The following is a 57,537-nucleotide window of genomic DNA, read 5'->3' as shown; positions in this document are numbered from 1 at the left end:
ATAAATGTAATGAATATTTAAAATATAAATGTTAATCCCCCGAGATACGCCCCTGGTGGTAAGTCAGCAGCGAAGGAGAGCCGCCAGTTTTCTTACCCCTGTTGTGCTCGCCATGTTTACCTTGCCCCGACCACTTGGCCACATCATAGCGCCCCATTGCAACACAGAACCCCCACCCCCTCCTCTATTCAACCATTCGTGGGAGCCACCCATAATTATACCCTACAAATGAGTGGACCTCAAATTGTTTCGTGTTAGAGCGAGCAAACGCACTTGTAATGTGAATATGCTGTTTATAGGCACCTTAAGATATATTAAATTATATCCATTTGTTTTGAATTCTTCTTTCTCTTCAATAAATGCAACTAGTTTTGCAAAATTCTATAAGTTGTTAGAGGTCTCACTTACACACGTTTCCAGATTTCGAGAACTCACTGTATCTGTTGTCCTGCCAGAGTATTACCAAGTTTTACACTTTCACACTGGGCCTTGTTTTTTGGCCCTCACAATTTTGATATGCCGTGTTTTCAGTCCAGTGCCTTCCGTTTCCCGGCATGTCCAATTCTTTCGTCTTCTTCTATCATTCCGTGCACATTTTTGTTTGTGTTTGCAGTTGTTTTTGTTGAATTACATGCACACATACAGAGGGACAAATATTTATTTAAAACTTATGCCCGAGGCCTTTCATTACTGCGCACGGTAAAAATACTTGTATATTTCACTCTTCTATTTATCCGCCCCTTTCTCCCGTATCCCCTGGCGCACTCTTCTCGCTATTCTTCTTATTTTTTGCCCTGTGCAGATGTGCGGCATGTTGCTTTGTGCTCAACATTCGCCATCTCCTCTCTCTCTCTCTCTCTCCCCCCCCCCTTCCCCCCCCCCCTTCACCGTGGACCGGATTTTTGGTGCCTGGCTATTAAGTGAAAATTGTCTGTCCAAGCAGCGGGTCCTTTCACAGTCTTCGCCTACTTAATGCACTTTTAGTCAGCTCCCGCTCCAGATCCTTTCACATCCCATCGGCCCCAATTATGACGTCTAGCGGAGTTCTAATTAGTCTCCGAATCTCCAACCCCCGCCTCCGCCCGCTCAAGACCCGCTTTCCCGATCCTGAGAGTCCCATCAAATTGTATTGTCTGTGTCCTTGTGTCTGGCCCATTGTCTTGCCCCGTAAGGAACAAAGTGCATTACGACGTTGGAGGAGAATAGTCGGTGTTGTTCAAATTTTATTGGACTTCCTTAATATGGATTTTAGTTTTCGCATTAATAACTTGTTTTTAAATGAAAATGTGTAAAAAGATTGAAGAAGTAAACATAGTTCAATGGGTGATTTCTTTTTCAGCGTTATTTTACGAAATTCAAGTATTCAAATTGTTAATTGTTAGAATTTAAAAGTTTTTAGCATACTGTTGAAGGCCTAAAATTCGTCTGCATAAAATGCCAGATAATATCGATATCCCATCAATGTGGCATAATTAAAATATCGGCCAATGAATATAAACATCAATCAAATACCCATTAACATAACATGGCAAGAAGAACTGCTTGTAATTTCAAATAAATCATTATAAATACATAGTTTTCGAATATTTGTTCAGCAGTCCGAACTCACCTGTCAATTTGGTGGCGCAGAGTTTACATTAAATTTCGCTGTGGTAAAATGTTGATAATTAGTTTGAATGTTTTCCGTTTGTTTGCTTGCTTAGTGTTTTTTGTTGGGCGAGAACGCTTTTGGGCGCCAAAAAGTACAGTCACCAACACAGAGGAGAGGCAAACCACGCACAGGCACAGAGCGAGTGTTATTAGCTGTCGAAACTGTTGAAACTGTTATTTCCCGTGGTCGCTGTCCCGCTCTCAATCTCTTTACCTCCCTCTCTGTGGCGGCGTTTTGCTTCTGGATGATGCACTTAATCCGCTGATATCGGTCGCCAGGCGGGGGAAGGCTGGAGGAATCTTGTAAATTTTTTGGGTAATTTCTGGGTATCTTATCTCCTTTCGTCAAACTCGGTCGGCTGATTGATGGATGCCAGGCGCACGCACTGCACAAGGAACACACAACTTGACTGAGCGAAATTGCACAAATAACTGAATTGAAATATCCCCCCGCCTCTCACACACACAGTCACGCACACACACGCACACGCAGCGAAAGGGAAAGAGCAAGCGAGAGGTGGATATGGCGAGGAAGGGAGAAAGCATGCTCTGCCTCGCTTATTTTCGTTCAAAAATTTCTTACAAATTTGCTAAACCCAAAAAATGAGTACAGAAGCGCGGTGCACTCGAGTGCATTTTAATTGATTTTTTCTTTATTTTTTCGCCCGGCTTTCACTCACAGCAGGATGGCATCTCGCTCGGTCACACGCGGCGTATGCGTAACACTTCAGTTGCAATTCGGCGCTTTGAGTGAATTTCTCCTGCCAGTGAGTGAGACTCTCGAGTGGGCGATCTCTGTGGGTCACGGCACGGCTCCAGTTGCACTCCTATATGATTTTAAGTTTTAATTAGCTTTTTGTTGCTGCTGTAATTTCGACAGCAAACAAAAGTTGCTGCTGCATCAAATTTTTAATTAATTACACGTAAGAATGCTGAAAAATTGATGGCTACAGGAACAGGAGGTTCCTTTCGTTTTGGACAAACAATTAGCATTTCACTGTCCCAAATATAATGCGAAAGTATGAGGCTAAATGAATGAAAAGTTTGCGGAAGTTTTGCTAGGGATAGCTTTCAATTTTTCCAGCGGAAAGTAGGGAGGGGAGTTAGGCTCGGCATAGACAAACTTTTTAATATGAAAATTGCTCGTTTGGGGTCTGGAAAATTAAGTCCTTAAATTGGGGACCGGGTAAACGTACCCTTTTTAAAATGGCTTTCCAAAGAATTAATATAACCAAAATTTCTATTTTATAAGTTAAACTTACAGACACATATTTTTTAAAGAATATCAGGCGTTATATTGGGTCATAATAAAATGTATTAATACTTAATAATAGTTTTAAGAATATTTTATTTGTACAAGATCTTTAAAATCTCAATCTTTTCATAAAACCCTTTCAAATCGTACACAAATTACAAAGCCGAATTCATGAGCAAGTGTCACTCGGCTCAAACAACTGAGACTACTTGAATACAGGGTGTCCCGAAATCGGTGCACATCCAGGCTTGAGCATGCGCAGTGGGCATCCGGCCGGAGTAACTCACTCAACTAATGGAGGGCAGCGGGAATGCAACACCTACGCGGCTCAAACCCACCTGAGCTACCTGGAGTAGTGCGGCAAAGAAGAGAGAGCCAGAAACCACCCCGGCAGAGAGAGACAGAGAGAATGAGTGAGCGGCGGAAGGCAAACGTCAGCTGCATGGGAACCCAAAGGCGGGACAATTCCAATTGTGACATTTTGCATTGTTGGCCAGTGTAATGACACACACCTACACGAACACGTATGAGTTGGGCACGGGAAAGGCCTTAAATATTTATGAATGGCATGTTGTATACTTTTCGGGCACATATGCAGGAGCTACAAAGTGTATTGAGAACAATTCTTTGCAATTGCCCACGACTTGCGTTTTTGACATTTTTAAAAACGTATTCACATTGCGAGATGTGTATAATGCAATGGTAAGTTTATAGTTATATAGGAAGTAATCCCACCGTATCTAAAGTCACTAAATAGTAAGGATGGGCATATTCAGCTTAAAAAAACAAAGTGTTGTATAACCAAATTATATCGCCTACTTTCAAAGCCAGGAAGGACAAATTAACCTGCAAGTACGTTGAACTTTCCATTATGCAGTTCTCAAGTATCACTTTCCAAACTGACAGATTCGCATTGTGGAATAGTTTCAGCGTCGATGCATGACCAAGGCCAGAAGTCTGTAGCCAAATGTCCCTCACACTGAACTCTCGGCCAACGACCAAGCTAATCGCAGTGGAAAATCCGAAAATCAATACGATTCTAATTATCAGAATCGGAGTTATTACGGTTGACCTCATCCGAAGGGCGTGAATGAGCATTGACCACGGTCCAGGTCGGCAATGAACCTCAAAGAAGTGGAAAGCACCCAGCACATGACTGGGCGGACCATCAACCAATTTTAAGGTTAATGACTGTGTTTACGCAGAATAAATGTGAACTCCTGGCGAAAAAAGCGGCTGACTAATTTAAATTGATAGCAAAACGGCAATCAGAAATCAGATGAGATGTGGGGTGAGTAATCGCGACGATAGGCCAATAAGGGCCAAATAGTTTTGTTTTGTTTTGTTCTCTTGTTGTTAACTCGCACTAAATACATACGTTTGCGGAGCGTTTATATTGGGATTTCAAAATATTGCGTATACGCCGGCTGGGTCATGCACGAACGAGCAAACCGAGCAGCCGCTGATGGGTGCCCGATTAAGCTCCATTAAAAAAGCGTTTTATGCTTTAAAATTGCAAACATTCGGCGGCAAACTCTATAAAACCAGTTAATGCCGGGGCTTTTGCATTCAGTCAACGTTCGAGGATTACACACGACAAACATGGCCAGCAAAATCATGTCAGTAAAACAGTCGAGCCGGTCTCCATGTTGTTGGTTCGGCTTGCTCCTGGTCGCGATGTTTCTGCAGCCCTCCGCGAGCCAATACTACGGATATCCCTACTACGGCGGCGCTAATGCGGGAGCAGGAGCAGGAGCGGGATCGGGATACGGAAACATATACGGCAGCGGCATGTACGGATACCCCTACAGCTACGGCGGATATCCGTACTACTCGTACCCCGGCTACAACCCGTACTCGATGTACGGCGGATACGGACAGTACGGGTACCCCTTTGGGGGATATCCCTACGGCGGCAACGGCATGAGTGAGTTTTCAGGCTGAGAGCACCTCAGTTCCTAGCACCCAAGTAATCTACAAGTGTTCTGGACCTGTTTCTTCCTCTAGACGTGGCCTACGCCAGCAGCAGTGGAGGATTCGCAACAGCCAGTGCGGGCGGAAGCGGATACTACGGCTAGGAAGCCCGCAACCTGATATAGTTTAGTGTACACGGTTAAGTCATCCTACTCCATAAGTGTGTTAGTGCTAATAAATATATTATTTATGTACTATGTCTAAGTCAAGACCAATTCTTAGTGGGTTACACTAGTTTTTACAAGAAAAAGTGATTCAACCAAGAAAAAGATTTTAATGGCGTGTCCAAACCTCGCTTTAAAATCAAAATCAAGACAACATGACAAATGGCCTTAGAACAAAATTCTAACACAAAACATTTACATAATTATAAAAATATTATTATAGAAATTCTAGTGTACCTGGTAAAAAAAATTTACAACTAGTGGCTGCCTGTTAGCATTATTTTATTAGCTCGAGGCACTGATCTGGTAATTTGTATTTCTTCTAGCATATTCGAACCTATGTATGTTCACGATGCAGCCAAGTGTATCTAGCAATGAGTCTTTGTGGGAACATTAAAGGGTTGTATACATTCTTTTCTCTGCTTTTAGCATCGAGTCATTAAGTGTGTACGCACATCTGGTCGTCTTAATAGTTATATCACAGCCTAGAGGCTGTGCTCCCATATATAACCATATACTGGCAAATATTTCTTGCTTCGTGATAACCAAACGACAAAGTTTGAACCAGGTGTATCTTGGCGCCTTATCGATAGCTATGGCCAGTGTTGTAAGGTGCACGATAGTAAGGGGGCAAAAAATTATCGGCCTGCCGATAGTTCCCGGCCGTTAGCCAAGTCCAAATTCGACCGACCAATAGTCTCGCAAAACACAAAACAAAGGCACACCACACGTCGTGCTCTCGCCGAATTCCGCCGCCGTCGCCTGAAACTCACACAAAGTAAGCCCGAAATCAGTGGAAAAGCGCCGAATAGTTGAATTGCAGGTGCAAATGGGATGGACGGCGAGTTAAAAGGCGGAGGCCAATAGGCGGCATAAAAACATTGTATTGCGTAATTGGGGCCAATAAAAAAAGCAACAAAAACAAAGCCAACCGACTGCATTCTAATGCGCCTGTGTGTGTGCGTGTGTATCTACAGCTGAGCAGTAAATAAATTTGTTTTACATTCGGCCTCCAAAGGCAATTTCCCTGTGTTCCCGCTCCCTGCGTTTCCATAAACTTGCTCTCCTTTCTCATAAATATCAATGTCTTTAGTTCATCGTAATATATTATTAAGCACTTGACAAGCAGTGAGCGGAAAGAGGAAGACAAAGAGCCAAAGTATGCTTACGTTAAAAGAGCTTGTTTCACATATTCGCCACCTTTCTGCTCCTCTCTCACTCTATCAGCCATCTCTTTCCCTCTCACAGGGGCTGCTCACGCGCACCGTAGGGTGTTTTTCGATTCTCTACTTTTTGCGCCGCTTTTACACCCCTTCCCCACCATTTGTACCGCTTTATTTCATAAATCAAGGCAGCGTCAGTTAAAAAACACAAGAACTACATACGTATATGTACTTCTGCTCACATCCCCTTCAACCCCCTTCTCCATCTTTCTGATTTCGGCAATGGGAAATTTCCGTAGCCACCGCACAGTGGAAAGAGACAACAGCCCGCAACTGAAATTACATGATTGCAATCTCGCTTTTATGGGCAGTTAGTTAAGTTCCCTTTTTAAACACACAGTGGACACCAATTGGGTAGAAATTGTAAAATGTTTTTAAGATAATATGTATTTATTGGTCCAGCCTTCAAGGCAGTCAACATATAAAGCAGCATTCATAAATTTACTAATTTGCGATGAATTAGATTGTGTGAGCTTTGGCACGCTCTCACCCCACTGTGCGCTTTGTAGACAGAACAGCTGATGCTCGTCAAATTTTAGCTTCTGCTTGTGCAAAAAGCGCTCTGAGTGCGCCTGTGTGTGAGTGCGTGTGTGAGCGGGGGAACGGGAACGTGGATATCGATAATAAAGTAAACTGAAAATAAATCAGTCATCCGCTCGGTTGACCAACTGGCCAAGTTAGTGCACCTTCTAGAATTTCTTGCAAGTGCGCATACTTTTGGTTCGCAGTGTTTGGGTTTTGCGCCTTATCTGGGGGGTGTGTCGTCGTCGGGAGCTTCACGTTTGGCTGCTTATCAAAATCACGCGACTCGTCGCGGACCCCCAATGAATTGCCAAGGTTGCTGATAAATGAATACTAATCAAACGTTTGCTCTTTTCGCTGGCCTATCGCTCAGATAGCAAAATTCTAGGTGGTACGAGCCGACGACGACGAAGAATCTGAGAGACCGCTTATATAATCCGGCAGTGGAGGAGACAGGCCCCCAAATCCCGACAAGATGTTGCGAATGCTGCGAAGTTCCTCATCCAGGTGCTCTAGTCTTCAGCAGAGCGTGCTGAAAAGGTATGCCTGAGTTTATAATCTTTATAAACTTACACAATATGTATATTGTGTACACCGTCATACAGCTCTTATAAGTTATATTACATTGAAAGCGCTTCATTTGTTTCAGTTCCACTCGCTGTCTTGGTTCCGTTATACCGGACCTTAAACTGAAGGACTTTCCGATCGTCAATGAGCCGATCCTGGGATATCGCAAGAACTCTAAGGAGCGTAAGGCCCTCGAGCAGGCTCTGAAGGGTACGGCCTCCAGTTGCGAAGACATCCCCATCGTAATCGGCGGCAAGGAGTACAAGACGCCGGACGTTCGATCCCAGGTCATGCCCCATGACCACCAACACAAGTTGGCCAGCTTCTACTACGCCGACAAGAAGCTCATCGAGAAGGCCATCAAAACGGCGGTGGAAACGCAGCCCAAGTGGGACCGTGTGTCGATTGCAGACCGCCTGAAGATCTGGGAGAAGGCAGCGGACCTAATGGCAACGACGTACCGCCAGGATCTTAACGCAGCTACCATGCTGGGCCAGTCCAAGACTGCGATCCAAGCGGAAATCGATTCGGCAGCGGAGCTTATCGACTTTATACGGTGAGTGTTTCCATAATTCATAACAAGGAACATGGGGAACCAAAACAAATCTGTTCGAATCGATATTTTTTTAATGATTTTCCAAATGGAAGAAACAAAGATTTTCCTAATTATAATATTAAATACAAATGCAAATTCTATTTCGCAGAATGAATGCCTATTTTCTGAAGGAGATCACTAAATACCAGCCCATCAGCGAGAACATAAAGGTCACGAAGAACTCGTTGCGCTATCGTGGCATTGATGGCTTCATCGCCGCTGTCAGCCCCTTTAACTTTACGGCCATCGGTGGCAACTTGTCCTACACGCCAGCTCTGATGGTAAGGCTAGCCAATAGCTGGAAATACCAATTAACTAAGCAAACGCCTTCGATTTTCGCAGGGAAACGGCGTGCTGTGGAAGCCCTCGGACACTGCCATGCTGTCCAACTGGATTATTTTTAAGATTATGCGCGAAGCGGGAGTGCCCGATGGAGTCGTCAACTTTGTGCCCGCCGATGGGCCCGTGTTTGGGGACACGATTACGGCCAGTCCCCACCTCGCGGGCATCAATTTCACCGGCTCTGTGCCGTAAGTAATTGTCGGTCTATTGATTTTCCCGTTCAATACCATTTCCTTCGACGACAGAACCTTCAACCGCCTGTGGAAGCAGGTGGGCAACAACATCGACAACTACGTGAACTTTCCCCGCTTGACTGGTGAATGTGGCGGCAAGAATTTCCACTTCATACATGCATCAGCCGACGTTGAGTCCGTGGTGACCTCCACGATACGCTCAGCATTTGAGTACTGCGGCCAGAAGTGTTCCGCCTGCTCGCGCATGTATGTGCCGGAATCCCTGTGGCCACAGGTAAGTTCGAAAGGCATCAGATTGCAATGTTTTCGCAACGCTGACCTGTTTAACCCCTCATCCGCAGATCAAGGAGGGCCTGGTATGCGAGGCAGCAAAGCTGAAAATCGGCGACGTTCAAGACTTCAGCAGCTTCACATCGGCTGTGATTGATGACAAAGCATTTAAACGCATTACGGGCTACATTGAGCATGCCAAAAAGTCCCCGAACCTCGAGATTCTCGCCGGCGGCACTTACTCAGACAGCAAGGGCTACTTCGTTAATCCGACCATTGTTCTCAGCAAGGATCCGAAGGACCGCATCATGACCGAGGAGATTTTCGGTCCCGTGCTATCAATTTATGTGTACAAGGAGTCGGACCTCCTTGAGACCATGAAACTGGTGCACACCTCTACCAAGTTTGCTTTAACCGGAGCAGTATTCGGGCAGGACGAGTAAGAAACTTCTATATACAAAGGGTAATCTTTAGTTCATAACGTATGCTTCCAGGGATTTCGTCAAGTGCGCTTTGCAGGAGTTTAAAATGGCCGCTGGAAACTTCTACATCAACGACAAGTCCACTGGATCCGTGGTTGGCCAGCAGCCATTCGGAGGCGGCCGGATGTCCGGCACCAATGACAAGGCCGGTGGACCACATTATATTCTGCGCTGGACCTCTCCGCAATCCATCAAGGAGACCTTTGTGCCGCTGCGGGACGTTAACTATCCATACATGTGCGAGTAAGCTGGCCGACAGAAGATACGCAAGGGGAATGGGATGAGGAAAAGTAGTGAAAACCAGACAGGAATCTCATATAACTACTAACTATATAAAGATATATAAATGTATTTTGTTGAACCCTCCAACACCCAAAGACCCGCCCCGTAACATTTACATACCTAGTTCAGATAGCTTCGATTTGTATACACACACACTCTAAGAATCTCAAAAAAAAACCCATGAGAATGCCTCGAAAGTTTGTAAATTGATATGCTGATACCTTCGTACTACAAATACACCATGACATTGATATTTTAAATGAATACTATGTAATATCATTAATTTAACGTACGATTTATACGCAATGTGATTATTTAATTATATGATTTATAATTAAATGGCCCGCCTTATGTTTTATTCGTTATCGATATTGCTTGAATTGGTTTTAAATTATGAAATACTTAATGTACACACCTATGTATGTGAAATCAAACGACAATACATTCTGAATACTAAATGTGAAAGATCATGAAGAGATAAAGTGAAACCTAGTTACATGTAACGTAAGCATCAAATTCATATTAATAAATATAACAAATTAAAAGAATAACCCCTCCAGTAAGCATTGAAATCATATCTTATTTGGGTTCCGCTTTCAACTTTTCGTTTAACCCAAAATGCTATCCGCATCGATTGTGGCAGTTCCTTTCCCTGGAATAGGATGAGTTCTTAAAGATTAGAAACCAAAAGAATTTAAACTTCAAATCTTGATGGTCTGAAGAGAGCATCCAAATGAAGTTTAAGGTTTAGTTTCATTCAATTCAAATCTGTAATCAAACTACACACAATTCAGTTATTAAAAAACACATGTATTTCTTTCCGTGTTTTCTACGTTCAATTAAATACATTGTCCAATGTGACAAAACAAATTAATCTTTTACATATTGAAGTTGTCATAAGCATTCATAAACCGGCTATCGCCACAAGTTAGCGGAAAATGACTTATGTGCTAATCGGAATAGTCAACCCTTCATTTAACCCAAGCGTCTGGAAAATAACTTATTTTTTACGAACCTTATAAATATATATAATATACAATAGAAATGTATAGGGTTTTAAGTCTTAAAAGGCTTATAAAAAATCCACGAAAAGCATTCGGGTTTCATTCCGTCCGATCAGGAAAAGAAAGGGTTTAATCCGCTAAAGTCATAATAACCATTAGCTTGGTCACGGGTTTGTCTACCGCCAATTTGCACTCGAATAATTCACATTAAAACGGAAGTACGGACTTCCCGAAGTCAATCAAGAGTTTGGAAAGAATTTACATGTGGCGGAACTATTGCGTAAAGAAACTATTACACTTAGTTACTCTTTTGCTTACAGACTAGTTATATCCGTTAGAATAAGTATTATTTTATGGGTGTATATAAATCTAGTCAAATTTTATTGAATTGACTCCCACGTCAATTTGGCCACCTCGGTAGCTGCCGCGCTTCTTCTTGGTCTTCTCGTGTTTGAAGGACTTGCCGCGCGTGTGCTTCAGATCCTTGTTGGCTCGCTCGCCCCAGGATCCGGCAGCGTTTTTCTATCGTGGTGAGCAAATAATAAAATTGGTTAATCCGATAATATAACTGCATCTAGTGTGTGTGTGTTTGCGGGTGGGTGGCGCTAACTAAACTATATCTAATTGTCGAAGGTGATCTTCTTGTTTTGCTTTGGCGCCGACGAGTCGAAGGATTTGTTGCCGAATCCGCCGCCACGTCCTCCTCCTCCGCGGCCCCCGCGTCCACCAAAGCCGCCGCCTCCGCGTCCGCCGCCACCACGGCCGAAGCCACCACCGCCGCCACGGCCGCCACCGCCACGACCACCGAAGCCTCCGCCTCCACGACCGCCACCACCACGTCCTCCGCGCTGGTTGTTGTCGAAGCCTCCAAAGCTCTTGCGATCGCCAATCTTCTTGAAGCCTCCTCCTTCGCCGCCGACCTCGCCGTTGAACTTGTTGGTCTCCCAAGTGCTGCGATCCGGTCGTCCGGAGAAGCCTGAGCCTCCTCGGCCTCCCCGTCCGTTGTTGTGCTTCTTGAAGCCGTTGTCCTGAAATGGGAGAAACGCCGAAAGGGGCAAACCACAAATTAGCAACGATTTGATTTGAGATATAAGTTCAAAATGTATTGGTAAAGTGCCACAAGTGGTTTGAGATTTCTTCGAGGCGCAACTTGCTAATTTTTGTGTCTGCCCCTTTCAGCCTCATAAATGGATCCCCCTTCGCCGAATCCTAAACAGCCATCGCAAACACACACACCCACGCGACTCAAATCTATTGCGGCACTTACCTTCGCCTCGAAGGACATGTCCTGGACTCGGGAGTCCACCACCACTTCCTCGGTGCGTACCCTTCGGAAGGGCGACCGTCGCCCACTTCCCCCTCCGCTATTGTTCATATTATGGTTTCGGCTGAAGGTGTTGTTAGGTGTGGAGGTGAAGTCATTCTTCTGCGAATGGCAATGAAGTTATGTAAAACTGTCTGCACAGGATTCGGACAAGGAACAAACATTATTCGCTGTTTAAAGTTTGCATACAGATTTCAATAGGGCTTTTAAAAGTTACTTTTAAGGGAATACTTTAACTCTGGAATTATTTTTATCCAACATTCAGAATTGATGTCTGAATGAAAAAAAGCCTGAATCGGACTGCGGATAATTTTAGATGTACATAGATATGGTACACCGCCTTACCTGTTGCTCTCCCGATTTGACGAAGTTGTTGTACTTCTTGTTGGGAGTGGCCTCGTCCTGGTCGCCACCACTAAACTTGCGCTTCTGAGCGGGCTTCTCATTGCCATTGGTAGCCGAGTTGGGCTTGACCTCGCCGGACTCTTCACCAGAGTCACTCTCGTCGCTGCTGCTTTCAGCCTTCTTAGCAGGAGCAGCAGTCTTCTTGACAGCTGGCTTCACTGCCGGCGTTTCTTCATCGCTGGAATCGTCACTGCTGGAGGAGGCAGCCTTTGCAGGCTTGGCCGGAGCCTTGGGAGCAGCCTTTGCTGGCTTTTCGTCTTCTGAGCTATCGCTATCTTCCGAAGAATCATCGGAATCTGCTTTCTTGGATGGAGCAGCCTTTGCAACGGTCTTCGCGGCTGGTTTCTTGGGAGCTTCTTCCTCATCGGAGTCGCTGTCTTCGCTTGAAGACTTGGCCTTTTTAGCCGGTGTCGCCTTTGCTGGGGCGGCAGCCTTCTTGGGCGCCTCTTCTTCCGAGGAACTGTCATCGCTGGAAGCTGCCTTCTTGGCAGGAGTTGCCTTAGCTGGCGTGGCCTTTGCTGGAGCTGCCTTCTTAGGGGCCTCTTCTTCCGAGGAGCTGTCATCGCTGGAATCTGCCTTCTTGGCAGGAGTTGCCTTAGCTGGCGTGGCCTTTGCTGGAGCTACCTTCTTGGGAGCCTCGTCTTCCGAAGAACTATCCTCACTGGAGCTGTCGGCCTTTTTGGTGGGAGCAGTCTTAGTCGGAATGGGCTTTGCGAGAGTTGCTGCCTTTTTGGGTGCCTCGTCTTCAGAGGAACTATCATCACTAGGGGAAGCCGCCTTCTTAGCAGGAGCCGCCTTGGCAGCGGGTTTGGCCTCCTCCTCTGAGGTGCTGTCTTCGGAACTAGAAGCGGCTGCCTTAGGAGCTGGCTTTGCGGCAGGCTGGATGGCAGGCTTCTTAGCGGCTGGCTCCTCATCGGAGTCGCTTTCCTCGCTGGAGGATGCTGCTTTCTTTGCCGGTGCAGCCTTGGCTACAGGCTTGGCAGCTGGCTTAACCTCCTCCTCGGAGCTGCTTTCTTCGCTGCTGGAGTCGGCCTTTTTGGCGGGAGCAGCCTTGGACGGTGTGGCCTTGACGACGGGCTTTGCCGGTTCTTCGTCGGAACTGCTATCCTCGCTGCTGGACTCGGCCTTCTTTGCGGGAGTCGCCTTGGCCGGAGATGGCTTCACTGGAGCAGCCTTTTTGGGTGCCTCTTCGTCCGAGGAACTGTCCTCGCTGGAGGATTTTGCCTTCTTGACGGCTGCCTTGGCCGGCGTGGCCTTTGCTGCTGGCTTCTTCTCCTCCTCTGAATCGCTGTCCTCGCTGGTGGAAGATGCTGCCTTTTTGGCAGCCTTGCCGTTTGTTAGTGCAGGCGCTGCCGCTGGTTTCTTAGGCGCCGCATCGGACTCAGAGTCTGAGTCGCTGTCCTCGCTGGAGTCGCCGGCTGTCGCCTTGATTGCTGGGATCTTGTTGGGGCTTTTGGTCTGATAGAACTGAAGGATTTCACTCAACTTTGGGCTGCTTTTGGCGACACTGGCCTGCAAGTTAGAAAAAGGCAGATGTTCTTGGTTATCAGAACGAAGCACGTGGCGATGGAGGCTGCTGCTAGTGGCAGGTGGATAGCTCGCGGAGCCATCGGTGGACAACACACGCCCTCGGCTTCTAGATGCTGCCAGGAGGACGCAGATGCCACATGTTTCAGGTGCATCCAAACCGCACACATTGCACTTGCCGCTCTGCACTGAACTTACCGCCTTCGTCTTCTGCTGGAAAACCTTGGCCAGGTTCTTGTCCTTGGACTGCAAGTACTCCAGTACGATTGCATCGGCTATCTTTAGCAGGTCTGTCATGATTAATGCAACTATTCGTCAATATTTTCGGTCCGCAATTAATTACTAGCCGCACGCTTGTCCCACCAAAATGAATGCGCACACACACGTGTTTTCTACTTATCAGTGGTATGGCAGCACTCCCCGGCTGCCAACGGTCTGGCCACCCCTGCAACCCGGGCGTTCCTCAACACTGTGGGTGCAGCGGGTATTCTTCCCAAGAAAAACTCTAAAATACTAATCTATTGTAATCATTTATTTATACCACAGCTACAAAGATAAATAGAAATACAAATTGAATTATAAATAACACTAGGCTACGTTAGACTTCAATTACAAATTTATTTTTATTATTGTATATATATATATATATATATATTTGTATAATATTTATATTTATATGTATAATATACAAAAAAATTTCTAAACTATACGAAATGTGGTATTAAATTCTATTCAAATAATGCGCGCATATATTATCTGAGAACATTAAATGAATGTAAGGAACCTACGGTTTCTACGTGAGGTATTCAGACCATCCACGACTGGTCACACTGAGGGAGCACCAAAATGTTTTTTGTTTGTTATTCAATTAAGTTGACCTGCTTGAAACCAAACAGAAAACAAAAGAGATCTCTCGCTCCAGCTATTTTAACAGACCCTGTATTCAGATTCGGACGTGAGGATCGCATCCCGGGCCATGGCTTCCGAGCCGGGATCCCTGATCCTGCAGCTGGACGACGACTGTCTGGCCGAGATTTTCGATCGCTTACAGGACCTGCCGTCGGAAGTGTCTTTCGCGAGGACTTGCCGGCGAGTGCAGTACATATGTCTGGGCAAGTGGCGCACCAGCCGTGCCTACGAGCAACTGGATCTGGAGAAGTGGCGGGTACTGTTGCCCAATCATGAAGACCTGGTCTACTTCCTAACCCAAATGCGTCCGTACATCAGAGAGATGGGCGGCAGCAGCTGCCTGTGCTCCATTCTAAAGGATCTGGACGAAATGCACATTGCGGAGCTGCCCATGGTGACCAGCTTCTACTACGACCCAGACGGCGTCGATTGCTATCCCACGAACCGGAGCATCCGTAAACTGGCCCGCCTGCTGCCGGGCTTGAAAAAGTTGCGCCTTACCACACCCATCGACGGGCGGTACCTGTCCAACTTCCAGCACCTGCAGGAACTCCACCTCTACGAGGACCAGCACAAGGCGTTTGAGCTGCAGCAGAAGTACCTGGACGAGGTGTGCCGGTAAGTAGTAAACTTCTGCTGCTTAATATTTCGCAACTCATTTTCCGTTTGCGCCACAGCAAGCTCCATGATCTTCGGGTCCTAGACATTAGGACGTACGATATGATCAGTAAACTTCAGCTGGGAAACTGCCTGCAGAGCTTAAAGAACCTCACTGATCTTAAGCTCAATCTGGCCACCTTGAAACCCATTCTACCCGCCGTGCTGGAGCTGCCCTCCCTCAGGAAACTGGTGGTGCTGCTGGACAACGAGTGGCATATCCCCCCGCTGGTCAGTCCCGATAGCTATGACCACAAGATCCGCGAGGTCAGCGAGTTCTACGAGATCATGGCTTTCAAGGCCAAGGACATCGTCGGCTTTGCCGTGGACGGATACTATATGCCCCTGGAACCGGGCTGGGATGAGAAGCTGCCCATCTGGACGCATCGCAGGCTAAAGCGCCTGGCCATTTGCAGCTGGACTCATTCGGCAGACTACCTAAAGCGCTACACCTGTATGACAGAGCTGCAGCTGCTTTGCTTGCGCAACTGGAATGACCTGAGTGACGAAATCCTCTTAGAATTCGTGGAACTCTGCCCAGGATTGGAACACCTCGACGTATCCTACTGCCGAAATCTGACGCCAACATTTTTGTCACGCGCCTTGAGTATTCTTAAGCGGCGGGAGCCGTACAAGCAGAAGCCGGGAATTGGACGGTCGCCACCTCTGAAGCTCTACTACGATCTAAGTGGCTTTGAGGACTATGTGGATAGAGCGGTTACTATTTATTGTTTATATCGATCTTCTTTTGTCTAATCAATCAATCCATTGCAGAACCTGAAGAGCTCTTTGGAATATAGAGGATATATTGTCTTCACCGCCGACTTTCCAGTCGACTCGGAACGCGGTCTGAGCTTTGTGGACCGCGGCTACCAATTTGAATTTCACTGACGTCAAAATATGTAAATATACAAGCGTAGATTCATACAATAATTTATTATTAAAATTTATGTTGCACAAAGTAAGCCAAAGGATTCTGATTTCAAATTTTTGAGTGATTCATGCACACTTCAGTATTGGTTCCTAAGTATATCATTTAGACGACTGTCCTCCACGTAGTGACAAAGAGAATCAAGCGTCGTATATCCGTAAAATAGTAGAGACGTAGTTAAATTATTTAAATAAATTCGGGGTACATTTGATATTTCTCATTTTGGTGGAGGAACGTTTCATCGTTAAGAGGAGAGACATTAAACATTTGGAATTACTTTATGTACTAAGGCGAAACGTTGTGGTAATAAATTGCTTGGTTCTTTTAGGCGTAGTACTTGTTTTTGTATATAATTTTAACGATCACCTTCAGATAACAAAAGTGATATTAATTTTTTTTTTAAATGTTCACCAGTCTTCAGGTCAGGATAAAGAATTTAAAATATATTAAAATTAAGTAAATCAATAGTAACTGTTGTTGATATTCACAATATATAATTTAAATGAATCGCTACTATTGTCTTTAACTTGACCTGCAATTAAAATACACATATTATACGGTAATGTACGGTAACGTGGAACCCATTTACCTTTTTAAACCGGGAATAAGGCATTTATAGCTATGAAATAGCTAGCTGACGGGAATAGCCCTGATAACTTAACCTCATTTAACTTAAGTGCCAGGTATAATAACTGTAAAATAAATGTAGTTTGGAAGTCAACTTGTTGTCTTGCCAAAAACTAAAATGAAACCGATTGAGTAACTCCCGCTACTATGGATATCTGCAGACTAAAATAATTTAATTGGACATTTCAAGCTCAAAAACGTTTTCGAATTCAGCTCATAAGAAAACAATGATAAAACTACAATCTTGGAAATGAACAGCTAAAGAAACAAATTTAAGCGAGGTCAAAACTTTTCCACCGAGGAGGAATTCCTGCGCATGATCTTCGAAAAGAAGAAATCCGATGCGGTGACCTGAAATGAAGCAGAGTGCGTGGGATGAACTGGCTATTGGTTTCCGAAAAGCTCCCGCAGATCCTGGGGATGATACGATAGGCGAAAACTCGGATAGCGATTTTGAGCAGGAATTCCTTACTGTCCTTCACCTAGCTAAATCTAGCTAGCAAGAAAGGACATAATCGAGTTCCCTGGGGAGAATACCAATAAACACGCGGCTTCTAAAGATATAGTAATCCGATACTGACTGGCCCGCCGAGGAGCCCAGCCGGAAGGGTAAGCCCCCGCCGTGCCGACAGACTTTTCAAGAGGAAAAGCTACGCCTGGTCAGAGCACAGCGACATTTTTATGAACAGGAAAACATCCGCGCTCAGGAGAAACACCTAGAGAAAATGGAAACGCTAAATGCGAAACAGGAGTTCTTCTTGGAAATCGCTGAAAAAAGGAAACTCAATGTACGCTGTTAGATGCAGTTTCGTTGTTTAAATCAAGTGTTTAATGTTTATTTGTTTTGCAGGACCCCCTGAGGGATTCATGAGCTATAGCTTGTAGTGTAAAAGTTCTCAAAATGTACATCAGATCCCAAAGTATTTACTGATTATACTGTTTCTAAGATTTTCATCGTTGGTATCAGCTTTGTCATTGATTCCCTTGTCGTACGATAGTTCAAAAGGATTGCCCATGGATTGTCGACAGGAGGTTGGGGCAAAGGGTCCTTTTCCTGGATTGCTATGTTTTGGAGGACCGCACATGCAACGATCATGATTTCGCCGGTTCAATAGGCATCCACACTCCAAGGAATAGGACGGGAAACCTCTGTCTCCACCTTAAAGCATCCGAAGATGGACTTGTATGCCGATATGTGCGACTCGTTATAACGACTTTGTGCCTCCGTGGTGGGATTTATAAGGGTGGTCATCATATATTTGTTCAGTTCCCAAGATTTTAGTCCTGGATTTTAGTCGACTGCTATCGAAGATAGTACTATTTCTGGTTGAACCAGGCCATCTTGCTACGATATATTGGATATCTAAGACAGTCTGGACGTTTACTGATAAGAATCCCCTGCGGTTGCAATAGTCGTCGACGTGGTTCTGCCCCTGGGGATGCAGCCGAATGTGCGTGCACTCGACCATCCCCACCTCATTTAGAAACTGGGAGATTCTTTAGAAATCCACCATTCTCTGGACATGGCCGCAATGTGTAGGGAAACCTCCTCCACCAACCGAGATGCAAAAGCCATACGGAAGTACCCATCGGCATCCAGATTTCTACATGCGTAGAACTGCAAGCCCAGGAGTCCGCGGTGGGAGCGTCAAAGGGGGTTCCTCTTGAATGTCGTATGCTCCAACCTTTTTCCTACTTTTTGTAAAACCACTAAACAACTGGCTTTTGAAACTCCAGAAACTTGCTTCTGATTTGGTGGATCGAAGTCTTTAAGTAAATTCAGATAAATAGCGCGATTCAAAGGCATTTTGTTAATATTGTTATAAACTGTTTTTTATTCGAAATTGGAAACACTTCACTGTGAATGGCTAACTTACAGTCAGCTGTTTCGAAATATTTAACAGTTGGGTGTTCGAAAAACATCCCCCAATTATTTTTGATTCTAGGAAACATATCTTTTTAGATAAATAGCATTTTCATTTTCAAATGGATTAAGTAGCTTAGAAGATTTTGGATGCTGAAATATTCTTTAAGCGCTTAAGAAGGAACCAAATTGTCACATCAGGGGCAATCTTCACTGTGCCTCACATATACGGTATTTTTCAGTTCGAGGGCCACACTATTCCAAATCCCATTCCTTTCACATGTTTGTATTTCCAATACAATTGTGCAATAAATTCGTGAGCATTTAGTGGAGAACGCGACCAGGATGAGCGAAGGAAAGCAGCAGGGTCCTGGCGATGGCATCCGATCCATGCGAAGCACCGGAGTCTTCCGACTGATCAACTTCGAGCTGTACACCAAGCCGGTGCGGTTTCATTTAAACTTCGATTGAATTGTAACGAGTTGTACAATATTCCATATTGGCTTTCAGAACAAGATCATCATGGGCCTGGGACTGACCGCGATTGCCGGGGTCTTCGGCTACATCGCGTATATGAGGTACAAGTACGAGAGCCTGGGATACTATGTGGCCGTCCAGGAGAACGGACAGGAGAAGTTCATCAAGAAGAAGTCGAATTGGGAGCAGTAATCCGATGATTTTGGTGGAAACATCTTTATTACTTGGTAGCACAATTTTGTACATAAATTTGTTGTTTACGGGAGTTACTGTACGTTTTGCCGAAATTAGTTAGGAAATCACAATAGTAGAAAAATGTTTTAACTTGAAATGGCAAATGGGCCACAAACTGAGCGTAAAACAGCAGGAAGGAGACGAACAGGAGGTGAAAATGGAGTAGAGTGGAGTGGAGCTGAGAAGAGGTGGTGTATCACAATCACAAGAGCAATTACTCCTCGCATCCCTCAGCCTTCTCGCCGTCATCGTCATCGTCAACGTCATCAACGTCCTCCTAGGCAGACTGCTTGAGAGCCTTGAGCTCATCCAGGTACTGTGCTTCCATCTTAATCTTGTTCAGTTGGTTCAGCTCTAGATTTTCGCCCTGGCTGCGTCGGACTTTCAGCTTCTTAATGTCCGACAGCTTCTTGGCGACGCTACGAATCTTGCGCTCCTTATCGCTGATGTGCTGTCCATTAGGCTGGCCTTGTCCATGCGAATTCGGTGGCTGATCGGCAGCTTTATCCGGCTGGTACTTCTGTCTGGGAGTATTCTGCGGCCTCCGCTCATCTGCAGCCACGAAAACGGGCGACTGTCGAGCAACCGGAGCAGCTTGATCGACCACATCAGTGGGGGCAGAATCAGCATCGCCGCCATTTACAACGTTCACATCCTTCCTAGCGCTTCGCTGCTTGTTCTTGTTATTCCTCTTGTTCCCATTGACACCACCTGCAGGCAAATAGAAATGCAAACAGCAATTAGCAAACACACAGCCGAGCCTACTTACGACCGCGCAATCCCTAATCCTAATGGCATGCTAATAGAAAATGTGTGTGAAAGGGTGAGTGGAGCTGAGGAGCTGACAAGCTGCGTGTGTCGTGAGCTTAGTAGCGTTTGTGCTGGTAGGGCCGATAGCGCCTGTTGTGGCGGCTGGTCGAGGACCCGGTAGACAGTGGTGGTCTTTCCGCGCCATTCGCCGCCACCAGCTGGCACTGGCCCTGCTCGCCTCGCCGCATAATGGGATTGTCCAGGTCGTATTGCCTGTGCCAAAACTTCCGCGTCGTATTACCTGCTGCTGTCGTTGGTGCCAGTCCGGGAATACTCGGCTGGGGCAGATACTTTTCCGGATTCTTGCCCTCCTTCAACAAGCGCAGATGAGGCGGTGTGTAAGCCTTCTTGCTGGCCTCTGGCTGGCTGGACTTGATGCCCTCGTGCTTGGCCTTGGTAATCTTGGGCTCGCTGAACGTCTTATCCGCAAACTGCTGCCATTCAATTCCCAACAATTCCTGACCCTGGGGCCACATGGTCTCGTGGAGTAGAGCCCCGGAGTAGTGGTACACCTTGAACCTGCGTGAAAGTTGCGTTATTGGTAGTATACGCACTTGGATGGATCCACTTACCCATTGCTAATGCGCAGCCTGGGCGCGGTGGTGGCCGTGACGAACCACTCGCCATTGGGATGCCACTCAAAAACCGTGGTGTCGGCGCACTTTAGGTTGGTCAGTTTCTCGCGTTTGGACACATCCCACACCTCGACGGCTCCAGGCAGATTGCCGAAGCCGGCGAGAGCTATGAGGTTGCCAAAGGGATTGAAGTAGGCACAGTTGCGTGGTCCCTCACCAAAGTCGAAGACTACGTCGCACTTGAGGTTGTAGAGGGCAGCCTTGGAGGGCATGAAGCCGTATACGACTACAAACTCGGTTGCCTTAGGGCTCCACTTGACACAGTGCACCGGTCCCTCCTTAGAGAGAGGCACTGAACAGGTATCTCCCTTGGTGGCCATGAAGTGCACCGCCTGGTTGCCGTAGTAGGAGGCACCGCTCTTATCCACTTCCGTGCTGGTTAGGAGGAGCAATCCGCTGCCTCGCTTGTTCCACAACATCTCGACGCGATCCGCCTGGAAGAAGCTCTTGCAGGCTACGGTCTGGTTCTGGCCAAGCGCCGGGTACTTATAGAGCTTGCACATGGACGGAGCGCCCTTGGCTCCCGGCGTGTAGAACGCAAGGAACGGGGGGCAGTTACCGGGACCCAGCGACAGCATACCTCCGCGACTGCCTCCTATCTTGCGCGATGTGGTGGCGAATCCCTTCTCCGCTCCCTCGCCCAGGTCATAGAAGAGTGCCTCGCCGCCGACTACCAGAGCAAAGATGGACTCGTCCGCCGACCAGGATGGCTGCCAGTCCGCTTGGTTCTTCTGGACGATGGCGAATACTTCGATACCGGTGACCACTTCGTAGACGAGCAGGTTGGGCGACCCCTCCGGCCGGTCCTTAGTGATGGCATAGTGCTCCCAGGTGCACAGGTAGCTGCCACGTGGCGAGAATTGGAGGTAGAAGGCTTTCGGCCTGGGCAGCAGGCATACCACCGGCCAGCTGGCTGCGCTGTCCCGGCTGGCCTGGAGCACCTTGACTTCCTGCCCGTTGGAGTAGGCGAAGTACCGGCCGTCGGAGCTGAAGCAGATCGAGCGCGAGCTCTTCGTCTCCTCGCGCGGCAGGTGGGGCTTGTGCTCGAAGGGCTGCTTGGAGCCCGCCGAGGACCACAATTCCACGGCCACGCTAGAGCGAACTGTTGATGAGAATAGAGAGGTGACCCGGATTAGCAGGTGGAAACACGAGGTCTCGCGGTTTTTGCAATTTTTTCGCTAACCGGGCGGCCCAAGTGGCTGCCTTCGATGCTCCAAGGCGTCGATGGAAACTCAGTGACCACCTGGCGGGGATTGCATCCGGACTATACTCACTGGCAAGGGTAGGAACAACCAGATCCGCAGCTGCAGCCATTGTCTTCCAATCCCACACGCACACACACACAGGAACAAGCACGTCGGTGGTGTTGCTGCTGTTGTTTTTGTTGTCGTGTCGTCTGATGTACAGTTAGTGTTGGTCAACGATTTCGTGCTTGAATTGGTCACACACGGTTGCCGTGTACGCGGTGTATCGATAAGCGATTGTAAACATGCATGGGCATTGGCGCCACAACGACACGTTTAAACATCAACCAAACCAAACCGAACGTATTTAGAACTCCAACAAAATATCTGCTCCACGTGAATTTAAAAACATTTTAGTACTAACAATTTTTGGAACTGAAACGCTAGGCATTTCGACTGCTCCAATCGAAGGTGTGTTGATGGAATCTACTTATTGTTAGAATAATTATTTTTAAAAGAGACAAGAAATCCAATCGCGACAGTCTGAACATTCACAAAATATGAGCAAACAGACACAAAAATATTACCGTCGGTTAGGAAACGAAAAGAAATCGGAAGGGAATATTTAGAGTATCTTAACACAGCTTAACATTCTTTATTGAACAAGTAAATCCAAAGTTATATAAATACAATTTAAATCTAACCATCGAATTTGGCAACTAATTGTTTTTAAATCTATATACTATATTACGTAGAATGTTTTCTTTTCGCGAGTTTAAGCACATCTTTTAACATGTAAAAATATATACTACATATATTCTTAATTCGAAAGCTGAATTGCCATTTACTACGAATCGTTCATAAATCAGATTTTAATAACACCAGCAACTCACAAAATACACAGATCGAAGTGGAATACATATAATTTACATACAACTATGATATTATATTCCGCCATCATCGACTGATTAGATAGCTCTCTGACTGAAGACTTTCCCGCACTTAGTGGGCCGAATGTGGCAACAGCAAAGCCTGGGATTTTAAACATTAAACTAATAGATCACACAAGTCTGCACATTCAGGTAGGGTGAGACCAGGCGCCACTTCAGCGATAGAGCCGCACCTGCTGCTTGAGATCCTGGTCGCTTATTCGGTCCTGGAGGTTCAATTCCGCCTCCTGTTTGCGCAGGAGCTCAAAGATGGCCGCCAGCTGCTCGCGCTCTATTCGGCGCTCTTCCTCGATTTGGCTGGGAGTCAGGGTCTTCTCCATTTTGTGCTTGAGCCTCTTGGCCTTGAGCTGGCCCATCAGGTGGTTGTAGCTGTGCTCGGGCAGCTGTTCCTCGATAAGCTCCACTTCCCTTTCGTTGGAGTTCTCTTCGTAGGCTTCGTCGTCGTCGGTTTCCTCCCCTGGCGGAGTCCTCGACTCGGAATCCTCCTCATTGCGCGGCTCGTCGGCCCCCAAGCCCTCGTCCTCTAGTTCCTGCAAGATAAAGAACGGAAATGTTCAGGACACGTCCACTTCTTCCGGCAAAAACACCCACGCCTTTGTCCTTGAAGTTATTTGCGAAGTAGAAGGCGATCAAAACGCACAACAGAAGGGTGACCAGCGCTACCGAGTAGTGGCCTGGAAGTCCAAGAAAGAGAAAATCCAGCGAAGGGAAAAAGTCGTGCATTTCGAACTCTTTTTGCTATTTGTTGTGACTGAATTCACTATTCTTGTTTTTCTTGGGGCGCAGTGTGGCCGTTGGCTGCGAACGAAATATCGCCAATCAGCGCTTAGCAGATTTTCAAAAGGGGTTTAAATTTGTTTGTAATATTTAATATATTGGAAAAGTGAAGTACTTAATCCAACTTTGTTTAGTACACTAACACTAAACACATACATTTTAACAATCAAGCAATGGTAAATTACAAAATGCTTTAATATCGATCCACGAAGTAGTACATCCTCCCATCATTTAAATAAATAAAATAAGTCTATTGGCTGATGTTCATAGCAGATGTGTCCGAGCTCACATCTGCAATGTGGAATGAGGCATCTTCGGCGGGCATGTCATCCTCATCGGTGTACAATCGGCGTAGGCGCTCCTTATAGCTTTTAAAGTATAAGGGTTATTATACACGGAATTCATGAACAAATTAGGCCGTCTTACAGTTCGCTATCAGGGTTATTGGCTTGATTTCGGCACTTGTCCAACTTCTTCTCGATGGCCTTGACCTTTTCCCGATCGGGCTGCTGATATTGCTTCACCATTATGCGAATTTCTGTCGGGGAAAAGGAATGTAGCGCTTGGGTGCACCATCTCACAGCACAAACTTACTTCGCACGGCATCTATGAGTCCGGGTAGCTTCTCTCTGGCGGAGACAAAGAGAAGATCCGTCACATAACTATCGAGATTCTCTTGCTCTCTGCTGGCCGCGTGGAGGACGGCAGCCAATGCAATTTGCGAAGGCGTATGCAGAAGACAGGCATCCGAGTAGTATGTGGAATCGAGAAAACTATCAATGTGTGGCCGCAGACGATCTGGATTCTGCATATTGCTGCGAGTCTGAAACAAACCAAAATGAACGAAACGATCTGGAGTGCAAAGGTGAATATATGTCGCACTTTTATATCTATCAGGAAGCCCTCGATGGGTCTGAACGGATTGTGTATGGTGAGGTAGTAGTTGAGCTGTCCAATCAGCAGTAATTCATTGGACAACACTATGTCTGTGGCCTTGTTCCTGTCGCCCTTGATGTTGTTCACGAACTGGTTGATGGACACGTTGAACTCCTCCACTTTGCAGGCAACGAACACACATGTGGCTCTGAAAAGGTTTATACATTTTTAGAATGTTTTGCTTTTCAGCTTGGTGTTGGCTGCTCTCAGATGAGCGTTCCTACAGAATCTCCTTGGGGTGATAGTCCATGGGGGAGTTGTTCAGATAGAACCGCTTGAAGTAGTGGAAGGCCGTGCCCACCACGCACTTGGGCATCGGCGGTTCGAAGCGGCGGCAGAAGTCGAACAGGTAGATCTCGTACTGCTTCAGCAACAGGCGCTCCTCCGCCGACGTGAGAAAGTGCTCATTGAGGTCGCGACCCTGCGCCTCCTCCTCGTGCAACTCGATGTACTTGCTGTTCTGCTCCACGCGGAAATCCATGAGCTGGCCCTCATTGGCGAATGTCCAGGACCTTTTCTGCGAGCTCACGGTATACATCTTGCTCAGCTGCCGGCGAATTTATGCCGACTCGCATGATGTTACCGATTGCGGAGCGGAGAAAAATACCAGTTGCGAAAATATTAGGGTGATTCGTACAATAGTCACGACCTTTAATTTTTTTGGAAGTCATTGCAAATCAAAAGCGCAAGATTGTAAAAAACTGAGAACATATTAACTGTGTGGGCTATGATGTGAACATGTTTTAATACATCTACAAGTTCAAGTATAATTTTAGTATTAGGAAAACGTCATTTTCCTGGTTAGTTCTAAAATATATGATATATGTATCAATCTTCTTATATAAAATATTTATTTTCAAATTTAAACAACTACAATCCTCTTTTTTAGGCTCGACTTACGTATACCCATTAAACCTACAAGTTATGGGAATAATAAATTGATAGTTATTACAGCTGGATGAAAATTAAATTTAAGAGTTAAAGGAAACGAAGGCAGATGTTTAAAGTGACGTACTCATATGAACGTACAGCCATACATACGACAAAGTTGAATTTATGGAGCCAGTTTCCTTTTTTCTCGGCCGAATTTCTGAACGCACGTGCTACGCATTTTTTAACTTTGAGGTGCCTGCAGCATCAGTCGGCTCAGAATTGAATTAATATTGTTTTGCTTTTGTTTTTATTGTATTGGCCTGTGCAATTGGGTCACTTAAATCCGGGACGGGGAAATCGGAACAGGAGCTGGACTTTAAGTCGTGATTGAATTACTCTCTTATTTTTTTTAGCGGAATAATCCTTATTCATTTAGTGGAATTCATCTTAAGTATATGTAGGTTATTCTAGGATATACCGATTTTTCTTGTATACTCTTTAAAAAAATATTTTAATTTAATACTGAAGTGTGCAAAGGAGACATTCGTTAAGAATATATATTCTTGATCAGTACCAACAGCCGAGTCCACATACATAGCTATGTCCGTATGTCCTTACGTCCGTTTCTACGCAAACAAGTCTTTCAGATCTAAAGCAACCTGCATACAATTTTTCTAAAGATGTTCTTTGTTTTTGCAGGTAGTGTATACTGTGTATTATATAAGATAGAACGGGGCTGGATCAAACCATTATATGATCTATCATAAGAATTATTAAACAAAAAAAATACGTACATTGTTTTTATTCATAACGCATTATAAATCGTTCGGCAATTAATAACAATTAAGTACAAAATTAGTAGTTAACTTAAGTTTTAGTTGTACATTATTATAAGCCTCAGAGAATTCTGTAACATTCGGAAATAAGATTGTGGCCAAAGGTATTCATAAGAGTGGTTAAATTAACTATGCTTACTTTTACTTTAGGTGATGAAGATAATGGCATTATTAAAATATATACATATGTACATATATTTGTTTGACTGCGTTCTCCTTATTTTCCATATCATGCCCTGATTGGTGATGGTGCCTAAGTTGGCTCACAACTCTTAAAAGTCTCAATTTTGTATTTACTTGAGCTACCAAAAGGCATTAAATTGCTTGGTATCTCCAAAGCCTGAAGATCATTCGAGTGTGAGGCATATCGAGTACTTTGTATGCAGGAGTTGCCTTCTGTGGCAATAAAATTGCAATTGATTTTTATTGACAACTCTGAACGATACATCGTCTTGTTGGTGATCTCGGACTGTAATGCTGCTAAGCGGATCTTTCAGAGCATCTTTATTTGGCATCTTAACACAAATTAGCAACCAATTAAAATATTAATTATATATACATTTATTTCCATAATACTGTTGATACTCCTTACTCATGGGATCTACGATACTAAATTGAGCATTATTACAACCATGATTAAATGAAATGATATGAAAGTGTGTATAGTGAAATAGAATAATAATTGGGCTTTTTCGAATCAAGAATTTTGTTAGGAAGCTACTGATTTCCAACTGTGCCCATCGCATGATATTCCTCCCACCGATTTCAGCACTTCCTAGGATATTTTATTAAACTCAGTCCCCAAATGTGTGGCCCACTAGCTTAGCTGCTACCAATAACTGACTCGGTTTTGGGCCCAATTCTCTCCTTCAGGCCAAATGGCTCAGTGGGAAGTTTATGCGCGTGCGCGACACACAGACAGTCGATCTGGGATGAGATGGATTGCCGTCGGCGGCACTGACTGACTGCCTAACTGACCGACTGACTGACTGAGTGACTGACAGTCGCTTGGCCTCAGCTTATCGTCAGTTTCTAGTTATACAAAAGGAAGCTCGGCGCTGGGCGTACTTAAAATTCAATTGAATCTTGAATTATTGCATTGAATTTCATTGTTTGTAAATGCTCGCCCGCTGAGTCTGTATCGGATTGTAAACTGATTTCATTTTCTCCCTGTGCCATAGATTTATTTATTTTTTCATTTTATTGAATGCTTCAAGTTCAGCCGTCGTAAATCGACTCAAATGTTATGATTATTATTGAAGCAGGTATTGTATTACATAAATTTGGGTGGTCTCTTGCTTTTGGCCGATTTAAGGCGCTTCCATGGATTTCGTTTACCTTATCGTTATCCCTTCATGCCAGACGCTTTCCCGAGATCCGTAGATCTCTATCGAGCGACACCAATAAAACTCATTGCGAAAGTATCTGCAACAAGCATCTACACCAGTGGCTACTTGTATCTCGGCGCCCCATTCCCCATCACCGTGCATAAATGCATTTTAAAAGCATATTGAGCACGCGAGTCGATGTTTCATGCTCACGATCTGCAGTCTCCAATTTTGATCCACCCGCCTTGGATCTTGGATCCCCTGCAATTCGCTGGGGGTATTATTTCTGCTTAGCAGCTACTGTTTGCGCGGCTAATTGTGCGTGTGTCGTGCGATTATTCAGCTTTGTATCTCACTTTGTGTGCTGCTCTCGGGGGGCGTGTTCCCAATAATACTCTCCCGAACACACCGATGTAGACGTACACCTACCGGATAGACGTGTGAATTGCCATTCGAGAGTTTCACAGCCAATCAAGAGTTATGTCTTCGTATATATGCACGCCTCGGAGTGTGAGTGATGGCCAAGCGTAAGTGGAATGATGTGTTTAAGGTGCATAAATCAGCAAAGATGGGTAGACGGCCGCCTATATGAGATGGCCTTTTCGTGGTATGCCTCGCTTACAAGGGTGGTATATAATCAATATGACATCAACCTTGGGTGAACAGCGCATCTTATTCGCTGATTCGACGAACAATACTTAGAGTTCGCTTCCTTAGTCATTTGTTTTGGTTAGAGTTCGCAGTGTATTTCATTGCTATTGCATTTTAAATATGACTGGATTTGCATTTCTATCCAATAACGTAGTTAATTCACTCTGTTGATATACTTACATGCACTACTTCTTCGGTATGAAATACACGCGCGTTCGTTTCCTAAGTCATTTGTTTTTTCCGGTTCCAGCCGGAGCCCTCCCGTTGCGCTGATATAAACTTGTGTCATCTGTCTTGGCTTGTCATAATTACATTTATATAGTCAACATCTAGGTAGCCTGACATTTGGGAATATGTCAGTCCGCACTGTTACGTAATGAATAACGCATTGACTGGCCAGGACTTTCTGCTCCATCTTGATGGATATACACATAAACACAGACGGAGTGACAGTTGAATTGAACGTACATATATATATGTTGAAAAGTACATGTATGCTGAACAAATTTCTTCTGTAGATGGGCAGGAAAAGATTGCTCATGTGTCAATGGAATGAAGCTTTTTACGTCAGGGAAGTAATGTACAGATTTTTCATTGGAAGTTTGTGGGTCAAAACAACACAGAAGACCGACTACTGAAGCTAATAAGAAACAATACAATTTTGGTTCTTTTCTACACATTTTTATTTGTTTCCTCATTTACACTTTAATATTCTTAACTTTCTAAGAAAATAAATAATTTAAAAATAATAAAACAAACATAAGGTTAATACGAGAACAACACTCTAAATTAATATGCCCTATCTGAGTCTTAAAGAATTCCTATATATAAGTTAAGAAAACAATGAAAATAAAAGCAAAGTAAATTGGGCTAAGTATTGTATTATACATATATCAAGTTAATAAACTTAATTATTTTAAGGTTGCTTAAGGTCATTGAGCTATAGTTATGAATAATAATATGGATATTTGTACATCTTTTTTTTCTGGCACCAAAATGTTTAATGTCTTTCGGCATTTTAAAATATTTATTGTTTTTGAATCGATGGGTTTGCTTATGTTTGTTGTAGTTCATGTTTCAAGTAGGTGGGAAATTACAACAATTTTTAAATAATTTATTGATTTGTTATTTATTATTGTAACAGTAACGTGGACTTCCAAAGTAAGCAACTAGTAAGCAAAAGTAATGTCACCGCAAATCATCCTGAAACCCATCTAACTCATCTCTCAAGTTGATAAAATACTTTTTACATACCTAAGCCTATGGTTTTCAAAATTATTTTGGCACTCGAGCGAATTCTCCGGCAATCACGAGATGATCTCAGCCTGTCAACGTTTGTGACCTCACGAGGGTGAGATCAAGGGGCGCGGGCTTTCGGACGAAGTTTGGCGATTCCCCTAAACAGTGGGTCGCCTCACTTAAACTGGGACTATTGGAGTTGTGGGCCATCGGACTCGCAGGGTCTGCTCGGGATCTAAAGGACAGATCGATGGGCTCTTCGAGCTCCGGACTGTTGGTCGTCGGAAACAGCAGCTCAGCCTTAAACTGATCCTTGAAAATGGGCAGCTGCGGAACTCCTGCGGCGAGCAGCACAGGTGGCGGCAGATGGCTGAATGGGGCAAAGGAGCTGTATAGCGGCTCCGAGTGACTGCGAAAGATCTCGAGCAGCTCCTGGTGGCGCTGCCGCTGCATATCAGCATCCGGCTCCGAGGTGGCCGGAAAGTTCGGATGCCGCAGATCCAGCTTGGGCAGGCTGGTGGCGTTGGTGGATGATGGTGTTGCGATCTGGCCACTGAGGACGCTGGTTGCACCATCTTCATTGGGATCTCCCGCCGAAGATGCTCCTGAATCGCTGGGAGTGTTGCTGAGGCGGGACTCGAGCTTTAACTGTCGCTGGTGGTGGAGTTTCGCCGCTTGCAGGAATGACGGCGAGGCGCCGCCACCGATTCCCGTGCCCACTGCCGCACCCTCGATTCTGGGTGATGTCGCCGTGGCTGACTTGATGCAGGGATTGGTCTTGTCCTGATAGGTTTGCCGCGCCTGGTTACTGGCCTGCTGCAATCGTGCCAGCTGCTCCAGACTCGCACTGCTCACTCCGCCGCCTGATCCGCTTCCCACGGAGCTCCCTCCACCGAGGCCCGACGTCGTCTGCTGCTCCTGCAACAGGCAGTGGATCTTGAACCAGTTGGACCGGCGACCGTAGCGGGAGCCACTCTTGGACATTCCGACCAGGAGGCACTTGCGCAGGCGACACGCCTTGCAGGCCGTTCTGTTCTTCTTGTTAATCACGCAATCTCCGTTGTGCTTACATCCTGCTATCGCCGCAATATTGTTATAAGTACGACCGAAAAAGGACTGTGGAGGAAAAAAATTTTTATATAACTTGAGTAACTTCTTTTTTGTTATGATAACAGGAAGAAATGTTGAATCGTTACGCTATTATTTAATTTTATTATCATTATTATTATTAATTAAGTTTATTAATTAAATTTAATTAAATTTACATATCATTAGGATCTCTAGGCGAGTCGATCCGTCCGCCGGTCTGTGTTAACCTCAAGTTATAAGATCCATTTCGAGGCGAAGGCGCTGCTTAAGGTTGATTCAGAAGATTTCTACGCCCATTTAAACGCTCAAAAATCGATTAGAACGGTCACACCCATATTTTTGAAAAATGCTTTCATTTTTTTCCATTTTATTATTCGTTTTACCAACTTTTTTTTTTTTTACTACTTATTTTACTTGTCAATTTCTAACGATATGAAATCACAACGGGTATCTGATAGTCGAAAGTCTCAAGACCGTCTGAGATCTCTTTTGATTAATTTTTTATTTTTATTTGACGATCGTAAGATTTAACTTAATCTTATTATTCACCCAATAATGCCCTTACTTAAATCAAGTTAAATAATGCCAAGAAATATTATCTCATTAGTCGGTTATAAATCCGTGTGAGAATGCTTGCCGAAAACTGAAGAAAGTCTATATCAGATAATTCACTTAGCACCTCTCAGAATTGTTTATTCATTTCTCCCCATTGTTGGCTCCTATTTGCACCTGTCGATGTAGTGCTCCACCCATTGAACTTGCTGAAGATACGTCAATATCAAGATATGCGTCAATAATTTGGCCAACTACTTGGGAGACAGCGTGTATTGTGAAGATAAGAAAAAGAAACTGCTCTTCGTGCTCCATTTAACGTAAAACAGCTGGCTGCCTTTGTTTTGGAGCCGTGCCAACTCACGTTGGAGCTGGAACACTTGCCCCCAGTTGATTTTGAAGTTCAACTTTGAGTGGTGTTTGATGGGTGTCTGCGACTTTTGTTGCGATTGCGCTGACTCATCTAATACGCATGTAATTCTTATTTGATTGACTGCAGTTCACAATTGTGTTCGCCTTGGGGCTTACCTAGCTCTATATATGGATCCATCACCCTTCCCCTGCGGACTGCTCTGAATTTTGCACTTTTTCCCATGCTACTTGAAGGTGAGTCGTGTATTGTGGCCTCTGCGAACACGTATCTACTTATAGTCAATTAAAAATCGATTAATTTACCGAATTGAATTTTAATTACAGTAATAATGTTTTCGATTTTGCTTTGTGTAAAAGTAAAGCCCAAAATCGAGATCATTTTTTGCACATCTTGTCTACGAAATGTGCGAAATCGCATCTCTACAGTTTCTCACAATTGTCACAAATGAATTCTATAAAATATCGATTTGGGTTGCCGTTCCCACATAGTAACGAACTCACCTTGCAGCCTTCACATGTAAATGCCCCAAAATGAAAACCAGCCGCCGGCTCGCCGCACACTTTGCACAGCTGGTTCATCTGCAACAAAAAGAGGAGAAATTAATAATCCATTTGATTGAAATATTGAACAAATTCAAATAAAAAGTGCGTATAAATCTAAACATTTAATATATTGGATAACATTTTAAATTACTTTCAATTTCGACTGGATTTGCATATTCTGGGTCTCATTTTTAAAAGTTTATCTGATATTGTATTTACATATATGTTCGTCCTTTTGTATGAAAGAGTCTCAGATTATGAAAGGGTTTAATGTTATGTATGTTTTGATTCGTCATCATTAAGAGGATTACAGAAAAGTGCATTTGAAGAGCTGTCAGAGCTTTAAAGTTATTAAATACGAGTAATAAAAAAACCAAAAGTATTTATACCCTTGTAGTAATAATAACTAAGGAAATAAATTTCTTATTCAATTAATTTTCCGACTGTTTTGTAGCTATATCGTTTGATTTTGATCAAATTAAAACCGATATTGTCAAAATATGGTGTATATGCCGAATTAAAACACTTTAAGATCAAAAACAACGAAATTATATTTTTTATTTATTTTTAGAATTTTGCTATGGGAACCACGAGATGTAGTGGTAATATTCGGTAGCAAATGATAGTTTCTGATTTAAAATATCATTATCATCATTGCTTCATACTCGATACCATCAAATTTAAAAGCTTTATCTTTCACATCGATTAATTATAATTATTACCAAAAATATTGCAGTTATGAACAAACAGTTAACGTATAAAATACATGATACAATATAAAACAAGAGAGAACGCTATAGTCGAGTCTCTCGACTATCAGATACCCGTTAATCAGCTTGTAGGATGCAAACGAGAAAGTTCAACTTTGTTTGGCAAGTCGATACAAATTGAAGAAATAAATAAAATTAAAAAAATTTTAACATTTCTGCGTTTTAGTTTTAGGGTGTATGTGTGGATAAGAGTGGGTGTTGCCAACATATTATCGATAGAAATTGGAAAGACAAATAATAATGTTAAAAAAACAACACCTCTTTGAAAAGTTTGGGAGGCTTGTGGGCGTTAGAGTAGGCGTAACAACATCAGCATAACAACAAACTCGGCTGTCTATGCCTCTGGAATCTGCATGATTAATCTCAACTTTCTATCTTTTATCTATCTGGGAATCGAGGCGTTAAAACGGACGGACAGACGAACATGGGCCGATCACTTCGGCCAGTGATCCTGATTAATCCCTTTAATCTATGAGTAACAAATATGAATAATAACAAATATAATGACAAATATAATGATAAATAAAAATGGTGTCCTTAAAATGTGGAAAAAAGTTATGGATGGTGTTAGTATACAATAAAAACATTTTGTGTTTCGGTAAGAAATTCCTGAAATTGTTTGTCATTGTAACTTGTCACTCTCAATTCGCAATTTAAGTGAATACCAAAATTTAAGTGAATTTCACATTAATAATTTGAGAAATATTTGGCTACTATCCCATCCAATGTGTTGCAATGCGCGCCTAGTTGAAAAGTCCAGCTCTGGCGACCTCTTTGCGATTGTCCTTGTTATTGATGGTGCCTATTTCCACAGGCACTTTCTTTGGGTTGTGTTCTAGCAAGGAGGCTAGGAGCAACCATTGGCCATCATCGGGCTAGCTCAGCTGAGATCAGCTCAGCTGAGATCGAGACGAGGCCATGCCCATGTCCATAGGAAGAGCCACGAAACCACGCAAAGAAGCACCAGACCAGAGGAGGAAGGAGAAGTCCAGCGGCAAAGCAGCAGCATGCATAACCGATGACCCACTGCGTTTCTCTTTATTTTATTCTTTTTTCGCAATTTTGCCTTTTTATATCGCTACAGGTCGTGGATAGAAATTGAAGTATGCAGCGACCGGTTTGGGCTTGCACCATCAAAGTTTCGGTCGCGGCAATGTCAGAAGACCCTGCACCTCGTCTTCCCTCCTCGTTCGCCCGAGAACCCCTCTCCCTTTGCCCGGGAAGACTCTTTCACACATCTAATGCAATGTACTACAGTGACTTGTTTTGCCAGCCCATAAAGCCTAAGGTCAAGCGAGAAAAGATACGGCGAAGCGCAAATAAAATATCTGCGCAAATCTTGCGTCAACTACTTAATGAGCATGAAGAATCCGAGGGAGGGATCAATTTTGTCATGGATATACAATATAAATTCTTAGACACATTTGTGCGCTAATAATGTATTCCATGGAGGCCTTAGCTGCCACTTTGGGGAAATACGGGCCACAAATGGCCAGACTTCTTCGTCCATAACTTGTATAGTTTTTTTTGTTATATATATATATATATATATATATATAAATATACTTTTGCCAAATACCGGAACTTGATAAGCTCGTTTTTGTTCCATTTAAAAAAACGTATTTGCCTTAAGCAAATTGAAAGCAGTAATAAATGAACATTACGAGTATATTATGTTTTGGTCCTTATATATACCTATCATTTTGATGGACGATTATGGATTACGCTAAGATTTTAACACACTAAAAGTGTCAAAAATCAAAAGAAATGTTTAGTGTTACAAACTCTAAACAAGCCACAAAAATGTAAAATTGAATGATGAAGAAACAGAAACACATCAATTGTTTAAGAGATATTATAGTAACTAATAAATCGAGAAGTTCAATACAAGGATAATAAAATTATATGAACGATGGGGTACATAATCAAGCGATTCAAAAACAAATGGTAAGCAAATTAAATGTAATTTTTACTTGTTAGTTGTCATGCTATATTATAGATTACATTTATACAGAATATTTTTAAAGAGAGAAACATTTATTTAGTAAACTAGAGTAAAACGGATACAAATTTGATAGTTAAATCTTATTATTCTTCTTATTATTGTTATTGTTATTATTATTATTATTATTGTTATTATTAATAATTTTATTATTATTATTATTGTTATTATTAATGTTATTATTATTATTATTATTATTATTATTGTTATTATTTTTCTTATTATTGTTATTATTGTTATTATTATTGTTATTATTATTATTATTATTATTATTATTATTATTATTATTATTACTATTATTATTATTATTATTATTATTATTATTATTATTATTATTACTATTATTATTATTAATGTTATTATTATTGTTACTATTTTTATTATTATTATTATTATGATTATTATTATTATTATTATTATTATTATTATTATTATTATTATTACTATTGTTATTATTATTGTTACTATTTTTATTATTATTATTATTGTTATTATTATTATTATTATTATTATTATTATTATTTTTATTATTATTATTATTATTATTATTATTATTATTATTATTATTATTATTATATTATTATTATTATTATTATTATTATTATTATTATTATTATTATTATTATTATTATTATTATTATTATTATTATTATTATTATTATTATTATTATTATTATTATTATTATTATTATTATTATTATTATTATTATTATTATTATTATTATTATTATTATTATTATTATTATTAATGTTACTATTTTTATTATTATTATTATTATTATTAAGTATTGTTATCATAAATAAGAATCAAGTATTTACGTGCGTCTTTGTAACCATCACCATCTTCGTAATTCTCGTTGGCCCTTTTAAGAACCAGAACTGCCCCAGAACGCCCTCACTCCCTCCCATGCCAGACAGCCAGCCAGCTTGAGTGCTCCTCTGAGCTTTCCCAGTCTGGACATTTTCCGGACCAGGGATGCGAGTGGCAGGCAGGGAGCTGATCCGCGAAATGCGCCCAGCAGGTGGTGTTGCCACTACGTGATGCTGCTTCTGTGATAATGGTTGGCCCCGTCCAAAGCCCGCCGGCTGCCAGATCCGGAGCTGGCCTGCCAATGCTCGGCACTTTGCATATAAACGCTCGCTAATGGACACCAAAGGTGACAGCAGAGAGCTGCTAAATTGGCAAACATTAAATTTGCACCTTCACAGCGAGCGAGCCATCGACCGCGAAACCGTGACAATTTTCGGCACAGCGGTGCACTTTTTCAGAAAGCAAAAAAATCATCGAGAAGATCTTCCATCTCTGGGTCGCAAAGAGTCAGAACCGCAGTTCATGGTGGAGCTGGAGTGGTAAGCCAGATGGCACTTATCCAGAAAGAAAATCTGTGAATGGGGGAGTATTGGGGAAATGTATTCATAAACATCGTGGTAGCCGAGAAATGACTATAATTACATAAAATGGGTAAAATTGACCCTCCGACATTGGGAACAACCTATATTACTGCTGCACTCCTTTCATAAATAAGCACTCATAAAACTAAATATTTATGCACTTAATATGCATAGAGGTGCTGTAAATTGCAATACATCTCGCCGTACCTGAACTCCGTAGATAATCATTTCATTTCGATCCTTATTGAGAAACCCGATTGAAATCCAATTGAGCGGCACGCTTGAGCTATAAACTTGTAGATCCCTATCCGCAGGCGGCATCTCAATCCTTTTGGCTATATCACGACGACGACGACCAAGGCCACTGATTCACGTAACCGGGCGCATATTTGAGAGTCTTGTTCTTGGGGCATCTTTAGGACCCCTTTAAGTCAGCGCATAGAAGTAGCAGATGTCATGGAGGAGGACATAATTCCCATGCCTCGAGCTAATTAAAAGTCCTCATGCCGAGCCCAAATTTAAGGTGAATGTAATGCTTAGGTCCGATGGCCAGTTCGGTTTGTGGGAAAACAATGAGTAGACAAGAGTTGTGCCAATTCGAAATATTTGACTCTGCAGGTTCCTTTCAAATTTAAAAACAGAATCCCCATTGTTCATTTCTGAGTGTACATCGAACCGAACAGATCAGACCAGATATAGGAACGGTCTTGGCTGTCGGGCTTATCGATTAAGCCAAGATTAATGCTACACATTGGGCAGAAACAGACAATTAATTAGAAACCTAAACTTCTACAGAAACTACAACTGCATATTGATCGCAAGCCAAGTGGATGATTCTTCGGATCTAATCTATGGAGATCTGTAGATGAACTCGATGGGGACAAGTTCAGAGCGGCTTAGACAATAAGAACCAGATCAGTTGGTCGCTGCCACATTCTCAACAAGCTCATCAAGTCGCTGTTGACAGAGCTGGAAAAAAATGGGCAGAACGTTGGACTTCTCTCAATAGGAATAATAAACAAGGTCCCAAAAAATGTTTCCTTTAAAGCAAACAAAATGATGGACAATGCCAAATCTGATAAAGGCAACAGAGGGAGAAAAGGTGTTCAAACAAGCAAACCACGATTGTCTCAAATATTTTGAAGCCGCTACAAAATAGAACAAGAATCAAGAACACAGCCCACTGAACCGAACCCCGGAGCATTGACACAATCTGCAATCCAAATCCAAGTCCAAGCCCTAACCCAAACCCAAGCCCAAACCCTTCCTCCACCCGAATCGCCTTCTATCTCGCGGACAATTGCCGGTAATATGCTTTATTATTAGCCCTGCCAGCCACTGGAGACGGACATTCGCAGTATGCAAATCCACTCAGCAGTCACACGCTCTAGTTTGAATTGTCTGCTTCCGCAATCCTCGATCTGCGATCCTCCATCCTTCATCCTCCGCGATCGAGGATCCACGATCCAGTCGCTTCAGGCTGCCCCTGGCCCTTTTCTGCTTGATTGCCGACAGCAGTTGGACAATTAAATGTTTGAATATCTCCCATCTTTGTCCATTCGCAGCCCCTATTGTAGTAATTTCTTGACACTTATCGCACAAAAGGCAATAACATTATTAATGAGCATGTCAATGAGCTTCTTTTGTCTTCGCCATTACACTTTTTCTGATTCTCCTTGGTCGTCCTTAGTGGTGAGTACGAACTCATGTGAGTTAAGCTTGGTCCTTGATAGCTGGGGAAAGTTGGGCACTTTCTTCGCAACAGATCTGTATTTTTATTGTTGGTTTTTTGGTTTGATTTAAACAGTTTGTACTAACTATTTCAATTATTGATACAAATATAATACATTGTATAATTTCCGTCTTGAATTGGTTTGGTTTTTATAAGGTAATTGTTATCGGTATTAATATTTTATTTGCTAATTATTCAACTCAACCATCCTACAAATTTATGGAAATTATGCAAAATGGTTTTTATTTAATTAAGCCTTTAATATATATATTGCTTGAATTTGTCTATTGTTTTAGCGTTTGATTTATGTGTCCAGAATTTGTTGTTGTCTCATTAATTCAATGAATAAATGTTTTATTTATTCACTTAATATGTTTTGTTTGTCCTATACAACAAATTCTTACCTTTTCCAGATTATATATTTCCAAAACAGCATAAATTCGATGTTTTTACCAACTCACTATTTTTATTTGTTTTCCTCTTTAGATGTTAATCTTTCAAGTTTTTTATTCTTAACTTCACACACTGGGATACGTTTGAATGGAAATCAACTGATTATATCAAACACACTCTTCACATGACACCTTAAATCCGAATTATCGCTGATGATATAGCGACGGCTTTCGAAGGAGATTTCAGCAATCACGTGGCGCACATAGTGCCGAAAAACTTCGCGATCGGTCGGATATAATGCGATTGCGAGAGCGAGAGAGCAGCGAAAGCCTGACTGACGGTGCTTGGCAGCGTAGCGTCCATCCGAGACTAAATCGTCGCCGTCGTTCTTAGCGACAAACAGACTCGAACTGCCAGCGCGCGGCCCTGGCCTCAAAGATCATCTTACCCCAGCAGCAGCAGAAGCAGCAGCATCTGCAGCAGCGGCAGCACGAACAGCAGCACTAACAGCAACAGCAGCGGCAACAAGACAACAAGACAACAAAGCGCACGCGTCGCTAGATTGTGTGTGTGCGTTTGCAACAGTGGCAGGGCACGGCGAAACTTAACTGTTAATCGGCGGCCGTCGCTGCAGGAAATCCTGTTTGGCAAACAGCTGCTGTGACGAATGCTGCGCATGCTCCGCTCAGCAAGCTTAACAGCAATGTTATGGCGGTAAGATCTGTTGACTGAACTGTTAACCGAAAAGGATTTGTTCTTTCCGGGAGAAATGTAATATATTTTTAACTTTAAAGATATTATTGAGAAGTAAGTACCGTGAAAAAATGCAGTTGTTTGTTTCTACAATGCTAACTGAAACAAGTCAAAACGCATCAGGCTTTTGAGACAAGCAAAAGTCCTAACATTTTTCTCCAAGTGCACTCTGCTACCGACCTCGCTTCGAACATGTTTGCTGTACGTTTCCAGCTGGGCTCGCGACTCTCCGCTCTCCGGAAATGTTAAAGCGTCGCATTTTCTGAGAGCTGCACTGTGGTTGGCTGTTGGGACCGGCACGATCTCCAAACGTTTCGTTCGTTTCCATTGAATATTGTGTCGATGCGGTTGGCTGTTGGCTGATGTGTTTTTACCCCCGTTTGACACTACACACGGTACTGTTATCATTTGAGTGTATTGGCCGCGAGAGTGTTGGCTCTGGTTTGCTTCGTTGTGCATGTGCATCCATTTGAACTCGTATTGGACGACTAATGTGGCAAGGAGGTGGGCACTTAATGCCCGGCGATCAGTGTAAATAAACATTGGGAGAAACCAAGAAAACATCAGAGGTTATTTGTGGCTTGGCTCGCAAAATGGAGAAAACAAGTTCGTCGCCCAAGTCTTTCGTATATTTAAATATTTTTAAGTGAATCTTTGTCGGATGGATTACGATTGGAGTTGACCGCATGGGAAACATATAGATATTGGTTTATTCTATCTGGGGGCATTGCGGAATTCAGGTCAAAAACAAATTTCTGCCACTAAAGCTATATAATACTTGAGAGCTTTAAATAAGTTAAATGTAGCTTGAGATTTTTTAACAGGGAAACAATTTTATATGGGCTAAATGTTTATTTAAATACATTCGACACGATACTTCAATAACAATAGCAAAACAATCAATGCTAGTACTTTGCTGCTTAAAACGGATTGCCAACAGCCGCAAAATTGTCAGTGGAACAATCAACGCGTTTCCATATGTCTAATTGAATTCTCCTGTCATAAGCATGATCAGATGACTGCCTTCGTGCGCCGAGATGCCCACTCAAGTGATCCCCGGGCATTTGACCAGTCTTTGTCTGTGCCTCCATCTCAACTCATCTCAGCTCAGACTTAGACTCAGGCTCAGGCTCAGACTCCCGGCTTCTGTCACTTGGTGATGATGATGATTTCATTTTAATAACACCACTGGACGGAGGAAGAGTGCCACGGAGGAGATCGTTTAATACTCTGCATTCGCCGCGGCCGTGTCAACACCACTTGACGGAGTAACAAGGAAGCGCAACACTCTAAAACGACGTGTAATTTATCACAGCCAAAAGCATTTAGCCATGAACTGGAACGGAGACTCCTGACTCCGACTGCGACTGCAACTGAATCTGGCTAGTTTCTTGGAGTAGTTCCCTCTGGCTCTGCCTGTCAGCATAGTTGTCGTCATAATCTGCCAAGTGGCGATGCAGCTCCTGGAGCTGCTGTGCTGCAATTTGGTCGTCATATTAAAATTTCTTCTGCTCGTGGGCAATCTGAAATCTTCCCTCCGCTCTCTCCAAATTTTTAATTAAGTTTGGGCCTTGGCAACGGGCGCATGCGTATCTTGCCTGCTCGCGTGCTCATCTCCCAACTCGGTGATGAGTTGGGGCATTAGCTTTGATGGCTGCCCATATTTATTAGAGCGCAATCTGCCTCAAATTGTGGCCACTTGAAGCGATACGAAGCGGAGAGCAAGAAACTTTAATCTAATTATGAACAGAGTTGGTTGGCTTACTTTCAAGACGGATTTAAATTGTACTCAGGAGATAGAATGTCCCGAATTTAAATTGTATTAACACAAATGCATTTCGTGTCCCATAGAAGCTTTGGAAGATATACTTTTTAACTTCACCTAAGTGTTAACTAAATCGCTGGGAAATTGTGAATGACAATGATGCATCAAATCTTCATCAAGTAATTTTTTTTTGAGCAAGATCATATTGTTGTTAGTTAAGCTTTACACAAATTAAATTAATATTTATTACTTACATTTTAAAGTTTTCTAAATAAAGCTTAAGGATCAACTCAGTAATGTGACTTTTTGCCACTACAAATTTTCAGAGAAAACTCCAGTCAAGCCAATCGGAGATTGGCAAACACTCGAACAGGTCTGTTTTGTGCGCTGGCATGGCCAAATACAAATTGGCCATGGCCAAAAAACCAGACGAATCTGCGAAAGAAATCGCTGCGAGGCACACACAAAATAGGCGACAAATCTTCCGAAGCTGACTTGAAGCCGGAATGCCCGAGGATTGAAGACATTTGGCGACATGCGATCGATGCCAAATCGATCCAGATACAGATACTTTAAATCACAATTTCAATTGAACGGGCGCAGGCCAAGCCGGTCCAAAAAAATCTGAAAAATCGATCTGCGCACATGTCAAAGGCGGTAGCAAACGCTGCAACAACAACGCGTTTAGACGCAACAACATCGCCAACAACAACATCGGCAACAACTGGCAGGCAGCATTTTATTTCAATTTCAATTGATTGTCGTACAATCGCCATGAATAATTCAATTTTTAGAATTGCATTGCATGAAGTCAGATAGAGATAGCTGCCGGACAGGCGAAGGAGAGGGAGTGAGGAATACGTAACATGGACATATTTTTGCCACTGTCTGTTGTTGTAGCTGTAAGTCATAGTCATCTTCTCCTTTCCTTCCCCCGACCCCCCAGCTACTGCCAATACTATTGGCGATATAAGGATACATGGAAGATGGTTCATCTATGTACATACTCCTCGAAAATTGTTGTTACCAAAACTTAGATGCCATTTGCATACTTTTACTGTTTAGTATTTAATGCCTTAAGTTAAGTTAAGTAATTCTCTTAATACATTTCATTAAGAACCATTATAAATCAACCCAATCAATATCCTATATTACTACAAACTGAAGCTTTAAATGCCAACAATCGTTCGTATTCCATGCTTCTCAAGGGATTGAGAAAAAGGCAGATGCTTAGATTTTTGGGCTTTTTTTTGTGAAGTGGGGGAAGGGGAACATAAACGAAATGCATCAAAACATCATCTTGAACCATTAGCAATGTCAGACACATTAAGCATCCCCTGCAAAACAGGACTCTTTCATCTGCCACGGAACTCCAGCCAAGCAGCGGTGATTAATGTGTTTATTATGCAACAATTATGTACATAAACAGCGAGCACTGAATGCGAATACGAATTGGAGTGAGTTTGAGTGTCCCGTATGAATGCGGCTCTTGAGCGTTTCAAGATCACGGATCATGTCAAATTAATGAACTGGCTCCCGGCCCTTGACTTTGACACTTCATAAAGGTGTCGACGCGAGGGAAGAGCCGTCGGCATCCTGCAAGGACAATAACCGGGCTGTCCGTTTCAGTTGCCTCACTTTATGCGAGGACAGGCCTCGTCTCACCTCAAGACATTCCCAGCCCGGATAAATCACACAGCGATGAATTTGCATAACTCTCGGTGCAGATCGGTCGAGTAATTTGTTCTGCTTAAGAGGAAACTAGTTTGCGTCCTGTCATGGGATACACTAACATCCTTTTTTAGGACACCGTTTTTCGGCGATCAAGGCTTGCCAAAGCGAAAGGCTCCCAAGTGTATCTGGATCTGAATGTGTATCTGTATCTGTCGGATGCGGACCGCGATCTAGATTTCCTTTCATCCATATGCCGGCTGCATTCCATCGCTCATCTGCTTTGCACTCCATTTGGAGCCGCGCCTTTTTGGGGCACATATTTGGCCTCTGATGTCATTTCCCCTCCGCAGCCAGCGACTCGCATAAATTCGCAGCCTAATTTGTTAAGAGCGCGTGCTTCAGTTTTCGCCCGAGTCGGCGGCGGCTTCGCTCAAAAAGATACTAATAACAATTGTGCGATCTGCCTCGGCTCACTTTTGCTCCTCTTTGCGGCTAACAAGGGGATCTACCGGCCAATACGAGTTGGGGATACTCTGAATTTATGTTGTCACCTTCTCTATGCGAACTTACATAGTACGTAGTAGCAGTTCATAAATCTGAATCACTTTTTCCCCCTGAAGCTTATTTAGTAAATTAAAATTGCCCCATTTCAATATAGTTTTAAGTATTATTGAAGACTCCCTTTTAAAAGTACCCAATGAACCCAAAGCCCTTATGGCAGGGCAACCAGCATCAGAGCTTTTGCATCTTGCCCGCTCAGGCCTAAGCTAAAGTGACAAATTGGAGCGTTTTTTCGGTGCCTCATGGTTGAAGTTAAAGCCTGGATCTGATCTGGGTGCAGGGGTCTGGGGCTTGGGGTCTGGTGCCCAGACACCTCTCCACACATGTGGAACGACGAAATTCGGGGCTTGGCCGCAGCAAGCCGCACTTAAGTGGATTTTGGAGCGTTCTGCGAGGGGCGAAACAAAGAAACGGTTTGCCCTATAAATCTTCTGGGTGTTGACTTGGTTTTCTTTGCTGTTTTGCTCTTTCTGCACGTTTTACGACTGACATTAATTGAATGCGTCTTAAATTGGGGGAACTTTCCTTGGAGCAGAGCACACGCTTCATTTGATTTATTCGCAATGCGTAATCTTGGCGGCCAGCCGAATATTCGGTGAACTTGGCTTGATCTCGTCTGTGCAGCGGGAATTAGAGGCCTATCCCCTTTTCGGTGTCGCTGTGTAGATGTGTCGGCCCGAAAACAAAGTGCAGCCCAAATGCCAGGAACAATTGCTTCACATTTTGCAACTTTCTTTCGGTATGCTTAATAGTCTGGGCCAGGGACCTGAGCAGTCCACGGAGTCCGCGGAGTCCACGGATAGCTCCTAGAACCAGTCGCAAGATCAAAGCTCGGCGATATAATTGGTCGCTGCCGCTCGTTGACCGCAGAGGTCCACATCCACATCCACATCTACATCCAGAATCCAATCCCAATCCCAATCCCCCGGCCAGTGCATGCTTAATAATAATTCGTTTTGGCAAACAATGTAAATTCTTCATTAACCTCCTAATTTGCTTGGGATCCTCTGGACGCTCGGTCCTTGCCAATTGTTTGTGCCTCCGAGATCTGGATAAAATGGTATTTTATGAGGAGCACGGCGAAATTTGTTACATTTTCTTGGGCTATCTTGGGAGGGGGCTTCTGTCATTTCCGCTGGGACATAAATGATTCTCTTTGTGGGCGGTAAGGTAGAAAAAGAAGCAATGTTTATGGCTCAGTTGTTTTATGATTTTAGCGGAAAAAACACTCATAGTATCTTCAGGAGCAATACTAAGGAAATAATATTCATTGGGAACTCTTCTTAACTTAATTTGTATGGTTTGACTATGGAATTGACTATTTCAACATGACCTATGATTACTATAAGTAACTTAAATACTGGAAACGAGCAGAGAACTATCTTAAACCTAAATATAAATGTGATTTAAAATCAGTTACCGTCTCAATCCAACTTTCCAGTCGTTATTTCCCGATAGTTGTTTAGTTTCCACTCGGTCATTAGACATTCTATCCTGCATATTCGGAACGCTTTTCTCCGCTCTCTGTTTTTCCATCTTGGAGTAATTTTTCACTCCACATGCTACGAAAGCAAGTCGCAGGAATGCCGCTGATTTGCGCTGATTGATCGATTGATTGAGTGATTGACAACGGCGCCAATGAGAGGCCGATCATTCGCTAACTTGGGCAGTTCACGTTCGCTAATTAATTAAATGCCGAAATGCCAGAGCTGTCATAGTCAGATCAATGCGAACATGGCCAGGTCGGTGGTTCCAAAGTTGGCCAGAGGGCCAACTCTACCAGTAAATGGTAAATAGAAGGTGGTAAATAGTAAATAGTAAACAGTGATTGTTGGTAAGTAAGTGCTGTGCTGGGCTTTCCGGCACTCCACAAGCTCCAGAGTTAAGTGTATTACAGAAACCATTTCAGCGCTTCGTTGCTCTGCTTCTCCGGCTGTGACTGGGACCATTCTTTACGAGGGGCAATAAATTTAACAATTTGTTTAGTGCAGACATGCACATGGACGCAGCACCAATACACGGACACGCAAAGTGTCTACGGCTCCTGGCCATATATGGCGAATCCTGAGGCTGGGGCCGCTTCGGAGATGCCAAAAGCAAAGCAATTTGTCGTGCGGTAAACCAAAAGCCAGCAATAACATTGGGGCAGCTGTTGTCGCCACATGTGTGGGGCATTCAGGGGTTCAGGGGTTCAGGGGGCTAGGAGGACTCTCGAGGTATAGAGGTATATAGAAAGCAAGAGTTAAACAGTTTCCAACCATTCTGCAATATCGTATTCCCGTCACGCAGGCATCCATCGCCTTAGGATTTCGACGGCCAAACTTGGCGCGGCGATAATCGGAATCGGAGCTGATCGATAGAATTAGCGACTTTCTTCGGATAAACCATCACTTTTCGCCCGAACAACTTTCAGCCTGATTGATCTATTGATCATCAGGCAGTAAAGGTGGGGCAGAAGTACCGCTGGGAGGAGAAACACTTTAATGTTCTATTTACGGTTATTGTTCAAAAAAACTAATTCGATTTCTGATTTATTCGCATTCTCCATTTTCACTTACCTTTAACTTTGGTGAAAATACTAATGCTGAATTAAATAATTTCCTCTCTTTATTAATTTTATTCCTAAACCTGTGGTGATGGATTATCGGATATTTTAGAAACGTTTCTCAGTTATCCTCATTCCCATGGGATTTCCTTTGTCGCCAATGGAAAACATCAAATGCTAAGGGCGTTCACGTGAAAAATAGAATTTGGTGTCAGTGCTCAAAGACAAAACTGCAACTCAAACATGAGGGAAAAAGCCGCGGAAGAACCGCTAAAGTGAAAACGCGACGAGACAAAAGAGAACGAGCAGAACCAAAAGGTAAATAGCGGCAACCAGGTAACAAGTGGAAACTCGATGTCCGATGTCCGATGCCCCCATGCCCCCATGCACTGCCCATTTGGCCCCAGTTGAGTCCGCATTGGCCCAAACGGCCTCCACACTTGAGAAAAAATTTAATCACAATTATTGTTATTTTTAAACGTGTTTAATGTTGTGGTAAAATTAAATTAATTATTATTAAAAATATTATTAAAATATTATATTGTACCACTATGTTGGCAAGATTTATTGTAAATTAAATGAAGTGAATAAAAAATATAATACAAATGAAAATATAACTATTATATTTGTGGTATATTACCTGCTTGCATTGCGTTGGAATTAAATTAATTATTATTAAAAATATTATTAAAATATTATATTGTACCACTATGTTGGCAAGATTTATTGTAAAATAAAATGAAGTGAATAAAAAATATAATACAAATGAAAATATAACTATTATGTGAATAAGCTATCAGGTCTTTTAAAAGGCAAGCTTACCTTCTCAATATACCGAAATTCGAAATCAACGAATAAATTCTAATAATTCGTAGTTAGATCCTGTAGAACGTATATATTTTTGATCAGTATAACTAGACTAGCCCATCTTGCTATTACCACCACCTATCGTGAATTTAGTAAGTATTAAAGCTAGAAAGTTACGATTAAGATTCCAACGCCCACAAATCTGAGAGTACAGACTTTTGAAAAATATATACATTGTTTTTAATTTTATTACTTGTTTTCACGATTTTTATCCACACGCCAAGATAATTTCAAAATTTTTCCCTCCCATGCCGACAACTAGCTCAATTCAAAATATTTAGTAATATTTTTAGTAATGAAGTAATATTTATTTATTTAATAGATTTCTAAAATGGACTTAATTGTATTAGTGGCTACTAATTGCATATGATGTGTGGTGGATTTTTTTCCAGTGCCGGCATTCGCCGCGGCCTCGCTGTCTAAGCCAGTGTCACTGTCTGCGGCTGCGCTGCGCCTCCTCCCTGTCCCTGTTCATGTCGATGGCGACGTCGTCATCTCTCCCGTGAGTCTGTGTCCGACTTCTGGCCCGGCTCCACCTCCACCTCCACCACCGCCGTCCACCGACCATTCCAGTTGCCGGCTCGTATGCATGCCAGCCATATAATGCAGCTCATCAACAACAAAACGGCAGCGGAGGCAAATGCAACATGTGCTCCGTGCTGCAAGTGCCCTGCTTCTCCTGCTTCGCCTGCTTCTTCTGCTTCAACCTCTTCTTCTGCCGGGCTTCTTCTACAGCCATAAACAAATATGAGTGGCTGCGCATGCGCCTCGCTCTCTTCTCTCTCTCTCTGTTGCCCCCACTCGTGTGTGTGCGATTGTGTGTTTGAGTGTGTGCGTGCGCCTCCTTCGAGAAGTGTGGGAAAATTTTCGGAATTTCTTTTCTCGTCTTGGGTTTTCTATCTGCGAGCCCCCATTTTCCGCGCTTCTCTCTCTTCCCAAAGTGGCTTGCCATGTGGCAAGGGGCGGCAGGGGGGCAGGGGGCGTGGCCTAGCGGGGGCTGGGCTCGGCATGCCAACTAGTGAAATTCTTTTTGATAATTTAATTTAAGAAATATTGTGTATAGACGCCAACGATCCGACCCCTTGACCAGACGGCAACCAGAATTTGGCTTAGCGAATCTCCAACTGTGGCTTTTCGTGTGCCGAATTCTCAGCCTGGCAACAGCGGAGAAAGTTTTGTCGCCGCTGAAAAGAAGCTTAATTACTCGCCAACAAGATTGATGGAAGCTGGAAAGGTTATAAACGGCTATAGTTTGCAGGAAGATGCTATCAGATATGAGAATGCATTGCCTTTGCTATTCGGTCTCCATAGCATTTTAAAAACACCGAATCGTTGTTTTTCTTTAAGGAAATGATTAGAAAATCATTTAAAATATTTTTAAATAGGTTTGAAAAACTTAAATGTTAAAGAATTCTTTTTTAATTTCCAAACTACGCATTAAAAAAAGGAAATTAAAAAATAAACTAGTCGTCTGCTCAATAGAAAAGTGTATTTTAGGAGTGCCATGAGGAACTATTTGAAGAATTCTTAAGAAGAGAGTAATCAAATGGAGCCTTGCCCACTCCTAAGCGGTTTTCAATTAGGTATTTTACAACTAAAAGCCATCCCACAATTTATTACCCCGGTAACCATCCCAGATCGTGTAATTGAACTCGTAGTGGAGACGGGCTTTCGTCCACTCCAATGCACAATGTCATCATCATTTGGCGGACACACATTAACCGATCTCGTTTAGCCACGCATAGTTTAGTTTATGATGTCGATTAGTTGCACTATAAGCAACACCTTTAACTGCCAACAAATTACAACTTTATCATGCCGCAAACGACGTCCGCAGGCCGGGTCTCCATTCGCGGACCAGTTCCCATACCACGACCATCAATTCTGGTCCAATCTGCTTCGAGAGCAGTTCGCATAATTAATGAAGTGCAGGAATGGCAGCGAGTGCCGGCAGCCGGGATGCCGCAAATGAAGCTATTCCGCGGAGTGGGCCAGTCTTGTGGATGCCGCGAACTGCGGCTCCTCCATATTTATACAGAGCGCGCATGTTAAATAAAAGATAAGCGGCCCAAGCGGCGAGTGTCACGCGCTCCTCCATTCCGCCGCCACCTCCTGGATTCCATCCACCCTCCTCCAGTCCTCCATCGTGGAACTCCGGCTCCTCCTCCGTGGCTGCAATTTCAATATGCAGTTCGGGACTCTTCCTCCGGGTGTCGCATCATTTTGCAAGTCTAATCACATAAACTAAAACTGCCGTCATTTGGGAAATGCTGCGACGGCTTCTTTGGATCTTTGGGTCCCAGGAAGGGAAATGCTCTGGGCAAGTAAGTTATGCTAATGCCGCAACGCCAAACAGTTAAATAACCTACGCGATTTCCATTCGAGCAAGGAGCATTCTTAATACTCCTTCAAGTTCATGGTCTAATTAGCCATATCAGCTTCTACCAATTAATTACACATATGGACCACTTTTGTTATAATAGTCATACTAGCAAGTATACCTATACAACATGAAGTATTAAATATCATTTATATTTATAATTATTAAAACCGCCATCCTTTGTAGTATTTTACTCTATATTTTATATTATAATCTTCAATTATAGGATCCATCTCCCTTAAGTCCAGTTGCACCAGTGACCCTTCTGTCTGAAGAAAAAGAAAAATACAGAAGAAAAATGTTGTTAACAGTTCTTGCACCGATTTCAGTTGACTCGCAGTCGAATGTGTCAACACTTAAATTTAGATTATACCATATATGTATGGGTTGACTGATTTTACCATCGGGTGCTGCAATATTTAATTTTAGACTCCGCTCGCAGTCGAAGTCGGTAGCAGCTCCACAGTCAGTGACTGTGATGTTGATCAGAAAGCATTTGCTCGGCCAGCTTGTAATTCAATCTGCTTGCATTCAGACATGTAACAGCAATTTTAAAACAATTTTCAACTTACTGACAGACCGGCTACCGGATTGGCTTGGCCCCAGTCTCAGCCGCAGCCCCAGAGTCGGCCTGAGTTTCAGCTTCAGATCCAAGAGCCAGAGATCCAGAGCCCGGGGCAGAGGCTTGGCTTTATCCGCTGTCTGGGTATCAGAATCGGAGCTGGGAGCTGGGGAGTTGGGGAGTTGGGGGGCTGAGGAGCTGGCAACGGCAACGCTTTTTGAGTGACTTTGGTACCAATCTGTCCATCATCATTACCATCAAGTGTAACATTTGTGACGACAGCCAGCGGCGAACCGAGAACCTCAGGTGCTGCGGATGATGCTCAATCTGAGTCTGAGTCCGAGTCCAAGTCTGATGCCGATGCCGATGCTGATGCTGATACTGATGAGGCTGTGCCTGCCTCCCCCTGACTCTTTGCGATCCAAGTGCTATTGATGTTGGTGGCAGGCTGAAAGCGCAGCGAAGCTGCCTCAGCGTGCTGTGAATGCCTGTGCAATTACTTTGTAATTTAAGTTATTGATTGCCAGGCTCCTCTCCGGTCTAGGTTCCCTGGTCTCCCTTCACCTGGCTACCCGGCTACCGAATCTCGTGGATAATCTCAGAGCGGCACCGTTACAGACCGTCACCCAATGTTACTTTGTCGCCCTATAAAAAGGTAAATGTGTCGAAAGGGCATGTTACCATATGGGTTGGCCAGTTACAAATAAATTTTGGGCTTAGAAGAGTTTATAGTCTATAGTCCTAAGATGTTTAAGAGCAATTTGGTATTCTTTGGTATACCATATAAAAATAAAAATGCTTCTTGAATTAATTTATATAAATATAGATGTTATTTACATATATATATTAATTTAGAAAGCATTTTTAAAATAACAAATAACATGAGTTAAAAATATCTTAGATCATTCAGTCGTCGACTATGGATGACCCAGTTTTTCTTTGCAGATTATGCGTTTATCCTAGAATTTATGCAGTGCATCTGTGGCTATTCCGGAATATTTTATGTTTTGATTAGTAGCAGACGATCGATTTATGGCCAAATTCAATTTAGATTTTTGTAATCATTTAGTTGTACGGTTTTTCTGGACTATAAGGAATAGCTCCATGTGCTTTCATATCATTAAATGCCTGGGTTTTTTTCATTTGGTCGAGGATCGATCGAGAAGTTGGCTCTATCTCATAATTGTACGGATGGTGGGGACAGGAGCGACTTTTCTTCGATATATATATTCCACTTTTTGTAGCTCTGGAAACTGTCATAACTCATTGATGTTGTGGTTGTTCCTGAGTTTTGTTTGAGTTGACAGGGGGCAGAGATTGATGTATTGATTGTTGTCAGTTTGTAATGCCGACAGTTATGACAGTAATTTGTTTTCACAATTTGTTGGACACTCCAATGAAAATAGGTTGGAAGAGGTTTTTTTTTAACTGTAGAAGAGATGAAGGAAGCCATCTGCGCCAGGAAATTCCGGTTTGATTCGCCGGGGGGACGCATGGTAGAGCTAATTAGTATTTGAGGACTGCGCATCATATTTCACAGCAATAGCTGAAACCTTTTTATGGCCAGTCGGCTTTTACTACGTGCCACAGATGCGCCTCGAGGTTGATAGCTCGTTTTGGAGTCCTTCGGCTCGAGATGGACTCGAAATGAAAGGCCTTGGCACTTTGAAGTTTCAGCGTCGATTTGATTGCCTACTTATAAGCGGAGTATGCATTTCACTTTGTTCTCCCACCGACTTTCCCCCAGCGTAATGCATCTTCGCATCATCGGCGAGTTCGAGTCCAGTTTGGCCGGGCACTAACAAAGAAATCAAAGACAGTCTGCAGAAATAAATCACAATTCGAACCAAATCAGTAGAAAATCCCGTGCCATAATAGGCCAAGTGTTTGTCTATGAGTGCCTCACTAATTTGGTCATTAATTGGCATTGGCTGTATGGATGGGCTCCACATTCAGACATTCAATATAGTTAATACATATATACATACGTATGTATATTGCTGTATAGGGGCGATAGAGATGACCACCATTATTTGGCAGTCATTGTTGGGAAGTAAGAATTGGGAGAGTATTTTTGTGCATATATAAAATCCAATGAGGCAATAGGTTTGAATATTTCTTTCAATATTAGTCCTCAATAGATGGAGGAACATTATTTTAATGAACCAATTTCATTAAGCTACGTATCCGATATTTGATTTGTAAAATAGATTTATTAAAGCTTAGGGGCCATCGCAGCACTGAAGAGTGTGTGTCATGCCCAAATTCTCGAAACACCCAAAAGGCATAACTTGAGCTCATAAATAACAAAAATTGCCAACGACAATCGACATTGATATTTAATAATAATAATAATAATAAATGTGCCAAAACAAGACAGGCAGCTGCCGCTGCCGCTGGAGGAAGCTAGAAAAACTGGCCATTGGCCACGATCCTCCGCCGAGGAGCAGATTCCCCAAGCCCGATGCCTGAAAAGAAGCAATTCCCGCAATCACAACTCGAGCAGAAGAAAGTAGGAGTTCGCGAGTGCGATTTGGTCATGCGATGGTGTTTTCCTGCGCAGCTGGAAGCCATTTTTAGCCAGAGCCGCCAGATGATCGATGATCGATGATACCCAGGTCGCCTCCGCTGGCCAAGTGCGGCCTGCCTTTTGAAATAGATTCAGCCAGACCCGCCAGCGCCTTGGGGCATCGTTTTTAGTTTTGGTTATCGCCTTACCAGTAGCAATGGCTACTGCATCAGATCAGCCAGGAGCAGCCACCAAGTGGCATCTTGGTATCTGGGATCTGGGAAGATATAGCGCCGGATGGAGGCAACAAGTTCATTTCGTTTTTGGTAAATTACTCTGACTCTCGCGTCTCAAGGTGATGTCTGTATTCGACAATCTAGATCAGCACAGCAGTTACGACGGTTTTATGACACGTTTAGCCCCCGTTAGTGTTATCAATTACAAAAACTGTCAGCTCCAAAAGGAATTCGTTGGCCAAACATGAAAATATGGATACTGCCAGGAAGCGAGGCCTAGCACATTAGGGATTAGGGATGTCAGTCGAGATAGATTTGTATGATTAAAGTCTACTCCAGCTTTGAATTTTCTCACTGAGAGTCACCATTTAAATTTATAATTCAAAAAAATATAAGAAGGTAACCCTTTATAAGTTTGGTAAGTTTATTTGGTGCGGTGATGTAATATACTAATCCTATATTGAAGCGTAAAAGAACAAATATTACTTATCCGACGTGTTGGTCATAAGGCGTGCTTTAATCCTTATATATATACATAATTTTTCCAGATAGGGCTAACGGTCTGCCTGGGGATAAGCCCATTCCAAAGCCAAATGCCAACGTAGACGGAAAAATGCTGAAGTAGGAATGGAGAAGACAGCGAAAAAATGAAATTAATCTCCACCAAGTTAGCATTTGATGAGTGGCATGCAAAATGCCAGACGGATTTATGAGAACGGACAGATTTGGAGCAGTGAAGTGGGGAATCCAAACGATGTTACGCATTAGACAAACAACAAGCAGTCAGACAAGTCCCCCCATCTAGTCGGTCGGTGTGAGCCCGAATCCGAGTCCGAAATTAAGCCGTATGCTGATTTCATTTTAATTACGGAGCGCCTCCCTCCGGTCCCCTCTTGAGTCCCGAATCCTGGTCTGGAGTGATGGCAATCAGGCCTGGCAAAGCTGGATCAGCTTAGAGCGACAAGTGCGTAATGCACATGCAATTACAAATACCCATGTGTCCAGGCACATGTGTGTAATTGCAGGGGATCTCCGGAGCTCTGGAGCTCTGGAGCTCTGGAGCTGTGAGCTCAACTTGTCAACCCAAATAGGTGGAGGTAAAGTCAGTGCGTGGCTGGGCGATCAAAATCAAAATCAAGTAAGCTCCGAGGCGGAAGTGTATCTGGATGGTGAGAAGGTTTCACTTGAAGTTCGCAGTCCTTATGGGAAATGTAAGCGATTTAGCAAATATATAAATGTTTTGTTACCACTTTAAAGGTTCAAGCTATACTTAATTGAGTTAGTTAGCTAGACTGCTAAGCAAGTGAAATTAGTAATGCCTTCTACCACCCTTCACTATCGTCCATTGACCTCCCAAGAGGACTTTTCTTTTCCCATCGGATCACTGATCACCTTTAAGGGGGTTCCATTTTCCGCGAGGTTGTCGGTCATTCGTCAAAGTTTTCATGCTCGTATTTGTGGTGCTAATGTGTCGAGCCAAAGTGCCAACAGTCATAACTCATTTGGCTTTAAACGGCTGCCTAAGAAAGCATTTATTGTTGGCTGCCCTGAACGTGCGAACTGAACCACAAAAACGCTGCAAATTTGCAGCAGCGTATAGGTATTTTCATATATATTTCTTGCAGCACCAAAACCAAGTCAAAACCAAGTCACGCGTTGCAGCTGAATGCAACAGGAAACGGAGTATCAACCTATGACGGGTTGCCCGCAGCGTCTCCACGAGTTGGTTACAATGGAAATGGACCCATGCGGATTGCAGGCGAAAGTTTTTCGTTACATTTTGCAGTGGCATGGGGAGGAGCAGGGAGAGGAGGCTGGGGGGTTGGGAGGTTTGGGGAGGGAACCTGTGGGGCGGATGATTCCTCATTGAAAGCGGCGACATTGACAAATGCATGTGGCAACGCAATGTTGCAGATTTGTAGACGTGCCAACGCATGCCCAAATTCACAAACGTATTTATTTTTCATTGTGGGCCCTAGTTAATATGAAGTCAATTTAGAGATATTGAGCGTTTTGTGGTTAAAGTGAATGTCATTTCTATTACTTATAGCATCTGAATCATTCAAATATTTCGGAACAAAGAAACACTCTATTTACTAAGTATAAAGCTATTGTTCATTAAAAAATCCATAAGATCCAGGGGATCATTTAAACTGATCTTTAGGAACTGGAACAGACAGCAATTCGCTTTGGAAGTGAACTGCACGCTTGGCGATCTTCATCGTGCCTTCTTTATACGGTTAACTTGGCTATGAAATTATGGCACCGTGCCGCCATATTCGGTTGTCAGGGTTTCGTTATTGAGTGGCGACATAAATTAAGGCATGATTTATTGCCGAGTAGGTGGAATGGACCATAAACTCCTTGACAAGTCAACAGTAGCCACTCCAGTGAGAAGTTGGAAAAAACGCAAAACCAAACGTAAGCAAAGCGGATAAATTACTAGACATTAATTGAAAGTTAAGTAAAAAGTAGCTTAAATTGGGGAAGATCTATAGAGCGGCATGGAGTTCTAATCCCGCCGTGAATAATGCCCCCAGATGAGCCGCAAGCAGAGCGCCCAGCTGCCGCGCCGTGGGCAACAATAAATTTCACCTTGTAAGTGTAACAATTTGTATGTTAAACGCGCCCAGCGAGAAGCGAACACAAGAAATAAAGCATCCAGAGCCCAGGAGTGGACGCGGATCGAGGATCGGATGGAGTCCCACCAGGCTGCGAGAAAGCAGATCCCAGCCGGAGACTCCCCGACTGCCCCCAGGGGAGACGATGTCCACGTCGTCGTCTGCGTCCCAGCCTTGCGGCTTCGTGTGGCTGCTACCAGGCGGCGGTTGCATTTGAAAAAGAATAGACAATTGTTTGGGCCGCATAACAAGTTGAAGGCAAACAGCCTGGAGAAGACGCTCTCCCAAGCTGGCCAGGCTCCCGAACTGGGCTGAGATGGGGACACCAAGGACAGTGGTGCAGGAGCTATTGAAAGTTGATCTGATCCGTAAAATACAATATTAAAGTGAAATTTTAAAAACAATACGATTTTGTATACGTTTTAATGCCTTAAACATCGAATAAGCAATAAATTAAATATCGTCCGTTTAAAAAAAACCGCTTTCCTTCATTAGAATAAAATTTGGATAGCTCTCAAGTTGTAAAAACAATTGTGTGAAAAATGCCTTTAATGGTGATGTTAATTATTACAGAGTTGTTTTAATGCTTACGCTATGCAGGAGTTTTCTGTTTAAATATGCTTACATTAAAAATCTGTTAAAGTACTTTTAATTAGTTAAGAGGTCGTAACCAGATAATTGTAAATATTTCTGAAAGCTGTGTAAAACTATACTGTGTGACACATAGAGCTAAAAGGCACTTTTTTTTTATAACGTTTTGTTCCCTATAATGGAATTTTATGGTATCCCACCCCCAGAGAGACCGGCTTTCTTGCCAATCCGGATACCACGGTTGCGAGCAGACAATATAATAATGCCAACCGAAACTGAACGGAGTCGGGGAACAAAAATAGATTTGTATCGAGTGGCGGCTCCTCTGAAGCGCGCCTTGCGATTTGCAAATATTTTGTCATTGTGTGGCGAGATTTATGGAGTGGAGTGGAGTCGAGTCGAAGGCAGCGGCTCAGTCGAAGTGGTAGCTGCGGCGGAGGAAAACGCTGTCGCCCCGCGATGGTTTCCAGGAAAAACTTTTGGCACAGGCAAATATACCGCTAGTCGGACTATAGCTCCTACTCCGACTGCAGTCGCAGAGTGTCAGCGCCTGACTATGTGACACAATTCTCACTCACCTGACATCGGGCGGCCCTGGACGGGGGTTACCTCTGGAGCTGGAGCTGAAGATGAAGCTGGTGCCTCGCTCCCAGCATGTGCAATGTGTCACGGGGGCAGCACGCTCACAGACTCGGTTTCATGCCCAGACTCCGTTCCATGCTAAACAGCCTAAGGCATTCTTCCTCATCCAAGTTTTTCCGGGCACATTTTCTGGTCGATCATCAGCTGTGCATGCCAAAGGAAAATATGGTTGATTTCGTTCAAAGATGCTTAAGTTGCGACACAAAGCTGAGCATAAATGTATGCTCAAGAGAATGTAACTTTGAATGGTCTGAGCCAGAATCCAAGGATATCGGTGCTGTTTCCATATACTGTCCAAGTCTAATAAATGTAAAGTCATAGGTGGGAAGTACAAACCGTAGACTGCAATGTCTGTTTGTTTCATATAATCGTTATTATACCTCCAGGTATTGCTCATCTACAAGTATAATAAATAAATAAAGATACAAATGTATTATCAAAATTCAGCTGAGTATCTTAATACATTCATCATTGAACTCATAACCTAATGCGATTTAAATTATATATAATTTTGAACAGCGGCGAAGATTTTTGGACATATCAAATATAATGGGTAATATTTTTTATAGATTATTGAATTGAATTGAATTGTAATTATTGAAGGCTTAAATTAATTCCTAGACTCTACAAGTGATATCATTGCCCAAACTTTTCGATCGCAATCTGCCGTCCGAATAGATTCGATTTGGTATGCCCAACTTAAAGTCGACAATTAGTCAACAACTAAACACCTTTCACACCTCGCAGCGCACAGCTCACAGCTCACAGATGCACACTCGCAGGTTCGCACAAATGGCAATTGCAGCCTGCGTCTCATTCGCATCCTCGACGTCAGACATCCAATATCACTCAGTCGCAATCACGATCGGGGAGCACAAGTGAACTTCGGTGGCATTTAATGGCCAAACGAGAATCGGGCTGAGACCAAGACCGGAGGCACTGCTGCCACACAGTCACCATGCGGCACAATGCGGCACAGTGACTCCGAGCAAGAGCTAACAATACCGGAGGAGAAGGCTGTGGAGGATGGGGCTGAGGCCCGGGTTGGGGCTTAAAGAGGGGCAGCTAGATTTGAGCCTTAGATCAAAGCCAAATGCACCGCCACTTGCTGTTAACTCGATGGCGCTCCAAGGTACACGAGCTTGGGGATGGATACTTTTTGGACCTCTGTCTAGGCCATCCCAGAGGCTCGGGCAATTCTTATTTGATTCCATTTATTTTTGATGATTTTTCTGTTGTTATACTGGGTGCTCTGCAGAGTTGCTTAGTTTGAGTGGCTGTAGGTAAC

General features: G+C 43.3%; 9 protein-coding genes and 2 long non-coding RNA genes across 18 annotated transcripts; 4 read left to right on the top strand and 7 right to left on the bottom strand.

Annotated features, from left to right (window-relative positions):
• The first annotated feature begins 3,437 nt into the window (after positions 1 to 3,437).
• LOC6616520 (keratin-associated protein 19-4) lies at positions 3,438 to 5,083 on the top strand. Of its 4 annotated transcripts, none has more exons than XM_032718350.1 (4): positions 3,460 to 3,607; positions 3,733 to 3,757; positions 3,812 to 4,832; positions 4,913 to 5,083. In XM_032718350.1, exons 3-4 carry the CDS (start codon positions 4,457 to 4,459, stop codon positions 4,981 to 4,983), a joined length of 447 nt encoding a protein of 148 aa, XP_032574241.1. In that variant the 5' UTR covers positions 3,460 to 3,607; positions 3,733 to 3,757; positions 3,812 to 4,456; the 3' UTR covers positions 4,984 to 5,083. The 4 variants fall into 4 exon arrangements, with proteins under 4 accessions (XP_032574242.1, XP_032574241.1, XP_032574240.1 ...); XM_032718349.1 differs by having other exon boundaries at positions 3,663 to 3,757; XM_032718351.1 differs by having other exon boundaries at positions 3,438 to 3,757; positions 4,887 to 4,970.
• Positions 5,084 to 5,714: 631 nt separating this feature from the next.
• LOC6616519 (delta-1-pyrroline-5-carboxylate dehydrogenase, mitochondrial) lies at positions 5,715 to 10,083 on the top strand. Its single transcript, XM_002040843.2, has 8 exons — positions 5,715 to 5,821; positions 7,162 to 7,328; positions 7,438 to 7,911; positions 8,060 to 8,231; positions 8,293 to 8,480; positions 8,538 to 8,760; positions 8,828 to 9,195; positions 9,251 to 10,083. The coding sequence occupies exons 2-8, from the start codon at positions 7,264 to 7,266 to the stop codon at positions 9,483 to 9,485; spliced, it is 1,725 nt and encodes a 574-aa protein (XP_002040879.1). The 5' UTR covers positions 5,715 to 5,821; positions 7,162 to 7,263; the 3' UTR covers positions 9,486 to 10,083.
• Positions 10,084 to 10,309: 226 nt separating this feature from the next.
• LOC6616518 (nucleolar protein dao-5) lies at positions 10,310 to 14,189 on the bottom strand. Of its 3 annotated transcripts, none has more exons than XM_032717573.1 (4): positions 13,979 to 14,188; positions 12,194 to 13,765; positions 11,792 to 11,950; positions 10,310 to 11,046 (listed from the first exon to the last, which is right to left on the bottom strand). In XM_032717573.1, exons 1-4 carry the CDS (start codon positions 14,075 to 14,077, stop codon positions 10,894 to 10,896), a joined length of 1,983 nt encoding a protein of 660 aa, XP_032573464.1. In that variant the 5' UTR covers positions 14,078 to 14,188; the 3' UTR covers positions 10,310 to 10,893. The 3 variants fall into 3 exon arrangements, with proteins under 3 accessions (XP_032573464.1, XP_002040878.1, XP_032573463.1); XM_002040842.2 differs by having other exon boundaries at positions 10,954 to 11,552; positions 13,979 to 14,189; XM_032717572.1 differs by lacking the exon at positions 11,792 to 11,950 and having other exon boundaries at positions 10,954 to 11,552.
• Positions 14,190 to 14,591: 402 nt separating this feature from the next.
• On the top strand, positions 14,592 to 16,790 carry LOC6616517. The gene is made up of 3 exons (XM_002040841.2): positions 14,592 to 15,307; positions 15,367 to 16,063; positions 16,121 to 16,790. Exons 1-3 carry the CDS (start codon positions 14,757 to 14,759, stop codon positions 16,235 to 16,237), a joined length of 1,365 nt encoding a protein of 454 aa, XP_002040877.1. The 5' UTR covers positions 14,592 to 14,756; the 3' UTR covers positions 16,238 to 16,790.
• Positions 16,264 to 17,128, bottom strand: LOC116800910. Its single transcript, XR_004361672.1, has 2 exons — positions 16,867 to 17,128; positions 16,264 to 16,809 (listed from the first exon to the last, which is right to left on the bottom strand). It is a non-coding gene; the product is annotated as an uncharacterized LOC116800910 (long non-coding RNA).
• A 1,889-nt stretch (positions 17,129 to 19,017) lies between these two features.
• On the top strand, positions 19,018 to 19,510 carry LOC6616515 (small integral membrane protein 8). The gene is made up of 2 exons (XM_002040839.2): positions 19,018 to 19,212; positions 19,279 to 19,510. Exons 1-2 carry the CDS (start codon positions 19,114 to 19,116, stop codon positions 19,435 to 19,437), a joined length of 258 nt encoding a protein of 85 aa, XP_002040875.1. The 5' UTR covers positions 19,018 to 19,113; the 3' UTR covers positions 19,438 to 19,510.
• LOC6616514 (eukaryotic translation initiation factor 2A) lies at positions 19,446 to 22,554 on the bottom strand. 2 transcript variants are annotated; one of them, XM_002040838.2, is made up of 4 exons: positions 22,199 to 22,554; positions 20,862 to 22,026; positions 20,531 to 20,808; positions 19,446 to 20,190 (listed from the first exon to the last, which is right to left on the bottom strand). In XM_002040838.2, exons 1-4 carry the CDS (start codon positions 22,236 to 22,238, stop codon positions 19,757 to 19,759), a joined length of 1,917 nt encoding a protein of 638 aa, XP_002040874.1. In that variant the 5' UTR covers positions 22,239 to 22,554; the 3' UTR covers positions 19,446 to 19,756. The 2 variants fall into 2 exon arrangements, 1 of the variants encoding a protein (XP_002040874.1); XR_004361671.1 differs by having other exon boundaries at positions 20,098 to 20,190; positions 20,249 to 20,808.
• Positions 22,555 to 22,743: 189 nt separating this feature from the next.
• On the bottom strand, positions 22,744 to 23,796 carry LOC6616513 (matrix-remodeling-associated protein 7). The gene is made up of 2 exons (XM_002040837.2): positions 23,650 to 23,796; positions 22,744 to 23,588 (listed from the first exon to the last, which is right to left on the bottom strand). The coding sequence occupies exons 1-2, from the start codon at positions 23,779 to 23,781 to the stop codon at positions 23,214 to 23,216; spliced, it is 507 nt and encodes a 168-aa protein (XP_002040873.1). The 5' UTR covers positions 23,782 to 23,796; the 3' UTR covers positions 22,744 to 23,213.
• Positions 23,797 to 23,992: 196 nt separating this feature from the next.
• On the bottom strand, positions 23,993 to 25,349 carry LOC6616512 (cyclin-H). Its single transcript, XM_002040836.2, has 5 exons — positions 24,996 to 25,349; positions 24,718 to 24,919; positions 24,430 to 24,658; positions 24,262 to 24,373; positions 23,993 to 24,203 (listed from the first exon to the last, which is right to left on the bottom strand). Exons 1-5 carry the CDS (start codon positions 25,307 to 25,309, stop codon positions 24,086 to 24,088), a joined length of 975 nt encoding a protein of 324 aa, XP_002040872.1. The 5' UTR covers positions 25,310 to 25,349; the 3' UTR covers positions 23,993 to 24,085.
• A 3,779-nt stretch (positions 25,350 to 29,128) lies between these two features.
• On the bottom strand, positions 29,129 to 38,934 carry LOC116801223 (protein embryonic gonad). Of its 2 annotated transcripts, none has more exons than XM_032719426.1 (3): positions 38,555 to 38,934; positions 32,213 to 32,290; positions 29,129 to 30,814 (listed from the first exon to the last, which is right to left on the bottom strand). In XM_032719426.1, exons 2-3 carry the CDS (start codon positions 32,288 to 32,290, stop codon positions 29,780 to 29,782), a joined length of 1,113 nt encoding a protein of 370 aa, XP_032575317.1. In that variant the 5' UTR covers positions 38,555 to 38,934; the 3' UTR covers positions 29,129 to 29,779. The 2 variants fall into 2 exon arrangements, with proteins under 2 accessions (XP_032575317.1, XP_032575318.1); XM_032719427.1 differs by having other exon boundaries at positions 38,612 to 38,934.
• Positions 38,935 to 49,268: 10,334 nt separating this feature from the next.
• LOC116801158 lies at positions 49,269 to 56,617 on the bottom strand. The gene is made up of 3 exons (XR_004361799.1): positions 56,186 to 56,617; positions 49,490 to 50,295; positions 49,269 to 49,357 (listed from the first exon to the last, which is right to left on the bottom strand). It is a non-coding gene; the product is annotated as an uncharacterized LOC116801158 (long non-coding RNA).
• Positions 56,618 to 57,537: the final 920 nt, after the last annotated feature.

Source organism: Drosophila sechellia, chromosome 3L (genome assembly GCF_004382195.2).
Source record: "Drosophila sechellia strain sech25 chromosome 3L, ASM438219v1, whole genome shotgun sequence".
In the NCBI taxonomy this organism is placed as follows: Eukaryota; Metazoa; Arthropoda; class Insecta; order Diptera; family Drosophilidae; genus Drosophila; species Drosophila sechellia.
Note: the sequence above shows the minus strand (reverse complement) of the source record. Positions and strands in the feature narration are given on the sequence as shown.

Bases quoted from the DNA above. Each gene is read 5' to 3' on its own strand.
- LOC6616520 (XM_032718350.1), top strand. From the start codon at position 4,457: ATGCCGGGGCTTTTGCATTCAGTCAACGTTCGAGGATTACACACGACA. The intron at 4,833-4,912 runs GTGAGTTTTCAG...TTCTTCCTCTAG, and splicing joins CTACGGCGGCAACGGCATGA to ACGTGGCCTACGCCAGCAGC.
- LOC6616513 (XM_002040837.2), bottom strand. From the start codon at position 23,781: ATGCACGACTTTTTCCCTTCGCTGGATTTTCTCTTTCTTGGACTTCCA. The intron at 23,589-23,649 runs GTGGGTGTTTTT...TTTATCTTGCAG, and splicing joins ATAACTTCAAGGACAAAGGC to GAACTAGAGGACGAGGGCTT.
- LOC6616515 (XM_002040839.2), top strand. From the start codon at position 19,114: ATGAGCGAAGGAAAGCAGCAGGGTCCTGGCGATGGCATCCGATCCATG. The intron at 19,213-19,278 runs GTGCGGTTTCAT...ATTGGCTTTCAG, and splicing joins TCGAGCTGTACACCAAGCCG to AACAAGATCATCATGGGCCT.
- LOC6616514 (XM_002040838.2), bottom strand. From the start codon at position 22,238: ATGGCTGCAGCTGCGGATCTGGTTGTTCCTACCCTTGCCA. The intron at 22,027-22,198 runs GTGAGTATAGTC...TCTCATCAACAG, and splicing joins GGTTGTTCCTACCCTTGCCA to TTCGCTCTAGCGTGGCCGTG. The intron at 20,191-20,530 runs GTAATACGACGC...ATTTGCCTGCAG, and splicing joins GGCACCAACGACAGCAGCAG to GTGGTGTCAATGGGAACAAG.
- LOC6616518 (XM_002040842.2), bottom strand. From the start codon at position 14,077: ATGACAGACCTGCTAAAGATAGCCGATGCAATCGTACTGGAGTACTTG. The intron at 11,951-12,193 runs GTAAGGCGGTGT...TGCCATTCGCAG, and splicing joins TCAAATCGGGAGAGCAACAG to AAGAATGACTTCACCTCCAC. The intron at 11,553-11,791 runs GTAAGTGCCGCA...CTCCCATTTCAG, and splicing joins ACATGTCCTTCGAGGCGAAG to GACAACGGCTTCAAGAAGCA.
- LOC6616519 (XM_002040843.2), top strand. From the start codon at position 7,264: ATGTTGCGAATGCTGCGAAGTTCCTCATCCAGGTGCTCTAGTCTTCAG. The intron at 7,329-7,437 runs GTATGCCTGAGT...CATTTGTTTCAG, and splicing joins CAGCAGAGCGTGCTGAAAAG to TTCCACTCGCTGTCTTGGTT. The intron at 8,481-8,537 runs GTAAGTAATTGT...CTTCGACGACAG, and splicing joins AATTTCACCGGCTCTGTGCC to AACCTTCAACCGCCTGTGGA.
- LOC6616512 (XM_002040836.2), bottom strand. From the start codon at position 25,309: ATGTATACCGTGAGCTCGCAGAAAAGGTCCTGGACATTCGCCAATGAG. The intron at 24,920-24,995 runs GTAGGAACGCTC...AAACCTTTTCAG, and splicing joins TATCACCCCAAGGAGATTCT to AGCCACATGTGTGTTCGTTG. The intron at 24,374-24,429 runs GTAAGTTTGTGC...TTTCCCCGACAG, and splicing joins ACTCATAGATGCCGTGCGAA to AAATTCGCATAATGGTGAAG.
- LOC6616517 (XM_002040841.2), top strand. From the start codon at position 14,757: ATGGCTTCCGAGCCGGGATCCCTGATCCTGCAGCTGGACGACGACTGT. The intron at 15,308-15,366 runs GTAAGTAGTAAA...TTTGCGCCACAG, and splicing joins TACCTGGACGAGGTGTGCCG to CAAGCTCCATGATCTTCGGG. The intron at 16,064-16,120 runs GTTACTATTTAT...AATCCATTGCAG, and splicing joins AGGACTATGTGGATAGAGCG to AACCTGAAGAGCTCTTTGGA.
- LOC116801223 (XM_032719426.1), bottom strand. From the start codon at position 32,290: ATGAACCAGCTGTGCAAAGTGTGCGGCGAGCCGGCGGCTGGTTTTCAT. The intron at 30,815-32,212 runs GTGAGTTCGTTA...TTTCCTCCACAG, and splicing joins TTACATGTGAAGGCTGCAAG to TCCTTTTTCGGTCGTACTTA.